Source organism: Aphelocoma coerulescens, chromosome 20 (assembly GCF_041296385.1).
Source record: "Aphelocoma coerulescens isolate FSJ_1873_10779 chromosome 20, UR_Acoe_1.0, whole genome shotgun sequence".
Lineage (NCBI taxonomy): Eukaryota > Metazoa > Chordata > Aves > Passeriformes > Corvidae > Aphelocoma > Aphelocoma coerulescens.
In genome coordinates this window covers 10,651,365-10,722,322 of record NC_091033.1, presented here as the reverse complement: position 1 = coordinate 10,722,322, position 70,958 = coordinate 10,651,365, and the positions used below count along the sequence as shown (strand labels likewise).

General features: G+C 47.1%; 1 protein-coding gene across 4 annotated transcripts; it reads left to right on the top strand.

The window, feature by feature from the left end:
• The first annotated feature begins 22,290 nt into the window (after positions 1-22,290).
• SLCO4A1 (solute carrier organic anion transporter family member 4A1) lies at positions 22,291-50,288 on the top strand. 4 transcript variants are annotated; one of them, XM_069034214.1, is made up of 12 exons: positions 22,291-22,366; positions 34,579-35,557; positions 36,793-36,883; positions 37,808-37,929; positions 38,228-38,339; positions 42,728-42,882; positions 43,562-43,757; positions 44,308-44,473; positions 45,068-45,240; positions 45,608-45,672; positions 46,194-46,342; positions 47,128-50,288. In XM_069034214.1, exons 2-12 carry the CDS (start codon positions 34,732-34,734, stop codon positions 47,275-47,277), a joined length of 2,205 nt encoding a protein of 734 aa, XP_068890315.1. In that variant the 5' UTR covers positions 22,291-22,366; positions 34,579-34,731; the 3' UTR covers positions 47,278-50,288. The 4 variants fall into 4 exon arrangements, with proteins under 4 accessions (XP_068890315.1, XP_068890319.1, XP_068890318.1 ...); XM_069034218.1 differs by lacking the exon at positions 22,291-22,366 and adding an exon at positions 23,531-23,549; XM_069034217.1 differs by lacking the exon at positions 22,291-22,366 and adding an exon at positions 24,215-24,353.
• The last annotated feature ends 20,670 nt before the right edge of the window (positions 50,289-70,958 follow it).

The window sequence follows — 70,958 nt, the reverse complement described above, 5'->3', positions numbered from 1 at the left end:
TATTCAGACAGGGTACAGGGATGCAGAAAGGGAGAGCCCTTCAATCTAACAGACAGAGCGATAAAAAGAGCTGGTGACTGGAAGCTGATGCTGTTAAATTCCATCTGGGAAGGGTGTGCTTTATGTTTGGGAGAAGTAACAGCAGAACAACTTCCCAACAGATGGTTTCATCATCATCGGCCATTTCAGACTCGTGCTTTTTTTTTTTTCTTTTGGTATTTTTAAGCCATATCCTGGATTCACCAAAGATCACTGTGAATCAACACACAGGCACACACAGTGCCTGAATGGGATAGGCCTTTTTGGGTTTTTTAATCTTTCTAATAATAAGTATTTAAGACATCATCCTGAAGCACTGAGTGGAACCATTCCCTTTTCCCAGAGTTATTGGTCTGGCCTTGGTGGGCACTCATGCAGACGCCTCAGTGCTATTGGCACTTCATCTTTGCCAGTGGACAGGCTGGAAGAGTCCTCTAAAACCCCATAAAACAAGCCCAGCCCATATCCCCCTGCTATAAAAATAACCCCAAAATGCAGTGCCAAGGAGAGCAGCTCAAAGCATGAAGCACATGCGTTCCAGTGGTTCGGTAAAATCCTGCTGATCCCCATCTGCTGCTGTAGCTTGATGGACTTTTCAGGGAAATGACACCACCATGTTCCTTAAGAGTTGCTAAAATTGTGAGTGGAAAAGGTGTAGTTTGATAACAGATTCATCTACACCCAGGAAAACACAGAATGAGAGAATGCTGCAATCTTGGGGACTTTCTGCAGGAGCTCCATCACGTCTCTGCTCTCTGTTTTGGAAGCTGCTGAAATTTCTCCTTCCATGGAAGTTACTCAGCAGGAGTCTCAGCTACAGACCCCTCAATCAGGAAACTCCAGGAGCCATGCATGGACTTCTGGCACTGGTCTGCAAGCCCCAGCTGACGTCTTACTGTGCCTCTAGATGTACTTGGGGACCAAACATGTATAAATATATATACATATATAATTTGTTTTTTGTTTTTCCTTGTGTACTGGGACATTATTTCTGCTTTTTAAGCTCGGAAAACAGTGTCACAAAAAAAATTTCTGTTCCCGAGGAATACTGTGATTGGTAGAGGTGATGAGATAAGAACTGATACCCAAAAGTGGATAACTGAATTTGTTTCACAATTGATTTCTATATAAGGGACTTTATCTTCTGGTGAGGTCTTTACCTTTAAAAGCAGGTCTTTACCTTATAGAAAGGATAGAAAAGAGAGGTCATTTGTTATCTTATCTTGTAATGAGATCAGCAAAGAAAGACTTTTAGGGCCCTCCACAGTTTATTCATGACATCAGTGTGGTTCTTCAATTGCAGAATCAATCCAGGTGTAAATTGGGATGCTGGGACCTCGTCTCATCCCTTCTGCCCACACCAAGGAGCCAGATGGGAATCTAGGACCATGTCCGTGTGTCCTGAGCTGTGCTGGATTTACCTCTGGCTTGGTTCAAGCCCTGGCTGCTGCTCCCACCACCTGCCACCTCTCTGCTGCTGTCACCACAGTTGATAATCCAGATTATCAGTGAGTGGGGAGGAGGCAGCACTGCAGGATGTTGCCTGCCACAGTCACTAACCCCACACACACACCTTTGTAGTTCCTGCTCAGGGCAGAGGCCACCACCCAGAAACTTCTTCAGTAATTCCAATTCAGTCTGCCAGAGCCCTTTGCTCCTAATGCCATTTAATCCAGTTCCTTGTTAGCCAGCCAACAAGATTTCCACTGATATCAGGTTTTGGCCCAGGAACAGTGCAGATCCTTTTGAACTGAACATCTTAAGCACAACACTTATATTTTGTCAGAAAAAAAGCCTGAACCAGCAGAAACTCTTTTAAAGCCAGGGCAGCATCATTACCATAGAGGCAAACACTAATTTAATGTGGTTCACAGTAACAACACACCATTTATTTAAATACTTCACCATTTAATTTATTCAGCATTTTATATTGAAGAGTATTTTCATTAGGATTCCACTGCAAAACCGAAGAAGGCATTAAATCATTTAATATACTGACAACTTGCTTAATTTATTTAAGCACAGGAGTCTAATTCAAAAAAGCCAGACCTTGTACAGAGCCCTGTCTTTACAGCCCTGGCACACAAGGGCCTATTAATTTCAGGGGAGTGCGTTACATGAATTTATTTTGAGATCCCAGTATGCGTTCTCCTGTGGTCAGCAGCCTGCTGCAGGGCTGCACCTGCCAGAGCTGCCTTCAGGAATTCCTCCCAGTGCACACCAGTCCAGCTCCTTGCCTTTTGCTTCTGCTGATGCTGGTGAGCCTCCAGCCCTTCACATTTGTCACCTGGCTGGGTTTGGTCCTTGATGTGCCACAGAGTGACCAACACGGCTGGAGCAGCAGAGATCAGCCGGGAAACAGAGGCAAATCAGCAAGCCCTGGGGTCATCAGTGATGTCTTCAGTTTAACTCTCATTAACTGGCATTCAGAGCACTTGGTAAAGTCTGGGGGATCCACTGCAATGTACCCCTGACTTGGCTGGTATTGAATTAACCAGAGACACTCAGTTCTCCAGCTCTGGGGCCTCTGTGGCGAGGCCCCTCCAGCCCTGCCCTGAAGGTGCTGAGCAGCCTCAGGACTGCCCACAGTTGTCACATCAAAGTGCTCACACCCTGCCTCAAGCAAACCCTCCACTTGATATTCTGGGTGCTCAGCTCCTTGGGCAATCAAGCCCTTGTGGCTTATTACTGATGTCCCCAGATGTCCCATAACAAACGGCAGAGAAGAAAATTGTCGCCTATGACAAAGCTCTGGGTGATATTGGGGTCCCCAGTGGCTCCTGGTTTGGCTGCTTTCCGAGAGCAGTGCTGAAGCAGAACCTGAGAAACAATAGCACATTTTCAATAGGATGCACAGGGCCACATTAATAAACATTAGGGGGCTTGATATGATCAGGCAAAAGCAGCACAATGAAATGAGGTACCAAAAGCAGGCTGGAGAGGAGGCGAAGGCACCTGAAGAGGGAGTTTAATGATTCACCCGGCTGCAAAATGCAGCCGGGTGCAAGGCTGGGATAGAAAACCTTTTAATGAATTCAACATGTGTGCACCCTTTGAAGACTTAGCTCCCCATTCCCCAGAGGTGTTTGACCCACCTGAAGATATGGATCATACAGAAAATAATAACCAGTAAGTAATAATAATAGTAATAATAGGAAGAGCAGGATCCTCATCTCCAATTCATATTTATAATCCAGCAAATATCTCACCTAAAGCCACAAGATTTATGGGTTTGCATCTATAATTAATATCCTTCCTTAAGCAGGAAAGGGTATGTTTTCCTACAAATAAATCTGGTGCTCTAGACCTGGGTTTTGAAGACTAATATTTAAATCCCCTGCAAGACACAGTTATTGATTGTACAGATGTATACAACAAAGACACAGCATGCACATTTATAGAGATACCATTGTACAGCTATTTTAAAAATAAACAAAGTTTCTCTTTTAAATGCAATAGATGAAGCTTAATCAGGAAAAAAAAGGAGGAAGATGGGGAGGTCGACTTGGTGTCTGCTCCAAACTGTCCCTACTTCCCAAAGATTTCATTTGCATCAGGCCCCTTGCTAAAAGCAGGGCTGTTCCTGGGTGCCGAGACACATAAAGGGCTTTGAGACAAAGGTAATCGATTTGGTTTTAGTGTTATGAGGAAAATAAACAGTTAGGCTGATATAACAGTAAAAGGGTCAAACAGGGTCAGGGCTAATGAAGTGACTCACGGCAGGTTGGGATTAAAACACCCTTCCTTTTCTCCATCCTCCCCTGTGTACCTCCCCTGCAGGAGAGACCCCTGTGTATGCCCAAAATCACACCCTTGGGTGACAGCAAAGCACCAGCCAAGGGTCATTTAGGGCTGGGCACTGGACTTGCCTCGGCTGAAGGTTTCCATGTCCAGCACCATCCTCCGAGCTATGGAAAACTCCATCCAAGGCAAGCTCTGCCCTTCAGCTCCACATCATGCACCACAGCCACTGCATATTGCCAGGGAGGCTCAAAGGTGCCCAGAATCATCCCACCAGAGCTGAACTGGCCACTGGTGGTTGGAGGATCCCTTTAAGGCTCTGTGTTGTAGGCTTGGAGCTTTGCAACCTCCGGACTAGCTTGGGTTTCATGGGACAACCACCTTGCTATCCCACAGTGGGTCAAAACCAGCTTGCCCAGCATCTGCTGGCTCTGGTCTGCACTCCAGAGATCTCCTCACCTTCTGAATATTCTCTACAACCAGGTTTCAAAGGGTTCATTTTTTCTTTTTTTTTTTCTCATTTGTTTCTTTTCACTTTTGTGAGTTGTAATGAGCAAAGTAGGAATGTGCTGGGTGAGGAACCAAACCTAGGAAAATACAGTTTCTCTGGAGCAAACATATCTGAAAAATATGGAGAATTACTGGAAATTCAAACGTAGGCACTCATCCAAGGTCAAGAGTGGAAGCGTCATCTCAGTGGTGAACTTCCCAACAGAAGCAAAGCACTTCTGCTGTTCTGTATCCAAAGAGTAAAGACATGAAGAGAGCCCAGACACTTGTATTTATACTGTCCTAAGGCATATAATACCCCTATTTATTGGAAAATTTAGTTAGTCATGTTTAAATACTATTCATTGAAAATTTTAAAAAAGCCTTTATGCACTCAGTGATTTAAGAAACTCATCAGTGACTGCATGTGAGAGCCTCATTCAAACCTCATGGGGAAAGAGCTTCTTCTCCTCAGATTATGGGCTCCCAGAAGGGAGATTATACCCAGGGGAAGGAGAAGAAGAAGGAGGGAAATGGCAACAACTTTTGTGTGGTGCCACAAAGGGGTGGTGAGCCACAGGCAGGCTGACTGCACCCTGCTTTGGGGAGTCAGCTCCATCACCCATGGATTGGAGATGGTCCTTCACCCAGATGTTACTTTCCAGTGTCATGAAGCCTCTGTGGAAGGAGGGAAAAGAAAAAGCAAAAGAAACCTTCTGGCAAGCACTGTGCTGCTGCAAAGCCTAGCGACCATGGAAGAGCTTTCCCTACAGACAAGCTGCCCAATGCACTCCCTCATGATTTTTATCTCCGTGAAGAACATGGGCTCTGGGTGCCCAGGCACTGCTCTTCTCTGCAGCTCTGAAAGGGAAAGAAATTCACGGCTGTTGCTCTGCAAAGCCAAATACCAATAGCACAGGGGCTTGGGAAGCTGCAACCAGGGTGGGGTACTCAGCCAAGGCAGAGCTTTGCTGCAACTTGGTTTTCATGATTTAGCATTCCTGCTGTAAATAATTGATACTAATGTAAGTGAGATAAGAGACAGACTGTCTGTGGGCTGGGAGGAAGTGGATCCTGGTGACATCCACCTGGAAATGCGCTTGCAGATTTATCTGAAATAAAAACGTTGAAAAGCCAAACACAAAGTCCAAGAGGTGGGGAAGGAGCAGGGATGGGAAAGGCAATCAGTGATCAGCTCTGAGCACTCTCATCTCTCTAAGAAAAAGCTACCAATAATAATTTCCTTAATAAGAGAATTCCTGCACTAACAAGCACTTCCTCTCTCCCTGAGCATGGCTCTCACACTAGTCCATAAGCTGTGTTCCTGCACTGCCAGAGAACCGGGTGGGTGTTAGCACAATTTAAGGAATTAAAATGTCATTAAGGGGGTGCGTGGAGCACACCCTTCCCTGTCGGACACCATGCCAGCAGGAAAATGCCAGTGAGCTCAGCGTATCTGATGCCTTTGGCTTAGGTTATCTACAACCAGCTGAGTACCAGGAAGGAGCTCTCCTGAATCTCAGGCTTTGAAACTGGAGAAGGCAAAATTATATCTCTGGTCCTGCGAGGGCGGCCGTGAGACGGGCGATGGAGACAATCCTGCTGGGTGGAGAAGGGGAGATTTCCCTGCTGGGAACCTTGGAATCCAGCACGTCCCCGGGACCATTACACCATATCCATTTCTAAATCCTGATTTGGAGAGTGCTCTTGGCATTTCACAACCTCTGAGGAGTCTGTGCCCGGCAGCAAACCGACATTCACTTCCCCCCGCATGACATAATGCCTGTTTTCGTCCTGTCTAGTGGATATAAAAAAAGATCATTTCAGCTGAAAAAAAAAATGACATCACTATTGAGCCACTTTACAGCTCTCTGCTTCTCTCTTCTGTGTCTCCTTCTTCACGTCCCACCTGTGTTACCTGTTGCTCATCAGCCCAAGGACCTTCCTGTAGCCACTGCACAAGGTACGTGTCCCTGATCGTTTCAACTTGCTGGAGGATTCAAGTGCCAAAGTGAAAGGAATTGCAGTGGAAATTCCTTCATTTTAAACTATTTTCTTGTAAACAAAGTGGAGGGTCCCTCATGTCCTCTGTCCCCCATGCCAAGAGCAGGCAGCTTGTTGTACTCCTCTCCTGAAGGCCGTGACTTTACACATCACTTTGGTAAGCACACACTCAGGGCTCTAAATTTGTTTTAAAATATACTTCTTAACTTAGAGATTTCATGCAGAAAGGCAGAGGTAAAAAGCTGCTTTGGAAATGTTAGGAAGGAGCAGCATTGACTCATCAGTGATATGAATGGAGAAAGCCAGAGGGACCTTCTCATCTCTAATGTGATTTTATGATTCAGTGAATAATGCATATTAGCATAATACTGACTAAAAAAATCCATACTCATCATAGAATCACAGCTATCAACATTATCCTATTATTAATTATTAACATTTACACTATCAATCAGCCCCTGGCTTACTGATAGCTTCAAATCTTGTATGAAGATTGTTACAACAATAGCCACAGTACATCACGTAATGTGCTTCACAGTCGGGTTGTCATATCCTCATCTATAAAGCTTTTTACTAATGCACTTTACAACATATCTTACAGTACATGGATGAAGAATGTGGCTGCACCCAGTAATAATTCCATTAATTATGAATAAAGCATTTACAAATGACATCCTTATTTAAAATTAGTGATGAACACATTTTGGTTTAATGCAGATGCACTGTGTAATTTGTAATTGGGTAAAAAGCAATGCTGGCAGCACGGGGTAGGGAAAAAGGGCCAAGATCTTATGATTTTTGCATCAGCAAGGAAAGGGGGGGAAAACCAGTGGAGAAAATGATTGACAAACAACAAAACATTGGCATAAAGCTGACCAAACTCCAAGGTGATGGTTGAAAGCAATGATTAAAGGTGCCCTGCAAAGCTGAAAGGGAAAAATCTTTACCCACTGACCTTGCATTGCGGTTGTGTTAATAAAACTCACTCCTATATTAATAAAGTCTATATTTTCATTGCTTTCTCTCATTTCAGTGTTTTCAGCTGGCTGGCAGCTCACCAAGACTCGTTAGCCACATACAGTTTGCCTTTGCAGTACCTTGGTACCGCTTTGTCCTGTAGGCTCCCAGGGATGGCAGAATATTTATTACATACAATATTTCACTGAGGCTACTTACGTCAAGAGGCTATAAATACATTACTCTTCCTAGTTTACTTAAGGGATAAAAAGTGAGTAGCTGAGTTTACAGAGCAGGCTCAAGCTCTATTAATGTGTGGTCTGTTCATTTTCATATAGATCTCAATTGTTTGAAATTATTTTCCAGATTAATGCTGTGAGTGATTCTTGCCTTGCTGATCATTTCCAAGTACTGCTGGTCTACTTGTGCAATGGTCAAATTCAGGTTATTACATGCATTATGGAAGAAAGGTTAATTTAAACTCATCAAGCTTTTTGGTAACAAAGCTGTGCATATTTATGTGGTCATAGTTTTCCACTTAGAGCCTTGTGCCAAGAACTTTTTATACTGAGGTTCAACTATTTAAATGTGTCCCAACTGGGGCTGCAAAAATCCCAGCAGCTCAGTTCTGGTCACACTGGTGGGGGGACAAGAGCTTTGGTGGTCAGCAGAAAGTCAGCAAACGTCTTTTAATTACTTTTTCCCTGAATTTCCCCAGTGTTTACAGCAGTCTGGATCAACAAGGTGCCTGGATAATGCACAGGCCACGGTGTCACGTGTCTGTCAGCATGGAGCTGGGTGCTGGGGACAGTGCAAGGTTCTGCAGACTCAGAGAGTCAGAGAAAAGAGACCTGGATCCATCACACAAAGTTAAGGAAAAAAATTGCCTCAGGAAGGACCTAGTTTTGGGTTCAGGCAGACCTTTTTGCAGGTTTTCCAAGGAGATGAGATTGCAAACCAGAGCCAAGCCAGGCAGGAATCCTGTCTGAATTATTTTCACATTCTCTTTTAATGTCCCATCCATGGGTGATATCTAGTGCAAAGCATGACACCTGACATGGCCCTTTCCCCATATTTTCAAGTTAATAAACGTAGTAGAAAATAATATATAGTGTTTATTGCCAGCACTGTCAAGGAGGACACTGTGCATTCCCCCTCTCCACCCAAGCCCAGGCAGTGTAGGAGAGGCTGCTGTAATTACAGATCTCCTTGTGCAAGACTGCTTTGAAATTCCCAGTATTTCTCCAAACCACCAGCAAGCTGGTTTTCAGAGCTGCCTGACAGAGAATTTATTTATTAAGGTCTTGGCTGTTTGCAGCAGTAGCTGGGCAGCAGCAGTTCCGCAGAGTTATCAAAAATCTATTTCCTTGCAGAGTCACAAGTAAAATATCAAACCCCCTTTGAAAAGCCAAGTGCAACATTTACATTTTAATCTCCCCAAACACTTTCGCTTCTGACAAACCGGGTTTTTTGGTCTGTGTGTTATGGAGAGGAAAGGCAGCGGGGCTGGAGGAGGAAGGTTTATAGCCGTGGGAGGGAGCATGGGCTGCTTTGCGTGTGCGACACAGCCGGAGTGGCACGGTGACCTCCCTGTGCACAGGGACAGCAACGACTGGCACCTTTCAGCACTGCTGGGGCCAGGTGAAAAAGAAAAGCAGCCTGGCCCCAAAATTTAGCAGTGCGGGGGCATCAAACACCGAGCTGGGTTAGCGATCACATGTACACGTGTTACAAAGGTGCAGGGCTGGAGGAGCAGCAGCCCTGTGCTGTGCTGGGCACAGCCTGCCCTGGCTACAAACAGCCCACACGGCGGGGTCAGCGCGGGCTCGTGTGGGGCTGGCAGTGGCCACTTGAAGCCACTTATCTATAGGGGCAAATAGCCCTTGTGTCACTGTCTGCTCACACCTCTGCCTGCAGGTTAATTGGGATGGAGTGATGGGCCAGCTGGACCCGAGCTCTACAGTTTGCAGTCTGGCAACAAAAGCAACTCTGCCTTTCCCTTGTTATCAGCGGGGCTGAGGTCCTGTGCTGCCTCTGTGGAGTCGCTGCAGCAAACCATGAATTATGGATGAAATGAAAAATCCCAGCCCGGTGCACAGAGGGAATGTGCAAAGTGCAGAGCCATCACCTTTGTGTGCCAGCCTTGCTTTGTGCCACCTTCGCATGCACAAGGCCCAAAATGCTGCGCTCTGCTTCAGCTGGAGACTCCCTCGGTCCACAGGGCTCAGGATTCCCTCCTCCCGAGGGATGTGGAGTTTGAAATTACATTCATTAATTGAAAAGAGTGCCCTTCTGCTTTGTGGGATCTTCCTGGGAGGTAGTGAGGGTGCTGCCTGGATAACCTGTTTGGAGTTCACACACAGAGGTGCAGGCATCAGGCTGGATGGGTGTCTGGGACAGGCCTGCCCTGGGGAAATTTGGCCCGGTGCAGATCCCTGCTCCAGGTGTGTTCTTGAGCACATGAACGCACATTTGCAGGTTAGGTGATGCAGGAGTTCCCACCCAGGCTGGCTTTGGGAGCTGAGCCTGGCACAGCCTTTCCACGCGCAGAGGAGCCCTCAGGGGATCTGCAGAGGCGGCAGTTCCCACCAGAGCTCCCTTTTCTTGAAGCAAAGTGTTGGAAAATTGCTTGACAGGCTCTGACTTTAAGACTCTGTGATTTGGGGAAGCTCAGTCTCTCTACTCATAACTTCTCCTTCAGAGAAAAGATGCCTTTCAGGAGGCATTTTTTAAATGTCTTTTAATTTTTAAATGCTTTAGTTCCTCCCTTGCAAATCCAGCTCTCTTCTTTGTGCACCATCTAATAACGTGCTTCTACACATCCATTTCTGAGTGTGCAATATCAACATCTGTGCTAAAACCAAGCAGAAATTTTTCCCTGAAGCAATATTTTGCTCAGTATTATTGTTACTTTTTTTCCTATTTAAAGGTTTGCTTGTCATGGGGCCTCTTCAGCCTCTTATTTTCAGGAAATGAAGGTTCTCTGCCTCCACCTCCCTGTCAAAGACACCCTGGCAGGCAAGAGCATCATCACCCTTGTCCCACCTTCTAAAAGCATTTGACTTAGTGCTCACTAAAACTGTGCTGCAGTTAAGCACCTCACTGAACTGGGTGCCTGACATGCAGCAGGTTGGCAGAATTAATTTACTGGTGTTTGTACAGCCTTTTGAACTTCTCCTGCTACGTAGGTGTCAATAACAATAATAAAAATAAAAATATTATTTGATTATTATTATTATTTTTATTGTTATTCTGACTTTCCATCATAACCAATGATGAACATTCCCTCTGCAGGTATTTAAGCTATCCAGTGTGAGATGCTTTGTTCTTAATTTTGATTATTTTAAGATGTCCTTTAGCACATCAAATAATCTCCCTAGGCAAGGATTTATAGGAAGGTCTTGAGAGCTGTCAGAGTAATGTTTTTCCAGCAGCAAAAACTCAGCCTCCTCTTTGATTTTCATTTCTGTTTCGTCCTGGGTGTAGCTGCAGCGAGTGCTTGGTCACAGCCATCAGGATGGAGGAGATGTGTTGTCAGTTGTTTTATTTTTGATCCCATTTGAATGTGTCAGTCAACTGCCTCGAATCAAAGAAAGTGAGAAGGAGCCTTTAACAGTTGTGACTGAAAACTTCAGACTTACCTTTTTTCTTTACTTTTATAGATACTAAGTAAATGGTTGGCGGGTTCTTGTGAATCATAACATTTCTAAATATATCAGAGGCTCTTTGCCAAGCTGCTGGAGAAGGTGGTGTCTATTCCTATTGACTCCTTTCTCCCCTTCAGATTACTTTTGCATTTAATAATTTCAAATCATAATGCAAAAAATCAGGGACTCTTAACTAGGCTGGCTAAGGCTGTGATTAATGAAAGTGTAATGCAAGCTACTGTACAGCCATTAGAAACCAGTTAGCTAATTAGTGTAATCACAGAGGTGGAAATAATTAAGAGACCATAAAATAGAGGTAACCTAATAACAACATTTTCCTCTGACCCAGAACTGGTGAGAAAAGGATGGTTTGTTAGGTTAGGAACAGAGAGGAGTGAAGATGGAATGTTTCTGTGAGTAATCACTGTCAGGGAGGTCTCAGAGCACAGACAAGTAGAACAGAGCAGGTTTTACACCAACATAATCCAGACTGCAGCAGAATCCTCTGGCAATGGTACTTCACACCTCTGCATCCCTCTCCCATCTTATACCTCACCACAATTCAGTGACAGACAATCAAGACAGGGTGAGGCAGGATCTGGCTGCCTTGCTCTTTCTTACTTTTTTTTGTTCCCTTTCTTTTTTCCCAGGTTATTAGCAAATGTAGTATTAAGACTAACTTCAGCTTGCAGTGCCTGAGCCCACCAGGTTTGGCTTCAGGAAAGAGAGAAATCAGTGTCCTACGGTGTTTAAGAAGAAAATCCCGTTAGAAGATTCCCTGTATTCATAGAGCTCCTCGTCTATTTATGTATGGTATTCACTATAGTTCCACAGGACTCTACAGCTGGTTGAAACATCTCATGCTGAGAGGGACAAGTCTTTTCTGGCAGAGGAGAGCAGTGCAGTGATCAACAAGGGTGGCAGAGCTGCTCCAGGAGATGGGTGCCAAGCAGAGGTGTCACCCCTTCAACCCTCACCTGCTGCCTTTGTACCCAAGTTGGTGCAGCTCTTTGGGCAGTACCAGCAGACTGGATCCTGAACAACCCCAAAATGTGCCCCAGTGCTCCCCATGCAGGACTGTCCAGGTCAATGAGAGGTGTGGGACATTGTGACAGGCTGGATCTCACCCTTGGGGATTAGAAGTGACCTACCCCTGGGTGCTGGATGAAACAGCTCCATGTAACAGGCAATAAAAATTCCTAACCTGCAATTTTCCAGTTGGAATGGGTCTCCACTATGCCCATCTCCATTGGTTCTTAGCATTTCTGCCACGGTTTGTGTGTGTTTCGTTTGACCTGGGTCTAATGAGCAGAGGAACGGAGCTGCAGACACACAATCAAGGCTCAGCCGCCGATGCTGATGAGTCTGCCGAGACTGCTAAGTGGGTCTTCATTAGCTATTCACATGCGAAGAGCAGCCCTTATTTATTCTTCTTTCCTAGGTGAATCTATTTTTGAATATCTTTTGTAGTGATCTTGTCTGGGAGGGTGGCGGGGAGATGGGATGGAGGGCACCACTACTGTCGGTTAACCGGATTACTGCCCTGGAAAAACAGGCTGTGACACCAAGCTGGCAGCAAGCTGCAGAGAAGAAACAATGCGATGCCATTTAGAGAAGGAAGGAATCATTTTCCCCAGTGACATCTCTGGTGGGAGGCAGAACTTTATCTTCTCTTTGCAGCTCAAATGAAGCATCACAGCAGTAGCATTAACTGTGCTTCCACGTTTCCAGCTTGCCTTTTCATTAACTTCTTCCTGTTGTTTTTTTTTTCTTTTTTTTTTTTTCTTTTTTTTTTTTTTTTTTTTTTTTTTTGTGCTGTAGCAGGGAACACGATTTCCAGGGAGGGTTTGCGGGTGAGTCACTGGAGCTGCAAGTCCAGGATGTCCCAGGTGGGTCCCCAGGCTGTGGCACACGTGGTGCTGTTGCAGCCACATGGATAAGCCTGGTGGTCTGCAGTGAAGAAGGGAAACATAATTTATGTCTACAAGTCTGGTGGAGAGGAGATTTGAGAGCAGCAGGTCACGGTGAGCCTTGGTCCAGGCGTGCTTTCATCCCCCCATAAGGACGTGTGGATCACGTCCTGGGACATCCTCGAGGATGCAGATGGGACGATGCTTGACTCCCGGCAGAGCCAGTGGCTTCATGTTTCATCGGAACAAGCCCCCTTTCCACACTGGGCACTTAAACGCTCTCCTTTAAGCTTTTCCTGGGCGGTGCTGGGCCGGTGGGGTGCGGATCCTCCGTCCCTCACCCGCCCGTGGCCAAGGCTGCCCTCTCCCGACACGCCGGGATCCGAGCGGTGCGGCGGCTGAGCCGGGGCCAGCAGAGCCGGGGCCAGCAGAGCCGGGGCCAGCAGAGCCGGGGCCAGCACCCTCCGCCCGCTCCCCCTGCACCGCGCACAGCCCAGCGCGGTCCCGTCCCACCAGCACAGCCCAGCACTGCCTCGGGCATCCCCCGAGGTGCCCCGGCCCCATCGCCGGCTGCCTCTGATGCTGGATCCCACCCGCATCCTTCTCTGGCATCATGGGGATGCTGCTTGAGGAACCTCCTGCCGATTTCCTTTTTACAGGACCAATCTTTTCCTTTTTACCCTTCCAAACCTGCCCAGTACCTTTCCCTTTTTGTTTCCTTTTTATAATCTGGTAGTGTAGGTGTGAATCCCGTACTCCTCTGAGTTATCTTTTCCCAGCTGAGTCTGTTTGTGCTGCAGACTGTGTGGGTGACACCCTCGGAAAAGCCACGTTTAGCAGCGTGCTGCTCCAGGAAAGTGTTTTTATATGAACAGAGATGCGAGACAAACCCTTGCACCTCTGGGGTTAGCAAACAGCTGATCCATGAGAGATTACTTCCCCCCCCCCCCCCCCCTTGTGATTTTGACCTTATTTGCTGAAAGTGAAACATCATCCAGCCTTCCAGGAAATACCGCAAATCTTCTGTCTGACATGAGAACATAAATCTTCTGTAAGGGTTCATCCAATCTGTATCTCAGGTCTCTGGAACCGAGTTGTGGACACTGGAGTGGGAATCTCAGCCTCCTGAATCCAGGGCTGCAGAACCTGAGCCCCTGCATCTCCCCTACCTGGGGAAAAACATCCCTAGGGTGTTTGGCCCTCACTGAGCTGCTTCTGCACCAGTTCCTCATAGAAAGAGTGGGGATTTTTGCCTGAATCACCTTGAGCATCTCAAATTTTTGTGGGAGATGGGAAACCCTTCCCCTCCAGCTCTGTGGGTCTGGCTGAAATAAAACACAACTTTACAGCTCAGAATAACCCACCTTTCCATGCCTCAGCCTCCCCTAATCCCCTCCTCGGAGAGGCTGTTGCACTGCAGAGGTTTTGGGCTCTGCACCTCACGCTCAGCAGTGCAGCCCCAGCACATTTCCTGAGGATGACCTTGCCTATGCACCAGCCTTTGTGGGTTGTTCCCCCCGCTGCTTTTTGGGGGACCACAGTGGCCTTTCTGAGAAGGCAGCTGTGGGGCTCACGTGTGGTTATATGACGGTAAGAGGTTATTTGTGGGAAGACGTAAAATTTTCCACCTCCTACCCTCCACGAGTGCTTTAGGAGGTTGTTTTGCCCAAGAAGTTCGTGCTTTTACACCCAGACTGCTCCTCCCGGGCTGTATCCCTCAGTGTGCAAACCTCTTTGCTTCATGGCTCGTTCCTGGAGTAGGGGCACCCCAAACCCCACTGGACCTGGAGAAGGACTCAGAGCCATCTTTGCACTTTGCTGTGTGTCCCTCTGGATCAGTTCAGTGACATTCCCAACGTGGGGATTATGGCTTTAACTGAGCCCACAACGACACCCCTCCAAAAGCTCCAGAAAGCCAAATTTCTTTTTTTCTGCCTGCACCACTTTTCCTGGTTTTACCACTAGATGGGAGAGTGAGACTGGGCTAACTCGGCTGCAGCCATCCTTATCCCGTTAGGAATTCCGAGGGGAGAAGAGAACTGAGAGATGCCCGCAGGTCATCCCGCAAATCCCCCCACCTCGGGAAGGGTGCGGGTAACTCCCAAAATGCCTGGTTGTTGCTTAATCCCAAAAGTGCGTGGTTAAGGGGCGCTAAGACTTGCCTGGTGCTTTCCCAAAATACCAGGAGCCCTGTGGATCCCGCTCTGCCCTCATGGAAGGTGGATTCACTTACACAAAGACTGGATAGATTCTTCATATTTTTCCTCATATCCACTGTCCTTGAGCAGAGGGACATGGGGGAAGCACTTGCAATTCACTCCTCTCATCCATACCCCAAATCCTGCTTCCCAGGAATCCAGGTGACCCTAAAATTCTTTGGGGAGGTAAAGAGTCACAGAACCACAGAATGGTTGGGACTGGAAGTGACTTTTGGAGATCATCTAATCCAACACTCAACAGTAAAATATAAATAAAGCAGCATTTTCTCCTCCTTTCCTTCTACAGGATTTCCTTTCTCCTATAGGATTCTCGTGTAAAGATCCTCCCAGCGATACCATTCTCCTGCAGAAAATAAAACTGGGCTGTTGCAATGATTGCATGTGCAGGAGGAGAATTCATGCCTTGGTCTGACACCACTCGCCTCGGGAGCTGCTGTGGGTGAGGGAGGGGACAGCCCCAGGTTCATTAATGTCTTAGTAAATTTCCTTTAATTGCAGCACTTCCCAGCTCCTGAGACTGCCCAAGGTTTTGCTGAGACTGGGTTTATTCGGGAATTATACAGTTGCAGAAGCAGTTGCTCAACCAAATCAGATTGTCCAGTTGAACTATTTTTATTATTGTTAGGTTTGGGGCTTTAAAAAGGAACATTTCTTCTCGCTTCCTTGAGATTTCACAGATTTTGCAAGAAAGCTCACAGTAGACAAATTTTCCGACTGCCTGTGTGACTACATCAGAAGATGTAATTCCTGTAAAGTGGAAATTTTCTTTTTGGAGGGTTTTTCCCTGTGCCCAACCTTCTTAATTTGCAATTTCTTTAGAGAAGTGACTCAACTTACTTGTTGAATGCCTGGCACAGCTGAGCAATGAAGATGAACTAATTCTAATAACTTCCCTAACTGCAGTGACCTTGTTGCCTCTGTTGGGGTCCCCTGGCTTTGCCACCACAGAAGATACCTGACATTATCCTGCTAGACAGAAATAACAGCTTCTTTAGAAGACAAAGTCTGGATTTTTGCTGGACCTATCCACTCTTATTTTCCACAAGCAACAGCCACCCCACCCTGGGTGTGCAATGAGGCCACTGAGTCACTGTGAAGGAGTGACCAGCTCATTCACCTCCCAGGGGAAGACCCAAATTCCCCTTCAGAGAAAAGAAGAGTTCCTTCAGTTGATAATTAGAGGTGGAAAATATGTTGCTTGGAAGCAATAAAAAAAAAAAAAAAAAAAAAAAAAGGAGACATTCCAGACTTGGATTTTCAAACCCAGCCAGAACCAGTGTGATCAAGGCCTTCTCTGAGATAGTGATAGAAATAAGCCTCATGATTTCTTCTCCACGTTTACAGGGATAATATTTTTCCAAAGTTCAAAGTCTTCCTCTGCAGGAAGCATGTGATGTGCTTTGCAGTGACACCATATTTTGGTGCTATGAACAATTAAAATAATCAATTTCTGGAGCAATATTTTCTATGTTTATAATCTCTGAACTAATTACAGGGCTGGAAAATCGATAGCTATCTGGAAATCTTTCCAATACAGCCAACTGTGTGCTGCAGATCATGCTGGAATATATTCTTCCTGAACACGTGCTGCTCCTGACCATCTTCCAGATCCCAGGGGCAGATGATACCACTGTCAATAAACCTCAGTACCCCACTGCACTGCAGCAGCAGCATTTACCAAAATCTGCAGGGGGCATTGGGCTGAGCAAATTGCTGAGAGCTGGAGCAATGCTTGTGCCAGCACTTTAAGCCAAGAACAAAAAAAAGTTGAAAGACTCAGTTAGTTCAACAGGAGCCTATAAAATGATTATGAATAAAGTAATTAAAAGTCTATGCCTTAGTTATAATGTTGCTTTCATCAGGCTTTATTAAAATAAAAAGTAGAGCCTTTGGTGACTGAAAATCAGCTCATTCTCTAGTTTCCTAGCAAGAGAGAAGCAGTGCTAAGTGGGCAGTTTGATGGTGATTACACTTCAGAAACACACGTAAAGAGGAAGGGTGTTGCTCTGATGAACAGATCTCCTCTTGCTGTACAAACACAATGTGTTGACCGTGGCAACTCAGCCAGAACCAGAGCTCAAACCCTTGTGCTGGTGCTCTCCACCACTTCCCACACACCGCAGGCATTGCTGGGATCTTCTCCAAGATGCTGCCGCCTCCCTCGTGCCCTGTGAGAGCTCAGTGTGCTCTTCCTTGCTGTGCTGGAGTTTGTGCTGCTGATAAATGAGGACTAAATATTCCCACTGGACACGGTGCCAACAGCACAGCGAGTGGATAAGGAGCACAGACCAGAGTGCAGGGGATTTTCCTCACACTCCTGTTTGCATTCCTGCGTGGTACAAGGACGTGGTGAATTCTGAGCTGTCACAATGCTCTGATTTTATATGTTTTTGTCTGATTATTTTTCATAGCTTTTCCCCCACAGTAACCTGAACAGAGGAAAGGCAGGACTGGGGCACATCTCTGCCCTCACTTCCTCCCCAAGCTGGGAGGATTCCCACAGCTCCCCAAGGTGGTGATCCTCATCCTGGAGTGCAGCTTTCAGTCTAGCAACCCATGAAGGTAAGGTGCAGCACATGCCTTATCCCAGCCCTCATGTCTCAGGAGATAGGGCATCGTTTATAGTCCCTCCCAAATAAGAACTCAGAAGGTTGGTTATGCTCAAAGAATTTAAATTTTGGAGCCGAGCATGACACATGCAATGATCTGGATTGTAAATACTGTTATTCATAATTTCTGTTTGCATTTCTGTAGCACTCCCACACGCGGCTGAGGAGCTCCTGTGCACATTGGGACAGAGAAGGAGCCCTTGTGCTGCTGACAGCCTGCCCAGAGCAGCGGGCCCAGACCTGAGAGGGGCTGGGGGTGTTGATGGCAACAGCACCCGGAACACACCAGTGGTGTGGCTTTGCAAATCTGGGCTGCTTTCTGCCAAAAAGCAACAGTTACAAAAATATTGTGCTTATCATCAGCACAGTGAAAATTTCCCTTATAGCTCCTAAGGCTGAAATGTCCTTGGTGGGGAGGCAGAGCTGCCGGGTGCCACGCACTGCTCAGACTCTGCAAGGACAGACCTACGGCTGCTGCACTCGGCTACAGCGTGTTTTCCCTTCAGGTGATGGTGGTTTTGGACTTTGCTATCATTCTTGACAATTTAATTTCATATTTTCTTCAAATAAAACTCAACTGGAGTGCGAGAACTTGCGTTTCTCTCTTAGGAGAGGAAGGCTGTGGTGTCTGCACATCACTTACGGGGAGAGACCTGAGGAAAAAGAGCTCAGACCCTTCAGAAATCTTTCAAAGAGGAGCTCCAGCTCTCCCTTATCTCCTTTAAAATTAACACATCATACTTTGCACATGCTGAGCAATAAAGTTCCTAATATAGCTTCCCAATAACCCCCAGGCCCAGCGGGGCAGTGCTGTTGCTTTATAAAGAGGGTGAGAGCAGGACATTCACTGCCCTGGCCGGTGACAACCAGCACCTCAGGGGCACCCTGAGCTAGAGGTCTGCACAGAGATTATGGGGTTTAACAGCCAGCAAAGCATGTGTCACGCATGAATTTGTATAATTCTTCCTTAAACACAGTTATGCTTTCAGCTCTGTGATGCCTTTGCCACCAGTTGCTATTGTTTAATCAGCAGCTACTTTAAATCTCCTACCTCACCCTTTCATTTACAGGAACCTTTGCTCTTGTAATAATAAAGGCAGCTCACAGACCTGAACAGATTCAGATGGTCCAGTTTGCAAAGCCAACAGGGTCTTACAACAGGATAACACAAAGTCTGATAAAAATCCCAGGTGGGGATTTTCAGAAGTGCTTTTCCCACTGCAAACCAGCACCAGCACTCTTGAAAAATCCCATCTTTATTTGCTATTTATTACATGTCTCCTGTGAATGGATTTCTGGCTCAAACTAGAGTTACAATAAAACTCTAAAAAAATCTTCTTCTAGAAAAAAAAAATCCAGATCCGTTCTTCCTTCCTGGAGATTTGCTGCTTGTTCTGCAACAGGAGATGTGAATCATGGAAGTATTTACAACAGCAGTATTAGGAAATAGTCATTCAGGCACCAGAAATCCATATGAGACATTATGCCTTTAAATAAATTGTTTATTGCTGTGTTAATCTAATCCTGTAAATACGTGCACACTTAACTATATTAAAAATGTAAATGCTCCCAGAACTGGACTTCACATGATGAATATACAACAACTCCCCTTTCTTGCCTTGTCAGCTCTGTGGGTCTTGGAAAAACAAGATTTGATGGGCACTGAAAAGGTTGATGTCTGCACAGGTTTAGCCAAAAGATTGTCACAATCATCTCAGCCCCCACGTGGCTCCCAGGACTGAACTTGAAGGAACATCTTTCAACAACCGCTCACGACAGAGCAATTCCAGCTCTGGGAGTGCCTCCAGCCAGTGACTTCCCTTCCGTGGCACTGAGTTTGCATTCATTAAACGTAGAGTTTTAATGATTTATGGAGATTTATAAAAAATGGTAGCCCAGAGCTGCTGACACTCCTAAAGCTTCTGACAGGAGTACAACACATCATAAATCCATCCTGGTGTGAAATATTGAATGAAAACCAGTGCAGGCTTATCTGCAAGTGTTAACACGACTCATAAAATCAGGAATTCAGACTAACTAAAATTATGAATGTGCCCCAAACCTGAGGAGATAGTGACATATACAATACCAATAGTATAATAATTCTAATGTTCGTAATAACACTACTAATATTGTTATCAGTCTCCTTGTCGTTGTTTGTTATTGTCACTGCCCTGATAATTCTCAGCTCCAAGGATGGACAGAGGCAGACACGGCCCCATGCTTTCAGAAACAACTTCTGTGCTTTGGGAAACAAATTCCAGCTTCTCCTATCCCTTAGAACAGCTACCAAGATCTTTGGGATAAGCCCCAAAGGCTCTGGAGCAGCTTTCTGCCACTCACCCAGCAAGGTGTACATTGGCTCATGCTGAGCCCTGGGGTTTGAAAAACTGGAGTTCAAATAAACCTGCCCCTGGGACAGACTCTTTTTATTTACAAGTGAATCAGCAGAGATGGCAAGGCTTATTTGCTGTGCCTGCCCTGCATCTCTTAAAGACTTTAGTAGGAGACAGACTTCTTCCAGGTGTCCTCTGTCCTGCCTCGCCACACCTTCTCCCTTGGATACCTTATCACAGTTGCTATTAGCTCATGCAAATCCACAGCACATTATCCTTATCTTTACATCTTCCTCACCCAAGAGGTAGCTGACTTTGAGATGCTGAACAACAACAAAAAATCACTAAAAACTAAGTAAAAAAATTACTCTGCACCTCTGAGAACAGCTTCACCCAAGGCAGGATGGACCAAAATGAATATGGAGAAGTGAGCAGAGCTGAGGAGCAGGATGCATCCTGCTGCAGCCAGAGCCAATGATTCATGCAGCTCTGCACTGTGGAACAGGAAATGTTGGGGGGATTCCCCAGCTCGGATGCCTTTGACGCACCGCTTCACCTTTGCACATCTGTTGTCCTTTCCACCCTGTTTATTTAGAATATAAAGGGCTTGAAACGGGGCCTTATTCCTCAGTGAGTACACAGCACCAGCAAAAACAGTGCCCCAGCTTCGGTGTGCAGGAAATGATTTGTATATAATAAAGCAATATCAGTGTGTATACATGGAGCAAATGTTTCCTGGTTTTCCTGACCACAACCTGTCATAAACAACAGGCTCTCCTACGCTTCATTTTACTTTAAAAGCAGATTCAACAGCTCCCAGTTTAACCAAGCCCCACAAGGACCCCATCTACCTGCAGCTCCACGGGGAGCAAGGATGGCACAAAAAGGCAGCACCTTCCAGCTCCGTCTTGGAGCCACAGAAGAGGAGGAGGAGGCAGTGATGTGAACAGCACATCTCCAGAGCCCAAGATGAGCTCTGATGAGCTGCTGGGTCTGCTTCTTCCTCAGCCTCTGCCCCAGCTCTTGGTTCCGTGTGTGCTCTGAGCTCTGGCAGCAGCTGTGGGAAAGGTGCCACACTGCTGCCCCTGCACTGGGCAGAGAGGGTAGAGCAGGGCTCGGCATGGCAGCTGGATGTCAGATGTCTGCCCATGTATTTGCCCTCCTCTCTGCCTCGTGCAGTGTCAGCTGGGCTTTTCCATTACCCAGGTTATGCTGTGTGCTCCGGGAAATGGAGCGGTGATTGCACTTCAGGAGCAAAACATGCAAGGCCTGAATTATTTATCTGTGAGCATGCAGAAACGAGCCAAATCCCCAAGTGACGTGGAACAGCTCTCGGAAGAAATGCAAAAGGGGCTGCAAAGGCTGCATGGGTGGGCATGCAAGAGCTGTGTGGTCAGAGTCTCACACGTGCACATCACATCTGCTGGGATTCTTCCTGCCCAGGTGGTTTATGGACTGGAGGGTGCGGTGTGCTCAGGTGTCGCTGCTGATCCAGAGACCCTTCTGTGAAACTGCTCAAGAGCCACCTCTGCACCTCAAACCAACCACAGTGACAGCAAGTCCCCAAAAAGCAAAGAAAAACGCCCAAAAAAATGTGTTAATGCAAATGCAGGGGGTTTGGGGTATCCCGCAGCTTTCCTACTCAGCTCCCTCAGCTCTGGAGGGGTTGTGCTTCCTTTGCAACCAGTAACTCGGCCATGCCCAGCCTGACAGTGTCTGGCACGGTATCGTACCATGCAGATAGTGCCTCGATAGCATGTTTGTCCCAGGTTCAATAATGACCCTGCACCTGCTCCTCCACTTTCCCTTTTCTGCCAGCTCAGCTCCAGCAATAGCTGGAGGAAGGACCAAAGTCCTGTCGTTGCTCTCTGCCACCACAGACACGGATGCAGCTCCTTGAGCACTGTATTCCCCTCGGTCTGGCGCAGTGATGTACCCCGGAATTTCTCCATGAGCCTGCCGGGGCTGCAGGGAGGCTGAGATAGCCCCGGACGAGGGTGGGCAGCCCGAGCCTGGGGGCTGCGAGGCTGCAGGTGCGCAGGAGGCCGGGAAATAGAGCGGGTCTGATGTGATGCCGAAGCCCTTACCCTTACCCCCACCCCTGCTCTCTCCTCACCCCCCTTCTTCTCGCTCCTCCATCCCTCTCCTCCTTTTCTTTCCCCCAGACACAGGACCCTCTCCCGCTCTCCAGCTCCCATCCCCATCCCTCTCCCCGCATCCCTCCCGCCCGCACCCTCTGCCTTTCCCCCGCTTTCGCTTCGGCCTCAGTTTCCCCACCATTGGCCCGGCGGGCGGCGCGTCCCCGGCGATTGGAGGAGGTGTCCGTCCGTCAGGGCGCTGCCCGCCCCGGCCCCGGCCCCCGCCGCAGCTCGGCAGCGCGGGGCTGGCGGAGCGCGGCGGCGGCGGCGGCTGCAGGTACCGGGTACCGGGCATCGCACGGGGCAGTGCAGCGGGCACCGCGCCGGGAAGGCGGTGCGGGGAGGGATGCGAGCCCGGGGGATGCCCGGGAGAGCCTCTCCAGGACGTGCCGGGCGGTGCCCGCGCGGCTGCGGGGGAGCCCCGAGGACGCGGGGATGGGAGCGGGGGATGAGGAGCTCACGGGGGGCTCGGCTGGGGCTCAGCCCCGCTGCGGGGGCTTTTGTCTGCGCTCGGTGGGCTGGTGGCCACAGCGCGGGGTCCGTGCCGGGAACAGCCCGGTGGATGTCACGGGGGCAAAGTCACCGAAATGGCCCATCTCGTTGAGGTTTTCCGCTTCTGCGATGGTCTCCGAGGATGCTGCGAGGCTGGGTTGCTGCCTGCAACTGTGTTCGGGCTGAATCACTGCGGTTTGGGGTTTTCTTTGTAGCGTGACTGTGTCTTCTTATGGAATATTTAAAAGATGCTGAGAAAAGATGGAAAGTAAGGAAAGGTAGTAAAATGGCATGGCAGGATCCTTACAACAAGAAACAAATGTTACGTTAACGATAAAATAATCGCAGTTTCACAGGAGCAGAGCTGAAGTTAGTAGTGGGCAGGATGCTGGGTGAAACTGGAGCACTTTAGTCGCTTGCCTTATATTACTTTTATAACCCATTTGTTCAGATGATACAAATCAAAAGCTGCTATAATAAACCCATGTTTTTCAGCTCTGAGAGCCTAAAAGGCACAAGTGGACCTTAATCACATGAGTTTGTTGCATTAACGTTTTATTGCCATTTTATAGACTCTTTGGTTTTACCAGGCAACACACTACAAACCTGAAGTTATCCTAGCACCTCTTTATTTATATATATATTTCTGGGTTCCTACTTTCTTTAGTACCACTTGGTTGTAAAAACACACATTAAAATAGCATTTGAGGCAGAAATTAACACAAAGGAGATCTTTAGAAAAGTGTGTCAGAGTGCTTGTAAGCGTGAGAAAGGATGAAACTGCGGGGGGAACAGGTTACTCAAATAATGAAAAGGAGGGGGAAAAGTACCTATTTATATGCAAAGAGGTCTGGCTTGCAAACTGCCAAAAGTGGTTGGAAACTGAAGCAGCAGCTCTGTGCACTGGGCGGGCTGGGGGGGACAGATCACAGCCACCTGCCCCGCCAGGACTGCACCGGAGCCGTGCGGTGAGCGATGAACGTGGTCAGGTGTGACAAGTGCCACCTGAAGCCCTGGGAAGTGGCCACTCCACCGATACTGCCTTAAGTTGTCCTGCCCGTGGGGCAAACCTGCTACGGGACAGTGGCAGAAACATGAAGTGTGACCCTGGGATGAGAGATGAGAGCGGGAAGCAGCGATTCCTGCGAGGGTTGGATATTCTTGGCCAGTGAAACCAGGAGCTACCTGAGCAAGTACTCGCTCCAAGTCTTTGCAGAGATTAGAGATTTTCAGGCAAGGGGGAAGATGGGATCAGCCACTAACAAAAGAAATACCCACCGGCTTAGGGAGATCAGCATCCAGCTGCTCGGTGCCTCATGATTTCCGACTGCAAACTCCTCCAGGCAGTTTTAATCTTTTTTTCGTGCGTGTCTTTGCAGCACGGAGCGTGCTCGGGAGGATCCTGCCCTCCCATTTGGGGCTTTACACCCTGCAGTAGCAGGGAATCATGGCTATGCTTTATGCTGCTCATTTTACTCAGTCCACCCCAAAAAGCATCACTGAGCACTTGTTTTGCTTTCCTTTATTTTAATTGAGTGCACCAAGCCCGGAACTCTGCCTTTGCATGAGTGCAGGTGCTCATATGCAGGACTGCCATACACTCTGCTTTACCATTTGGATTTTTTGTCTTCCTCACGTGGTTTCTTGAGCTGCTGCCTGTAAGTTGATTATTCAGAGCCTGGGATGTTTGTATCTTGCAGAATCTCAGTGAGTGGTGGAAAAGTTTTGCAAGACTCTGCACACATGGAACAGAGCTGGCAGCTTGCTGGTGGGTTAGTGAGATTATGGGTATGATTTCAGGGGAAATGTTTCCCCTTTGGGCTTTGTGCTTAATGAATTGAGGTCACTGTGTTAAGGCAACGTGTGAGAATTATCAACCATGCACAGGCTGTTATGGGTGTGAGCAGATCTGAAATGCATTGTCCAGGATTTCTCTGGCTGCCCTGTAGTGTGCTGTGCCTCCCCAGCACAGTTAAAACTTCATTGTCTTGGTCTGTGAGGGGCTTATCCTTGTGCAGAGAGGCAGAATTTGGGAGCTGTGGCAGCCCAGAGCACGCCACAGGCAGGATTAGGGGCTTTGTCCGCAGGGTCGGTGGCAGCGTGGCTCTCCCTGCACCTGTCCCTCAGCAGGTTCCCAGCTATCCCTGCCCTCTCTAGCTGTGGGATCTCCTCTCCTGCAGCCACTCTCCTTTCCCTTTTCAAAACTGATTTATTGCTAGACCTCCCTGCCACAGAATTAGTTTTGTTCCATCTTGGCCTTGAGTGACCTCCTGGCGTGCGAGCGCGGATGCTGAACGGCAGGACTTGAGAACAAAGAGTTTCTGCACGCACAGTCCGGGGAAAATGCTCAGAAAATGCTCTGAGAGAGGTCAAAGACTTCATCTGGTTTATGAATCCCAGACAGAAGCATCCATTCTACTTCAGTAGATGGGATAAGTGACTGTAGACAAGTACTCGGAGAGGGCCACTAACTTTAGTGCATTTTATGTCAGAGCTCTCACTAGTACAGTGGAGAGCATGTGATGAGGCAGTGAAGTGTTTAATATTAGCAGAGTAGTGTTGTTCTAACCTTAAATCTCTCTTCAGTCAGAAGTACCCCTAAACCTGGGGTTCTACAATGCTGCTGCTGCCAAAAATAGTGTCATGCCACCTCTAGATTGTAAATGAGCTTGAGCACTGAGAAATACTCTGTTTATTCTGGTTCACCTCGTTCAGCAAGGTGCTGAGCCTTTCCAGCAGCTCTTGAAATTCCTGGAGCAGTGAAGTCCCCTTTCTTCTCTTGTGCTGTTTCATTGGCATCTGTAGAGTTACACCGAAACTGAATTGAATTGCTATTGTTAATGGCATATTGCTGTATGGCATTGATAATCTTCAGTCACTGGAACTCCCAGAGCTTGGCTTGGTTGCTTCAAGAAAAAAAATGAAATGCTGGCAAGCTTTGTTTGATTGTGGCTGATGGTCTGAAGGAGTTAGGGAGCTGTTGAGAAAGCAAGATCAAACACTTTTTTCCCTAAAAAATACTTTGATTTTGTAATGTTTTGGCTGAAAAAAAATCCAAGGAGAACTACTTTTTGTCATTTTTATAGCTTCCTATTTGTCAGTTCAAGTGCTTTGGATATCCTCTGTGAGAGGAGTTTATTTTTCTAGATAGCATTAAGAGATAAAAAAATATGTTTAGATTCTAGAGTTTAATAAAAAGTCCCCAAAATATCTGAAGGACTTGAGCTCTTTTAGACTTTTTTTTCTCACACAGCCTCTCCTTGAAAAACTGCATCAATCTTTTTAGCTTGCCATACTCCAAACAAATCAGATTTGAAAATTTAATTCAATATTCTTTTGCTTTAAAAGCCCTGTAGGAAACAGAATCTCAGTCAGTCAGAGCAGTGACGAGGCTGTTCTACCTTACCTTGGCTGGGAGGGTTTGCCCAGGGCAGATGCCGTGGAGCTTTATGTTAGCATAAGGATTCCCAGAAAAAAAGGATTCCCAGAAAAAAAGGATTTCCTTGCAGTGCTTTCAAGCTACTTTATGGTGTCCTTGGATTGCTGGAGTGAATTCAGTTGCTGAGGATTTAGATCTTTGAGCCAGATGTGGGTCTTGGTTACAGCAGAATCAGCCTTTTCTGGAGTCCCCATATAACCCTGGCTAACCTGGGATCCTCTTAATGTTGCATATTCTCCTCTTATTTGGAAGAAAACCTTGAAAAGAGCTTCATTCAGAGAAACTGAAGTAAAAGGAGTGAAAAGTAGGTAACCAGGCTGTGATACACTGATTACCTGTCTCCAGTTTCTAAATAATTTAAATTTTGAAATACTGCCTTTTTTCAAGAGGCAGTAAAAAGACTTCCTTGCCTACCACCACAAGCCAGCCAATTTTTGTTCCCTCGAACTCCGTGTTGCTTTCTTTGAGCGATCTTGAGAGCCCTGCTTGGATGCCTTGTGTGAGCAAACATCACCCTGGGTAAGCAGCAGTTGCAGGAGGAGGACCATCATTTCTTAAGGGTCAAACTCAGTCCTCAGTGACCTCCTTCGAGCCGATGACCAAGGACAAGGTTATTCTGCTGTGTCCATTTCTCGTGGTGTGGGGATTGTGGGATGTGAGCAGGTGCTTACCAAGGGAAGTAGAGAAGTTCCTGAGCCAGAAATGGAAACCACACTACGCTGCTGAGTGGAAGTGGGAATCCCTTGAAGGCAGTTTCCAGATTTTCAAGTAAATCCATCCTCCAGCAGCTGCTGTCGGGGGCTGTGATTCCTGATGCGTGAGAAACGGGAGGCGCAAGGCAGAGCGTGTCTCCCCATGGCACATGGACAGCAAACCCCTCCAAATCCCAGCAGATGTTTTGGGTTGACAGTGGGAACATTATATGCCTGTTTGTTCCTTTATCTCAGGAAGAAACACCATTTGGCACCAATTTGCTCCCTGGCAGTTGGAATGAATTGCTGACCTGGCTGAGCACTGTCAGATGGAGGACGTGCCAGCCTGCAAGAGGGGTGGCCTGCAGAGCCTGTGGTGCTTGGAGGGTCTGTGCACTCACCTCTGAACACCTCTTGCTCGGTCCCTTAGTGTGGGTATTGATGTGTGTGTGTGTGTGGAATTGCTGTTTCCTACTGAGGTGGGGTTCTCAGAGAGGCCTCTTAATGCTGAAGGATGTGACTCAGTGTTTTTCCACCTCTCAAAGGAGTCAGTGGAGTCTCACCTCTGCTGATCAGGGGGGATTTGTATTTATTTATTTATTTAGAGGCAGGCAGCCATGGGAGAAGCCAGCAGCCACGGACAGCACAGCCAGGATGCACCCGCCCATTTGTAACCCCTTGTGCTTTGTGGCCATGCTTGAGATTTTCTACATGCTTTCTACATGAGATGTTGCTGCACCCTCTGTTGGAACTCACAGCACAAGGAGTTGCCATTGGAATGAGTCTGAGGTTTCTAAGGAAAGCAGCATGCCAGGTTGGCTTGTTCCCACCCATCCTTGGTGTCAGTGGTCAGCAGCCCTGCACGCTGCCACTGTGCTGATCTCATGCTCTGCCCCAATTCCCCTTTGGGCCTGAGTTCCTGCCCTTCATCTCTTAACTGCTCTAATTTTTGGTTGTGGTAGTGGTTTGGGGTTTTGAGTCAGAGAATAAAGGGAAGTCATCCCTTTGAAAGTGTTCATCATTTCCTCTTGATTACACAAATGGGGATCTGCCCTCTTCTGAGAAATCCCCCAAATTGCCACAGCCTGTCAGGATCTAGGGTATTGCATGAGCAAATGCAAATTATCTGCAAGCTGACATTCTGTTTATCTAAAAGGATGAAATATAATGAAGTGTGATGCCTGTTTAGCTCATCTTTGGGGGATGGATGGGGAGTACTTGGTATCAGGAAAGTTAGAGGCAGCAGATGCCATGTCAGACATCCTACAGCCATGTGAGCCTGTGCCAGTGCTGGACCAAATTCCCTGTGCCACATCAGATTTGTGCTGAATGGGTTAATTTTGCGCCATCTGGCTTTGTGCTAGATCAAATATTGTTTCTGTTGTGGTAGCCAACATGAGGCCAGAATAAGCTCGGGGTAATATGCTCGGCTAATCCAACAGAAATATGATTATGTACCTGTTCCTTCTCCAGATCATATCTGCAATAATGGGTGATTTAACAACACTAAATAGTCCTTGTGGAGACAGGGGAGAAGGCTGAGGGTGGAGCACTTCTGCTGGGAATACAGTCTCTGTGAGCTGGGGTTGTTCAGCCTGGAGAAAATATGGCTCCAGAGAGATTTTAGAGCCCCTTCCACTGCCTAAAGGATGCTGTAGAGGGACTTTTTACAAGGGCATGGAGTGATAGGACAAGCAGGAGTGACTTCAAACTGAAAGAAAGCAATTTTAGGTTAGATATTAGGAAGGAATTCTTCCCTGTGAGGGTAGGGAGGCCCTGGCACAGGGTGCCCAGAGAAGCTGTGGCTGCCACTGGATCCCTGGAAGTGTCTAAGGCCAGGTTGGATGGGGCTTGGAGCCACCTGGGATAGTGGAAGGTGTCCCTGCTCATGGACAGGAACTGGATGGTCTCTGAGGTCCCTTCCAACCCAAACCATTCTGTGATTCCATGACTTGAGGGCTGTAGCTAACCTGAATGTGATTATCTCCTTGCAGTGGGCAACAGAGACACAACAGGAACATCTAACTCAGATTAGGTACTTAGCTTTAAACAAGTCATTATGAGACAAAAAATTGCAGTCCTAGTGCAGAATGGCTTCCTAGGGAGTCACCTGAGACACAGAAATGGAGGTGATTTAATTTTGCATTTTGCAAGCTGCAGTGACCTCCAAGGTGCTAATCTGAGGTTAACCAAAGCAGAACAGCTGGAGTTCTACTGCATTTTGAAGTATTGCACATTTCAAGCAGTGAGTTCATTCAAGTGCTGTCTGGGAGGCTCTGCTGTTCCCCTGCTTGGCAGGAATCTCGAGACTAATACCTAAGAGGATTAGGGAGCATCGCTGGGTGTTAAACAAGATCCAGGCTAAGCGGTGTGCACCGGTGAGCTCGTGCTCCCAGGGCTGTTTGGGGAAGCTGTTACTTGCTGATCTGGAAAAAAAAGTGGATTTGTGGGGAAATATCCTTCCCTCAGCTGAATCCTTCCTGTGTGTCTCTCATGCTCCCACCTGGCTCCGTGTTTCCACCTGCCCATCTCGTGTTGTCCTGTGCTCTCTGCCAGAGGTGAGTGTTGCAGGGGATGCTGATGATCAGAAAGTATCTTTTTCTGTGATGTTTTTAGCTCTTCTAATGTGCTCCACTGAGCTCTGTGTTGTCTGGTTGGACATGAATGGGTGGGCATCCAGCCCCCCCAACACAGGGTTGAGCTGGAGAACTTGTCATAGAAAGCTCAAGCTAAAGTCTGTCCTTGGCTGGTCGAGCAAAATGACCTTGTGGTATGTGATTTTCCCCAAAAAGTGCCCTCAGTACAGAGAAGAGGGGTTGGAAGGCAATTGTGTCTCAGGAGAAAGTGGAGCTGTAGGTAGTTTCATGGTAACATTCCATCTGGTTTTCCCTTTTATTTCTACCTCCAAACTGATCAAACCATGAGGATAAAAAAGTGTTAAGTCCCTGTAAACCATGGTAGATGTCAACATTATTCAAATACATCTATTCTGGGTGCAGCATCCTTGTGTTGTGTAACACAGGATGTTGCATTTTTTGCGTTTTTAGTGGTTCTATCTTTAGAAGCACCAGAGAATCACGTGTCTAACGTTCTTTATTTGGGTTTTGCTCATTTTGTTTAATTTCTTGCATCATAAAGGATTTGCCTGTCTGCATCTTCTGCTTGGAAACAAAGAAGGGACAGCTGTCGGAACTAAGTGGTAATCCTTGGGAAGAGCTGACCAGCAGCTCATGCAGGAAGAGTGTGCTGAGTACAGAACATTCTTTAATGGGTTGTAAGAATCCAAATGATGGAAAGTAACACCATGCAGGGCTAGATGTTGGGAAAATGCTGGTGGTGTATCTGGAAACGCCCAGCTCCATGGGCAGTGACAGTGATGGAGAGCACAGTGCTGTGCCAGCGTGGAAACCTCCCAGCACTGGCCAAATGCATGGGTAGGAAAAAGACATTAAAACAAGAGTGACATTAGGGAGGGGGAGTTAGGAATTATAGCATAAAAGACCCTTTTGTCTGGTTAATCTTTGCTATGGCAAAAAGCAGTGTCCGGGTTAAATCTGCTCTGTACGTTGGCACTGCAAATTTTTAAAGATGGTCTGAGGCAGCTGCAGCCAATTGTATTTACACAGATAAGCTGGAACAAGTAAATAGACTCAGAAAATCTGGCTAGATTTATCTTCAAAGCATTTTCAAGCAGCTAATTGAAAATTATCCAAGCCACCTTCCTGATTTCTTGCATATTATCACAATAATTTCCCAGCAAATGGAAAGCACTTGGAAAACATACAAAGGGTTTGTGAGTGCTAAGCTCTAGTATTTGGAATTTATTTAATTATAAATATGTCCTTGTTCGTGTGATAATTCAAAGCCAGTTTCTGCTGCTCTCTTCCATGCTTCAGACTCCAGTAGGGCTAATTATGTAAAAGCAGCTCTCTGACATGAGGGGTGGGTCAGGATATTCCTATTGCCCCCCATTCTTAGGAACTTCCTCCCTCATCCTCTGTCCCTGCAGCACTGATGGTGAGCACAGCATTGGATACACAGTCAGCTGACTGCTCTCTGGGTGTGTTTCTCATTCCTGAAACTTTTCCATGTGTTCAGGACCACGCTGTTCCCACAGGAATTGCTTACCGAAGGCTCCAGTCTGGTCCTGGTGCCAATCCCACAACAGCAGCATCCTCTGTATTGCTGATCCAAAGGGATGCTCTTTAAAAGTGGGCTAAAAAATGTGAGGTTCACACTTAGTGTGACCTGGGTGAAGTTCCTCAGCTGCCAGGAAAACAGCTCAGTGTTACACAGGAACAACTCACTCATCCCATGATTGCTTTTATCTCCCTTGCACTGAACCAGTGCCCTAAGGACAAGCCCTGTTCACAGGACTGGGATGTGGATTTATCTCACTTCTGGGAGGCTTCCCCACTCCTAAAGCAGCCAGTGGATTACACTTGATCCATATGGTGTTTATCAGCCATGATAGAAGTAATGCTGCTAATCCTCTGAAGCCAAACTCTCCGAGGAAAACTCAGTGTGTGTTAGCAAGAGAAGTTAAATGCACAAACCCAGATGAATTTGTCCCTTTCTGCAGTAACATGAGCTTGGTACTTGGATGTGGACTTTCCCAGATTCTAAATACATGTTCAGTAAGGCCAGGCTCACTCACACATCGAGGAAAATAAAAATAGAGGAGACCCAGAGGAAAATAAAGGAGATCCATCACAGCCACTGAGCATCGCCTGGAGCTGCTCCTCCCGTGTTTGCAGTACAATTCCTGATCATTTTTAATCCCCTAGCTCTGTTCCTTAGGAAATATCTCCATGTGTGCAGTAGAATTTTAAAAAAATGCCAAGTCTACTCATAAATGGTGCTCAGCTATGGAAAGCAGAAATTATGTATAGATGTTATTTGCAACAATAACACCATATAAAAGTCAAAAACTGTAATGTGAAGGGGAAGATTAACTATTATTGGGCATGTTTCAGCAAATGGGATTATTTTGCATGTCAGTTATGAGTTAATTTGCAGCATTAATCTCATCACAGTCCTTGGCAGAAACACAAAATGTTTTTAATTGGTCCTGTGACTTTTTAAATGATCACCTGATGAAAAGCTTGTAAGTTTTACTATTAATTTAATGCTAAATGTTATGGGGGGTGGGAGTCTTTACAGATTTCATCAGGAAATACAAATCATATGCTTTCTCTGCCTAGCTACTTCTGCTGTGTTGACTCGATAATGTTGGCACTCTGGAACCAGCTGTACAGTGGGAAAAAAATGTAGAAATCTTGCAGCAAAATGAGGAAATCTATGGCAGAGAGATAACAGCATTGGGACTGGTTCAGTGTAAGCAAGAAATCACCAGCTGAGTCATTAAAAACAGAGATGAATGGGAGGCAATAAATGGATGGCTCAGAAGAATATGAATGATTAGGAAGTGCGTGAAGTTGCTTGGGTTTTTTCCCCTGAAGATTATATTTTGTCCTCTAAAGTGGCATATGGCTCCTGTGAAAGCTGATGCCCACAGTGAACATGTCACAGGCAGTTTATAAATACTTTAAGGCATGCCAAGCAGCTTGGTGGACAGCATGGAGCAGGAGTGGGCTCCCTGCCCACGGCACCTGGGCACGAGTCATTAGCCCAGGTCCACTGGGACGTGTACAGGAGGTGGGTGTTAGGGCTGAGAAGGCTTCTGGGTGGTGGAAACATCTGCTGCCTGGAGGAGAGTCTGGCTGCTTTCTTGGAAATGTTTCACCCTGTTTGCTGTTAACTTGCACTGAGAGGGGCTGAAGGGGGGATGATGTGGGCACCTGGGTCCGGTGGCCCAGACTGCTGCCACCAAGGAAATAAAACCTGTGATGAAGAGCTGTAATCTCTTTCCTGACTCATGAAATACCAAAATATCAATATAAATTCATGAAGTATCAAAGGAGAGATCCCCTTTCTGATAAGGAGTGTTTCCTCCAGGGTGAACTGGGCCAGTTTGGGAGCTCCCGGCTCCTGGTTGCATCAGGTAATAACAGAGATGTGCTTTTTCTGTCTGCTGAAATCAGTGAGAGCAAAATCAATCCCCAGCCAAGAAGCCTTCTTTACAAGTGCAGTCAAGTGTAACATCAGACACGAGTCTGATACAAGTTTGATAGGAGGAGGGTGCAGCTGCAGTCCTGGCTGCTGTGCAGGAGGCGTTTGATTTACATGAGCATGAACCATTCCGCCCCTTAGAGCCTGATTCAGCACCTAATAATCACTCCTGACTTTAACAGAGTGCTAAAGCAGGCTTATTTATTGCTCCCAATATTGCATCCAAAGATGAGAAACAGATTTAGAGCTGCAAGAGTCATAAGAACACTGGAGAGGAAAAAAAAAGTGGAAAAAATAGAGCCTTGAACCAAGGCATAATTTTTTTTTTTGTGCCAACACATTACAACAGTCTGTCTCTGCAGCAAAATTTCAACCCCTGCAGTCAGTTTTTGAATTTGCACTTTACACATCAAAGTTATCTGCTCTGTATTCAGCCAGCTAAGGTAGGAGTTACCTGGGGGAGTCCAGCGTGGAGCTGCAAAGCAGTGCCCTTCTGCCCGCCAGGCTCACTTGCCCTGCACTGTTACCAAATCCCTGCTGGAATCTGTACCTTGAAATAGGAAATAGTCCATGCACTCTGCTCCCTAGACAGGGTAATTAAGATAAAATTATTCGCAAATGAAAGTTGAACCTCATTTTTTTAACCTACTTTAAGGACCAGACGTGTTGTAGCACTACTGACATGAATGTTTAAGATTTGGTGGCACACGTGGGCTGTCCTCTGCTCTTCTGGGGCATCACCTTCTGCCACATCCTCCTGCCCCAGTGCCTGCAAGACCTGCTGGTACAGAGAAGCACATCTACCTAGCAGATGTCAGTCATTTTTTTCCAGCAACACACAGATAAGTATTAAATTCCTCACCAAAGATGCAATATTCCCAGGTTACAGCCATCTGAACATAGTTCATTTTATCAGGGAAAAAAACACCCTTTTTCCCTCTTCCATGCTGATGAGGCTGGCATCTCAGGGGGAACATTTTTATGGGATCCTCTTGAACAGGTATTGGCAAAATTATTGAGAAATGCAGGATGCTTAGAAGATGCTCTCTAATAAAACAGTTTTTTCCTAGCATTTGTTGCATATTTAAGACCAGCATTCAAGGGAGAACCTTATTATTTTCATCATTTATGGTTCAGCCAAGGCATTTAAGGAAAAGTACTCTTGGTTGCTGGCACGGTCAGGTGCTGCAATGCACAGGAACAGGGTGAAAGAAGGCAGTCTGCATCAGTAATCAGGTTAGAGTCAGCTGCCTCTGCCCTCCAGCCTGCTCTGAAATGGCATGTAGTCTAATTAGTTATAGAAAGGATTTTACTGAATAGCTGTAAACAGATCTGAGGGCTTGGAATAAAATCAATCTGACTGTGGAAACTTTTCAGGATAATTATAAACTGTTATTGGCAGAGTGTGAAAGAGAGACCGAAGGACTTCTGCAGTGGGAAACTTGTAGCTGTGTGGGCTGTGCTCTGCAGGGGGAAGGAGAGGGATGGAGGTTGTGGGGGTCTAACCAGATCTTCATTATAGGAGGGATGAGGGGCTTCAGTTGGTGGGGAAGCTGCCTTAGAGGTGCTTTTCTTTTAATGCTCTTGAATGTTTCATTCTTTTCTGTAATGTTAGTGATGCCCTGACACCTGAGGTACCAACACATCCCATGGTGGAGGGCACATGACCAGGTGAACTGCACAGAGAAATGCTTATACTTCTTGGAAAAAAGGAAAAGAAAGAAAAAAGGAACGGTATTTGAAGGGTTTGAGCATGGTTTTATATAAAGGCATGTAAAAATTCTCTTTGCACAGATCAGAATGGTCTTGGCTCAGACCTTCACTGTCTCCCTACTGAAGTAAGCACTGAAAATTGCATCTCCTGGACGGGCTGGTCCTCGCTGTCCCACAAAGCCACCCTGGCCATCAGCCCACCTCAGTCTGCCACCGGACTCCACATTCCCGTTCATGGCAATGCCCCAGAACTCCACCAGAGAAAATGGCTTTTGTTTCACTCAGCCCCTTGACTTCTCCTGCCCATCCCCTCGTCCCGGCGAGGCCGGCCGGACCTTGGGTGCAGTGAGTGGGAGGGATGGCTGCAGCACCCCCCTGAGCAATGGCATCGCATCCTCGGGCGCTCCCAGCCCCTCCGACTCCTGTGCCGAGCCCCTCTGCACCCCCACCCCGGCAGAGGAGGAGACGCCGCTCGAAGAAGGGATTAAATACGTGTCTGCTGACGGGGAGGAACTGGCCTGCGGCTGGGGGGGCTTCACCCCCGGCTGCTTGCAGCTCTGCAACACATCCAAAGGGGTCTTGTTCTTCCTCTGCGTGGCCTCCTTCCTGCAGGGCATGACCGTGAATGGCTTCATCAACACCGTCATCACCTCCATCGAGCGCCGCTTCGACCTGCGCAGTTACCAGAGCGGGCTGATCGCCAGCTCCTACGACATCGCGGCCTGCGTCTGCCTGACCTTCGTCAGCTACTTTGGGGGAAATGGCCACAAGCCCCGCTGGCTGGGCTGGGGGGTGCTGGTCATGGGCTTGGGCTCCCTGCTCTTCGCCCTGCCCCACTTCACCACGGGACAGTACGAGGCGCGCTCGGCAGCCGAGGTGGGCGTCTGCGGGGGCAACCAGAGCCTGCCCTGCTCCCAGGCTGCCTCCAGCCTCTCTGGCTACAGGTTTGTCTTCATGCTGGGGCAGTTCCTGCATGGGATGGGAGCCACGCCGCTCTACACGCTCGGCGTCACCTACTTAGATGAAAACGTCAAGACCAACTACTCCCCTGTGTACATTGGTGAGTGGGGCTGAAGGAGAGCTCCAACCCATGGGCAGGGTGATGGCAGGGACAGATGATGCTCCCTCTGCCTTGTCCAGCCCACACTGGGAGCACCTCTCCCAGCACTGCTCAGCCTTTTGATCCTGTTAGGGGACGAGGGGGAAATCAGAGGGAAGTGGCAGCTGTTGGGGAGGTTTTAATTATTTACCAGGAGGAAAACTGAGAGCTCGGTTGGGTGTTTTTCCTCCTGCAGCTCATGCCTTGAAGATGGGGAGTGCCTCCTGCTCCTGGCATGGGGCCAGCCCATGTGGCATTAGCATCTCTGGCAGACAGCCATGAGGCCATACCCCATCCGTGCAAGGAGACATAGAATCACAGCATGATTTGGGTGCAAAAGGACCTTTAAAGGTCATCTAGTCCAATGAGAAGGGACACCTTCAACTCGATCAGGTAGCTCAGAGCCCCGTCCAGTCTGACCTTGAATGTTTCAAGGGATGGAACATCCACCACCTGTTTGGGCAGCCTGTGCCAGTGTTTTATCACCATCATTTATATTTAATCTAAATCTTTATATCATCACCCCTGTAGGCCTCAGCACAGCAGGGATGGTCTCTGGGCTGCTCAGCTACTGCTGGTGCAAAGCACAGCCAAGAGAAGATGCTCAGCTCACTCCTCTGGATCACTGGTCACTCAGCAGCTGCCAAACACTTAGAATCCTATTGGTGAAAGTGCCAAAAGGGTGATCTTTTAGCAATTTCAAGATGTTTCAGTCTGCCCACGCTGTATCAGAAGGCTTTGAAGTGTGGGAAGGAGATCACAAGGAGATCATCAGCAAGTTGATGATCTTTCCGTGTGTTGTGGTTTGAACTGCAAACTGAAATAAGTGCCAGGGGTGCTGTGTTTAGTGTAGACATTTTGTGATGTCTGTGGGGAGAGAATCCTGCTGCTCATTGCTGTGGCAGTCAGGATGTGGCAGTGGGATCAGCTGCATCCTTGCTGAATACGGTTTTCTACTGAACCGATTCTGCCTGCCCCATACTGTAAAACTTCCCAGGTTGGATGCAAAAGCTTCCCTGGAACACAAGCGTGAGAGGAAAACTTGTTGGAACAATCCGGATTTGTGCCTTGGTGGTTTAGGGGACAGGATGGGAGGCAGCCAGAGGCTGAGCATCCTGCATCCAGGAGGGAGTCGGGCTGGGGATCCCTGGCTGACGCGCTGCTGGTTGTCTAACACGCCTTGTTTTCCCTTTCAGCTGTTTTCTACACTGCTGCAATCCTTGGGCCTGCAGCGGGTTATCTGGTAGGAGGAATGTTTCTAAATATTTATACTGAAATTGGCAGAGAGTAAGTCGTTAAAAAAAAAATCTCGTTCCTTTCCCTTTCTGCTCTGTGTTTCCTTTGGGGTAGAAAAAATAATAACAATGATCTGGAGCAATGAGCTGGTGGCTGGGTGGAAGTGTGCCTGGGGTGTTGGGTGGTGTGTCTGCAGGGGGGGAGGCTGGAAGGGTGGTTAGCATTAGTGCTGCTGCTGGAGGGAAATTGCTGACAAACCTGTCAGCTTAAATCCTTCCTCACGCTGCACTGCCTGTGCTAATGAGGCTGCGAGCAGCAGGTGAATTTTTTTGAATGAGTTCCCTGATGAGGCAGTGCTCCCAGCACTGCTGCTTGACCTCCCAGACATCCCACCAGGATGCCTAGTCCCTCCTTGCTTTGTAGCATTTGTCATTTATTCTTGATTCCTTACAGGCTCTTTGGTAGATCATAGAATCATAGAATGCTTTGGGTTGGAAGGGCCCTTACTGATCATCTAGTTCCAGCCCCTCTGCCAGAGGCAGGGACACCTTTTACTAGACCAGATGAATGGATTAAAAATGGGGAATGGGTTTCCAGGGGAAGAAATGGGTTATTTCCACTAGTTTTCTTGCAAAGGGTGTTTTTGGGGTGGAACAAGGATCTTGGCAACCCTCAAAGCACAACCGAAAAGGGGTGAAGTGAATGTGCAAGCCAGAGATTAAATGAGAATGAAATGGTGTGATTTCCTGAGCTTGTGAAGTGTTGTGCTCTCTGGTGAGGAAGGCAGTGCTGTGCTGTGGCAGGAGGGATGGTGGACGTGGCATCCCCATCAGATCACTCCGTTTCCTTCGCTGTCACCCCCGCCGTGTGTCCCCTGGCCCCTGCCAGCCTCAGCGAGAGGCACGCGGAGCTGCCCCGCTCCGTCTCCAACCACCGCCTCTCTGCCTTGTGTCCCTTTGCCTTCGCTCCTTGCAGGATCGACATCGCCCCCGAGAACACGCTGTGGGTGGGGGCGTGGTGGATCGGCTTCCTGGGGGCCGGAGCTGCCTCCCTGCTCATCTCCATCCCCATCCTGGGCTACCCCCAGCGCCTCCCAGGTACGCGGCTCGGCAACTGGGGCTGGGGCTGCGCGGTGCTCCCGCTCGCCCTGGGGCTTGCATCCTCATGCGCGGGTGGAGCTAGGGACTCGGGAGCAAAGGAACAGCTTCCCATGTAATTCCTAAATGGATTTCACCCCCTTGGCTTTCCACCTGCCGCTGTTACGGCTTCTCCCTTGCAGCTGTTGGCGGAGGGAGGATGTCACGTTGCGTTTTCCCCCTGCAAATCCGCTGCTTCAGTAGCATCCACATCCCGTGTCTGACATGCTCCTCGATCCCGTTTGCCTCTCATTTTCAGGATCCCAGCGCTACATCGTTATGAGGGTGTCAGAGGCTCATCAGCTGAAGGATGGGAGCCACAAAAAAGCGTCGGATCCGGACTTCGGGAAAACAGTGAAAGATCTGCCTCGGTGAGAAAACCACCCCACGCAGAAGTTAGGGAGCCCTCCCCAGAGGGGAGAGAGTAATGAGCCCAAGCTGAGCTTCCTTTCAGCCCTGCCAGCTCAAAGGTTTTGCCCATCTTCAAGCAATAACACTTTCTTGCAGAGGATGTGTGAAAGTGCCTGGTCTTACAAAGGTCTGGGAGCTCTTGGCAAAGAGGCTGAACTAGAACTGGTGCTGGGGATCACATGGGGGAGCAGGGGACAAGTGACTGGTCTCATCTGGGTTTTCAGAAGCTCACGTCCACCTGCAGTCCTGTGCCACACGCTGAGTTTCGCCAAGAGCGGCTGGATGCCAAGCTTTAGGTGTCGGGAGATGCCCAGGCATTGCCAGCTCCCTCCCTGTCCCCAGCAGCATTATTTCTGCCTGTCTGCTTCTGCCTGGCCTCACCTGGCCCAGTTTCGTGCTTTCCAACGGTTCCTCCTCCCCAGCCCCTCGGGGCTTTTTTCCTTTCCTCTATTTTCACTTGTGTTAGATCCCTGTTTTGTCATTTTTAATGAGAAACAAGATGAAACAGGCCCTATGATTCTCACAGCTCCATTCCAAATCCAGGGAACAAGATATACCACACTATAACTTCCAGTTCCCTTTCTCTTTTATTCTTAGTTTCTGTTTTTTTTCTTTTGCCTTCACATCTTCCAGCCACCTTTTATGTGTTACTACGTCTTATCTCTCCAGCAAGGCAGTGACACAGCAACTTGCTTAATCCTGAGCTGCTGCTTGGCTCTGTGATGGGAACAAAGCAGTGGCCAAAATAAAATGTGATCTTTTAACCACATATTTTTGTTATGGATTTTTGAAATATTTTACGGGTTTTTTTGTTGTTGTGTTGAGTTGTATTTAAATGGAGGGCAGGGGGAGAGGTACTGCTTTATTTATTGCTTGGGGTTAGCTGGCATGGAGGCTCTGGATGTTGCAGAGATACCTGGGTATTGATTATTCCTTTTGGAGCTTGCAGTCAATAAGGGGATCTTCCTTATTTTTTTTTTGTTATTTCTCCCAGGACCGTTTTTAGGGAGGAGATTTTATCCATGTGTGACGGCTGCTCCCTGCAAAGGCAAATGATTTTGCCAAACCCTAGGCTGCTGCCAACAATTACTTCTGAACTTTAGTTGTGGTCTCTTGTGCTGGCAGAGGAGGATGGAAGCAGGTGCTCAGAACTGGAATTTTCAGCACCGGTCGAGCTGTGTTGTGTCAACACAACGGCTCACACCCATCTGAAATTCTTGGAGACTTCATAGGAAGTTTACCAGGGGTTAAGGCAGTTTTTTGAAGAATATTACATTGAACAGATTTCAGTGCTGTTATTAAATGGCATTCTTGACTCGGTGCCATTTTCCGAGGTCATGGCTTGTTCTCCACACGGAAATTGAATTCAAAACCTGCATTTAAATAACGATATGGCTGTGACTAAAACAAACACAAACGGGGTAGCAGAGAGGGATGAAATCCAGTGGCTGATGTTTTTCTAGCTTGTCTGGAGCAAAGCTCCCACTGCTTGTGCTGTCTGAGAGCAGGAACAGAGACAATCCTCCAGGAGCATCTTCTTTCCCACCTCGTTCCTGAATAACAAATACCCAGAGGTGGGAACTTCTATCAGATGATCCAGACCAGCCCAGACCTCAGTGTGGTTTTTGTTTAAAAGCAAGAACCCAACAGACTTTTGTGATCCCTGGTTTTGATTAATAAAAGGGAAGTGCCTTCAGGGCCTTCTACTCTGGAAGCTTGCATTAAAGTGGAGATCCCATCTGTGCAGGCAGCTCTTGGGGACATGTGGACCAGGCTGGAGGGTGAGGCCAAAGGACACTCACTGTTCCTTTTGTTTCAGTCAGGGATTGTGTGCACATTTTCTCACAGTACAGATAGTAACAGTCTCACAAAGATAAGCAGAAATACTGATGAAATAAAATACTTTTCCATGCCATCAGGTCCTTTCTAAGTGAGGTTAATGAATTGCTGTATTCACAGGGCTGCCTGAGAGCAGGAGCTTACAGGAATGCAGCCCATACAGCTTAATCCTCTGCCCTGGAGAGACTTCTGTCTTAACTCTTGGGTTGAGAAGGCCTGATAAAACAGCATTTTCCTTTCTCTGGTTCCATATGATTGCTCTCATGGGCTGACCCCTCCTGTCAGAGCAGAGGCACTCAAAGGGAGGGCACGCAGAGCTGGCATGTAGAACTGTACCAGGAGAGGAAGCTTTGTCCCAGGAAGCTTCAGGGTGGCGTTTGTGAGGATCACTCCCTGGCCTGGCAAGCCCTGATCTACAGCACGAGAAGCTGTGGTCAGTATTTCACTGATCACTCTTGGATTAGGTGCAGAGTGGGACTTAGTTTCATTTCGTGGCTTTTCTGCAGCTTCCCTGCTTTGGGAAGGGAGGTTGGTTTATGTTCCTGTGGGATGCACGTGCTGCCCTCCATTCCCTTGGTGGTGGTGACAGTGGGTGTCCCTTTGTGCTGGAAAAGCCCCCATTCCCGTGCTGTAAAATTGTATAAGTGTCCATTTATTAATGATTCATTAGCTTGTGTCTGTACTCTGGTACAGTCTGGGGTGTCCTGGGCATGCCAGTGGAGCAGGCTCTGATCATACAGAGGTCCCAGCCTACCCAGAGAACCATTATGTGATGAAAGAGTTCCTATATGTGCCCATATCAGTGAAGACTTGGAGGGTCAGCTTTTTTAGGCGGTGGGATTCTTCTCTGTGCAGTGCTGGGTCTCCTGAAATCCCTTTGGCACCCTGAGCACTACTGAGGCTGTTCAAGAGTTAGGTTATTTCTGGTGTGTTTAAAGTCCTACTAATGTGATAAAAAGGTTTGTGTTGTCTTTGGTGAGGTTTTATGTGCCATAGCTCCTCACAATTACATCTTCTGTCTTCAGACAGATTAAGTGAAGTGAGTAAATCCTTATTCTTAGTGCTGAAAGGAGTTCCTTTGCATTTTCCTACGTGCAAGTCCAGCCTGTAACCTTTGGGCAAAGGGCACAAAGTCACACTAGTGCCAGGGAGAAGCTCTTCTCTGTAAAAAGGTGAAGGCACTGTCTGTTTTCTGCTTCAGCCACAAGATCTGCAAGCATTTTCTGACTAAAATATTAGGCTTTGTGCTTCCAAATTAAGCACAGTCAAAAAGATCTGGAAAATAAAATAGTACATTAAACTAATCCCCAGAGCTAGGCAGTATAAAGGCCCCCTGTAATCAAAGTGTAGGAATGTGTGGTATTTCTGTCTTTAAGCTCCTTTGTTCTTTTGATGTAATGAAATTCTCCACTTCATGTGAGTAAAGTTGCATAAATCTGACTCTGAGCCTCAGCACGTCTCTCACTCGCTTGTACCAAAGCAGCTTTGCTCTGATCTCACATTTCCACCAGAGCAGGAGGTGATGGCTGGGCTTTTCTGCTCAGTGAGCATCCCTTGGCATCCCTGTTGCAGGATTTGTGCCCATCCCAGGAATGGGATAACCCGTGGCACAAATCTGGGCTTGGCTTGGGGAAAGTCATGGGGCAGAATTTGAAGCTCGTTACAGAACGTCCCCGGCAAAGCAGTGTCAGTCCTCTTAGTCCAATATCCGAGCTAGTGAGAGATAATTGAGACCATTCCCTGTGCCTGAGGGCCTTTCTGCATCTCAGGGATGGAATTGTTGCTGGATCTGCATACAAATGACACATGGCAATTTTTCAGGCATATCTGCAGCTCTCTCCTAAATCCCAGTGGGTCGAAATAAAATGGAGTTACTCAATTTATACGTTAAGCTTCAAGTAAAGCCATGCTTAGATAGTGGCAGAAAGATTGCTTTCTGCTTCTCAGGTGTCTTGGAGGTGTTTCCTCCATATAGAAAGGCTTGCTTGGTATTTCCCCTGAGTTACAAAACATCCAAGGTTATCAGAGGTTGTTATTGTTCTGAGAGTGTGGGGGCACGAGTAACGTGTGTGTGTGTGAGGATGCAGAACAGCTTTGCTCTTGGTTGAGTCAGGAGTCCCAAGATATCTTTCAACAGGGACTAATAAAACCTTGAAATGATGGAGATTTGGTGAGGAGTAGTGTCCTTTCAGTATTGCCCCATTTCAGAAGAGGAAATACTCAGCCTGACCCTAAATGTTGGAAAATTACTGCTGTAATCATCCATGCAGAAGCCGTGGGTGCCCTTAGTGTGAATTACATCACACCACACACATACACTCTTTGTGTCATTGACTGGAAAAGCTCTTTCCCAATTAGCTGCCTTGTGGTATTTTTCCTTTCAAAGAGTTGCAGGATGATGGGATGCTGCCTCATCTTACATGTGATCCCTCTGACTTAGAAGACAGGGGGGCAAATCAAAATGTGCCTGAAATCATGAATTCAATTCCAATATATTTATCTTTCCCAGATCAGTGCTGCTACTTCTGAAGAACCCCACCTTCATCTTCCTCTGCTTAGCAGGAGCAACTGAAGCAACCCTGATTGCTGGGATGTCCACGTTTGGACCCAAATTCCTGGAGTCTCAGTTTAGTTTAAGTGCCTCTGAAGCTGCCACCTTTTTTGGTAAGGAAACCATGTTTTTGCAATGTTCTCCAATTTTGCCAACAAATAGAAGAGCACTTTTAGCTCATTTAGGGTGGAGGCAAATGCTTTGCAGTTTAATTATGGACTGGCTATCCTCTTCAGCTGTTAGATAGGATCATTTCCTATCAGCACACCTACACCCAGTGCATTTCCAGAGCTGCATTTACTGACATCAGGAGGAAATGTGTCACTTCTGTAGCCATCTGTTACCCTCTAGAGGAAGGCAAAATAATTGTAGTTCCTCTTAGTGCATCACCAGGAAACACTGGCAGAACGTTTGCTCTGATGAGAGATGTTGGAGCTGAGGGAGGTACTTTGTCAGCATCTAGAAACTGGGAGGATCCTCACGTAAATGCCGTAGGGCAGACCAAGGAATGTTGTCCAACAACCATCAGCACTCATGATGTGCTCCTCAAAGAGGCAGTTTTAAGATCTCTGGGTAGGAAAAGCTGCCTCACCAGGCTCATGCCCCATTACCTGAGCTGTTACAGAGGACCACTACTACAGCAACATCCGCTGAACTCCCACCAAGAAGCCACACAGAAAACAAGGGATCATCTATATGCAAAACACACTGCAATTAATGTATTCAAACCTGGAAACTCCTTGCTGACATTTCTAAACTCACTTGTGGGGATTTTTTTTCCTTCTTTTTCAGGTTATCTTGTCGTGCCAGCCGGAGGGGGAGGCACATTCCTGGGAGGATTCCTCGTGAATAAATTTAAACTGCGCTGTTCAGGAATCATCAAGTTGTGTTTGCTTTGCACAGTGTCAAGTCTGCTGGCCATATTCATTTTTTTTATCCACTGCCCTAACATGCCCATGGCAGGAGTAACCCAGATGTACAATGGAAGGTAACAACAACCACTCTGTCTGTCCCAAGAGGCTCTGATCAGAATAAAAGGATAGCTCCAAACACACAGTGCTGGTGGCAGTCATGTGTGGATGTGTTGGGGGTGAAAGTTGGTGTCTGGTCAGTCCTACAGGCAGATGTTGAGGTTGAGACACAGAAAACAGATGTCCTAAGTTTCGCACTGAGATGGAGTTTATGGAAGAGACTCCCGAGGTACTAGGGGAGGGAAGATCAGCAGCACCAGAGGGGGAGACACTCCACTCTTCAGCTGCCTTTGCAGCAGCCCCCATCTCTATCCAGTGGGATAAACTGGACCAAAAGTGGGAATCTCTTCTCCAGATGGAAGTGTCACCCTAAGAGCCGGTCACTTAAACTCCCTTGGTGGCTGTGGGAAGAGACAGCTCCAGGGCATGGTTAAAATTTGGTGGGATAAAAGCCTTTCCAAGCCTGGCTTCATGTTCCTTGGGGATCCATCACAACTCCCACTGTCCCTTCCTCTCCCCATTGCCTCCTGTAAAGTGCTGCTCACCAACTGCTCCTGTTTCCCTCAGTGCTTTACCAGGTGGGCATCTCAACCTGACAGCAGCCTGCAATGCCCAGTGTGGCTGTTTGCAGGAGACCTACAGCCCTGTCTGTGGCACTGATGGCATCATGTACTACTCCCCCTGCCACGCTGGGTGCAAGACAGTGTCTGAGAACGTCAGGAATGGCAAGAAGGTAGGTCTGAAAGCTCTGTGGATGAACAGGATGGTGGCCGATCTTCAGAGTGACTTGGCTGGCTCTGCGAAAAGTTTGCTGCAAATCAGTGTAAAATCATCCAGGGCAGGGTGGATGCTCTCAGGTACCACGTGGGATGAAGGCAGAAGGTACCCTGAGGTCACCCTGCTTTGCTTCTCTTGCATCCTATCATCTTTACCTCATTCGGGGTCAAACTGTGCTGAAATCTGTGGAAAATCACCCAGGCACTCAGGGAGCTTGGTAAGCACCTGATTTCTGTCCTAGTGCTAATATTGGGTCTTGAATGAACATGATGCACCTCCTCATCCTTCCAGCATGTTGGTCATGGAGGCAGGCCCAGGCTTAGGAAGGGTAGAGATGATATTTGGCATTCAAGGGCTGCCTGGCAGAGTTAATTCCCCTTACTTAATGGACCTGTTTGGAAACAGAGGTGTGTTGAGAATGCAGCTTGATTTCCACTTCATTCTGGGAGCCTAACCAGCTGCTTTCTGCCCCCCTAACTTCTTTATTTTTAAAGCTTTGACTGTCACCATGCTCTCCTCAGCAGAGCCCCCACCAGCCTTTCTTTCCCAGGTCTACCGTGAGTGTGGCTGTGTTGACAAAGCCCTCCTGTCCGGCCGTGGCGAGGCAGAGCCAGGGAAATGCACCTCCTCCTGTGCAAAAAGGCCCTTGCTCCTGTGCTTCATGTTCGTGGTCATCCTCTTCACCTTCCTGAGCAGCATTCCTGCCCTGACTGCCACTCTGAGGTAAGCACGGGATGGCCTCGTCCTCTGCCAGTGCTGCAAGAAGCCTCAGTATTCTCCTCTGATTTATCCTGCTGGATCGAGTGTGGGAAAGGTGTGATAGGAACCACTGAGTTAGTGATAGCCTGGAGACATCAGGACTAATTCCCATCCCTGTCTAGCTAGGAAAGCAAATTTCAGCATTGGAAGCTTTATCCTCTGACGTGGGATACAGACATTTACTGCAGTGGTGGGGGGACATTGCACTGGGGTGATCCTAAATCTTCAGAGGAGATGGAGGTCCCAGATGTGCTGGACTCGAGAATTTGGAGTTGTGAGGCAGGGAGGTGCAGCCTGGCAGCATTTTTAAACAAACCCCTTTTTCCCCCAGGTGTGTCTCCGACAGACAAAGGTCCTTTGCACTCGGGATCCAGTGGATTGTGGTACGAACGCTAGGTACGGAGCAGAGGGAGTTTGCACACCAGAATGGTCTGGTGGTTCTGGGAGGCGTGTGCCAAGCTGTCACCCAAGAATAAAACACACTGTGTTGGAAAAGAAGGGAGTAGGTCACACACTGCTGAAAGGAGGATGCTTTCTTTTGTTTGCTGTCATCCAGGACAACCTAATTCCCTTTGCATGTGATTTGCAAACTGAATGGAGGGTTCTGTAACAGTCACAGAGGTTCAATGTCCTGCCAATGTGCAGAGGTGTTGAAGCTCCTGTGAGTGTCTTTTGGCTCTTGTGCAACATGCAGGTTAGGATGGCCAAAAGACCTGCTGGATTCTCAGATCTTGAAATTCAGTGTATTTTTGATACCTGGTGGCTCTGGATTCTGCAGGATGAGTTCTCTTAATCGTGGTATCAGCAGGGCCTGGTGCTTTTCTGCAAGCACCTTGTGACTTGCAAGGCTGGTGCAAGTCAAAGTCTTGCAAGGCTTGGTGCTGCCCAAGCTGAAGGTCCCCTCTCTCTGCCCACAGGAGGCATCCCTGGCCCCATCGCCTTTGGATCCATGATTGATAAATCCTGCCTGCTCTGGCAGGATCAGTGTGGCGAGCAGGGTTCCTGCTACGTGTACCAGAACTCAGCCATGAGCCGATACACCCTCGTCGCTGGACTGGTCTACAAGGTGATGCTGCTGCTTAACTCCCTGATAAAGCAACCAGGTCTTTAGGACGTGATGTTTTGCTCTGGGAAGAAATTTTGCTAAATTGGGTTTTCCTGATCTGGTCCACCCCCAGACTAAATTAAATTTTCACACAATAAATTTCTCAGGGAAGGCAAAAGCCCTGTTTGCCTCTCATCAGGTAATGGTGCTCCAGACACCATCATTCTGTTAAATTCCCATTATTTTCTGGGCTTACAGCTTCTATTGCACCATATGAAATACCTCCTCCCAACAGCAGCCAAAATGATTTTTGCTAGAAATGGAGTTAAATATCTAAGTGCAGTGTGTTAGTGAGAGTGAGGGATGGCATTGTGGGCAGGCTGTAAATAACCATTCCCCACTGCTAGAAAATAAGAGAGCTCAGAGCTGTGGGTTTTATTTATTAGCAGAAAAACATCATTTTAACTGCTCCCAAACAAGCACTTACCCTAGATAGTGGTGTTTAGCAGCTGCTGTGATAAAGAGGTTTTCAAAAGCCTTCCAGCAAAAGGCTGAGGCAGTGGTAGCTCATGCAGCACTGTGCTTCAGGTGTCTGTGTGAGGCTGAACTTTTCCAAATTCCCATTGCTATGGGGCTGGCTAAATTCAGATTTTGACCCCATCTGACTCTGTGTGCGGCTCTGCTGCCCAGGCTGGCCAACATCCCCTCCTCCCCAAAGCTTGGTCAGCAAAGCTCACTGGAGATGTGGGGTGGGCACCTGGTTTTGGGAGGGAGCAGAGAGTAACAGGGTGTCTCCATGGCTGCAGGTGCTCGGGACAACCTTCTTTATAGTCGCCTGTTTACTCTACAAACCCCCACCTCCAGAGTCAGCTCCAGGCAGCTCGGATGCATCCGAAAATGGCACCAGTGACCTCCAGGAGCACAAGCCTTCACTGCCAGCTGAAGAGGATATATAGGGCTGTCCACGTGCAAGTGACTTTCTCAGCCTCAGAAATACCACGAGAAGATGTTATGCAGTCTCCCAAGGGGTTTTTAAATTGACAGTAATATTTTAATTTTTTTTTTTTAAGTTTAAGATAAATAATTTAATTAACCACTGGTGTGCTTTGCTATTTTCTTAACGGCAGAAGCACATTTAAAGTTGTGCGCTGGTGCCACGTGCAGTTATTTAATTTTATTTAAAGAAAGGGCTACTGTAGCTTTATTCTGTGTCTGTGACAAGCCAGGACCACATTCTCCACTCGTGGAAGTAATCACTGGTAACTCCAATGGAGCATGTGGGGTTTAAACCACCAGAGGATCTGGGCCAACTGTATTGAATATCTCAATTGTAAAGCCAACTGTAGCAAAACTCCTGTTGGGACTTCCCAAGCCTGGGAGGAGCACTGCTGTCCTGCAGTCTGCATTGCAAAGGGGTCAGCTGGCCCTTGAACTGCTGCATGCAAAGCAGACAGCCCTGGCAGTGCCCTCCTCCTTCCTGTGGCACACAGAACCACTCTGTTCAGGAGCAGCTTCCCTCATTATGCAAGTTCCTATTACTGGGAGAGGAGATTTGATTAGCAAATCCATCAGTACACTATAGGCAGCCATCCCCAGAGCTGCCGAGCACTGTACACTCACTGCCTCGCTCATTGCAGGGTTTACACCGTGGTGGCACTTCATTTTTTTATTTTTATGGTTTAAAGGTGATGCCTTTTGTAATGTACTGTGCAAAACTTGAACTTCTTGCTGTTTGGTGGGCGTGGGAAGACGTGAGATACAGATCTATGCAATGCTTCTCTTGGGTTGTTCTGTAAAAACAGTGGGTTTGGGTAAATGGAAAGGTTGGAGTGAATTTAGTTTGTGTCTAGACCAGTAGCCTAAGGGATAGGACTGCCTTGTGGAAAGGGGATGCTGGCTTGTAACTGGCCTCCTTGCAAGTAGAAAGGGCAGTGTTCCTGAAATGACCTTTGAATGTGCTCTTGCAATATTGAGCAGGATCTTTCTGGGGGGTAGAAGTGGAATTTGGGCATGTGTGAGTCTGGCTTCCCTCTCAATGCAGATGAGGCCGGGTTCGTGCTTGGTCTGACAGTGTTTGCACAGCCACATGATCCAGGTGCATCCCCAGGGGAGGCTGTGGGCAGCCCCTGGAGTTCTGCATTGTGTAACCGTGTTCACAGGGGACAGGACCTACGTCACTGAGCTGCAAAACTGGTGCTTCCTTTGTGCCAGCTCCGACTCAGAACTACTTTGTAGATGTTTTTCTATATTTTGTGTATTTATGCTTTCACAAATGGACACAGAAGGGGCATTTGCTTCCTTCATTAGCAAAGGACTGACTGTCAGAGTGTTCCTGTTGCAGACAGGGATGGTGGTGTCGATCTTCAGGTCAGTGGTGGAAAGCAGCTTCTTCCATTCACAGATCCCCTCCCACCAAACCCACATGGTGACCTTCCTGCTTCCAAATCCCTTGTTTTCCAGCCCCTTTCAAGTGCTGGGACAGACTGTGCATCTCCTGCCCCATCCCTGGAAGTTCTCAGTGCCAGGTTGAATGGGGTTTTGACCAACCTGGTCTACCTGAAGGTGTCTCTGCCCTCAGCAGGGGGTGGAAACAAGATGATCTTTTAAGCCCTCCCAACCCAAACCATTCCATTATTCCATTTCTATCTCTAGTAACTGCTGGAAAAACTAAAAGTGATAAGAGCGAGATGGATGGTGGCTTTTGGCTGCTTATGGATGGGCAGCTGGTGCAGCTTTGATGGGGCACAGTGTGCAGGAGAGCCCTGTTTTTCCAGGGAGGCAGGATTAGACCCACTGCTGCAACCACAACACCACCCCAGCACCTTCATCTGGGTCTAGAGCCACCTGCAAACACGAGCCTGAATCCAGGCCTTGCCCTTCCCAGCTTAGACACTTTGGGTACAAGCAGGGATCTTAGATGGGGAAATGCATGAATGTATTTTGGGAGCATATTTTATGTATGATGTATTTATGGAAGGTAGAAGTTTTTCTTTATATATATATATATGTATATATATATGTGTATATATATATATGGATATTGCAATGCAATTTTAGTGTTTATGAAACGAGCTTTATCTGAGTGTGTTGTTTCCAGAGCTAAACAAAAGCTCGTGGGATTCTGGGCATTTATGATGTTGCTGTGGGACTGGTAAGTCAAGGAGTTTAGTAAGCAGCAGCATGGCATTCCTGTTCCATAAGCAGGCTGTACAGGTGTACAGGTAACTTAAAATACTTGGAAGTATGTTTCCCAGTCTGATATGAAGTATTATATTGCTATAAAAGCATAGAAATATAACCACTGTTTCACAGGTACTTGTGTGCGTGTTTTTCATCGGTTGTCACCCTTTCCCAGCTGCAGTTCTTGGCAGGGGTGACTCCATGGTGCCATTTGCTGTAAGGTCATCGTGGGATCTCCTGGGAGGAGAGTTGGAACTCGGGTTTGTGTTTATTTGCAGTGTTAATAAAGCCCCTCATGGCTACAGGAGCTTCAGGCATCAGGCGATACCGAGGCCCTGTGGGTTGGTGTCTCCTGCTGACTTACCCTCTCCTCCTGAAACAGAGGATTCTTGCTTCTGAGGGCAAGAAGAGGTTTGTGGTTGCTGGGGAAGAAGAATCGTTTCCCTTCTCCATCCACAGACCAACCAACCCTCTTAAGCCATGGAGTGTCTGCCAGCCCTGCACTGGGTAAATAAGGTCAGAAGTTCAGTGTCACCTGTGGTTTGCTCGGGGCGATTCTCGATGCTGGAAAATGCAAACAAACCGTGGTTGGTGTTGAAGAGACACCGTGGGGAAGTGAAACAAATGAGCGCCCAGAGGGAGGGCAGGCAGGAGGAACTGGATGTTATTTATTGTGGGCAACATCCCAGGCAGTTGATGAGCCGTTTTTCTCTCTGCTGAGGAGTTTGTTTGGAAGCTTCCCGGAGGTTGTAAAATGCCAGTAAATAAAAGCTTTGAGTGGCACACAGATGGCTCTGCAGAGCTTCCCACCCTTCTCCTGCTGCCGTGGTCTCTCCTACGCCTGGATGTGCAGAAGAGCCTCGATTCCTCCCTGTCCCAGCAGCTTTGGCTTCCCTTGCCCCATCCCTGCAGCCCTCCTGCCTTGGTGCCAGAGACAGGAATGGGAGCAAATGCCGGCAATTCACTTTTCACGCTTAGTTTCATAGAACAGAGGAAGGAAAAAGAAACAAGCCAAACAAACAGAACGTGACTGGCATGATTTGATTTCAGCGAAAGGAAGAACCCCCCGTTTTTTCCAAGGGTCAGACCCTGCTGGGTCAGGGTTTTGTGCAGGGCCAGGTGGGACTGGGGAAGGTGCCACTAGATGGCAATGGAGACAATGGCAATGGCAGCACGGCGCCGTGGCCAGCACGTCTGAGTGCTGCTGACTGCGGGCTCCTGGTGCTTTACGGAAAGGACAGGAATCAAAGCAGTGCACTGGATTCCAGCTTTGCAGCAGCAAAAGCACAAATACATTTTATGAGATGCAAATAAGGTCCAAAAGTAAAATTTTAGTATCTAGTGATACATTATTCTAGGGAAAATACACAATTTGTAAGCAGAAAGCTGTGCAACAGGTGAGGGTTCAAAGAGAGCAGCTATATTATGTCTACAAAAGTTGGTAAATTCTCATTTGAAGCTTTCCCTTCCCAAGCAGGGATGGAGGGCTCTGAGCTGTCCCTCAAAGGGCAGTTTTTCTCTCTATATTTTGATTTTCTTTCTTCAGACGTTATAATTGGGGTTGCTATTAGCCTGATCCTTTCACCTCGCTCTGAGAAAAGCCTGCCTGTGTTCTCCTGAGGTAACAAAGGATGTTTGTGTTTGGTGCACAGGAATAATCCCAGGTGCTCTGGCCCAGATGAACTCCGTGGAAAACCTTAAAATGAGCCCAGTGGGCTCTGGGCCAGGCTCATAATTAACAATTTATCTGACTTGCTTTAAAATCAAACAAAAAAGGAGAATGGCAGGTTAAGACAAATGTGTGTGTTTTACCAGCCTGGGCAGCCTCAGCCCAGCAAATGTGAGGGTGGCCAGGAGGTGTGAGGGGTGGCTGTGGCTCTGCTGTGGGAGCAGAACTGGATTTCCATCACACTGAATGTGCTGGCATTTTCTGTGCCCAAAATAATTTTCTCTGGAACAGAATAAGCACCAGAATTTTCTTTCTTCCCTCAAGTTTTCATATTGACCTGCAAGCAGCAATTTTAGAAGAGGAAAATGAGACTGTTCTGCTCCTTCTAATGAGGTGCTGCATGTCTTCTCCAGCCAGGGACCTGCTGTCCAATTTCCTAGAGACACATGGAAAAAAGAATCTCACATTTAAATTAAAATTTGTGTTACATCTCACCTGCTTCATTACCAAGTAACATTCTGTCAGTTAAGAGAGTCCTGAGAAACCTCCTAAAAGTGCATACAATGGGATGAACCCACAAATTCTCTTACAAACCTCTCCTTCCAGTAAGGGGGAAGCAGAGCTGCTGTCAAATGAATATTGCAGTAGTTCAGTGAAACACTGATGCATGAGTAACTATAGAAACTGTAGCTCCAGTCATGAGTGTTCAACATACTAATGTGCCCTGCTTCAAACTAATATGAAAAATATGATCTTTTACTATTCTGGCTTTCTGGTTTAAAAATACAAAATCTGTTCCAAGTGGAGCAATGCTCTGAAAGTCAATGAAACCACAGCTGAAGCCTTCCACCTCAGCAGGGGGAAGAATTGAAAATCCTGACCTACCCGGGCCTCTGTGGCATTGCAGACAAAATCTGCCCTGTAAGTTCATAGAATCACGGAACCATGGAATGGTTTGAGTTGGAAAGGACCTCAAAGATCATCTCATTCCTCCCCCTGCCATGGGCAGGGACACCTTCCACTGTCCCAGGTTGCTCCAAGCCCCATCCAAGCTGGCCTTGGACACTTCCAGGGATGGGACAGCCACAGCTTCTCTGGGCACTCTGTGCCAGTTCCAACTGTTCAATTATCACCAAAACAGGACCTATGAAAGCATTTTTAATAGAAAAATTAAAGTACTTGTTGTCTCTGCATGCCTTCATTCCTAAGGATGGATTGGCAGAGGATTTGTCTTGGGAGATGCAGACAGTAACTTTTGTTTTACTCTGTGAGGAAAAGAAAAATCAGTAGGGTTGAGCTTGATGCACCAAAAAAAGGATAAATTTGTGCTTTTATAACATCAAGAGTTGTCCATCTAAATTCTCAAAAACTTGCTGCTCCCTGTGCTTTTCCTGAGAGACAGTTCAGGCTGCTAAAGAAACCCAGTCTGGGGCCTTGTCAGGTGTGGCTCATTTTTCTTCAACAATATCTTAAAACCTTATTTTCATCTTTCTTTTTTTTTTTATTTCTTTTTATTTTTAAATGTGATAATCCCCAGTTCCCCATCAGCAATCTGGGAAGATCATTTGTGCAATCCTTTTAACACTTCGTTTAGATCTGCTCTAAGAATATTCCCTCATTAAGACCTTGCAGTGTCTTTTCATTTCCTCTGTGCTGAGAGCTGGGCCCTCAGCCTCAGCAGTGTGTTGCCTCTATCTGCATAAATCAGATAACCAGGCAGAAAATTGATGAAGGCTGAGTTTATCAGTGTTTTTCAGGGGTCTCACACTTTGTAGGTCAGTGGACTTGTGTTTCTGGTACCTTATCTGCTTGTCTTGCTCTAAATCTTATGATGCTCTTCTCTTGGAGATAAGGCTCCTCTCATTTTTCCATAGCTCTGTTATTTTGCTCTCCTGGAGATCCTGGTAGCTCCACGTGGGATGGCTCCTGGGAATGCCCAGCTGGGTTTTAGATTCCTTCTGAATCCTCTGAAGGCTGGAGAGCACCTGGTCCTCCCTGAGCTCCACTGGGACAACACAGTCCAGCTCTGTGGGACTGAGAGCTGCTAAACCTCTGCCTTCAGCCTCGGAAATTTAAAAGCTGTAGGGAGAACTAGAAATGTTCCCACGTCGCTCCTCTGCCCGTCCCCAGGGTGGGCGCAGGGGGCTGTGGGCACCGGCGGGACCCAGCTGCTCCCTGCTCCTGGGGAATCGCCTCCCTCCGGAGCATCCCGCAGCCAGATGGGTGGTGCTCCCTGGGAGCACAAGCTGGAGAGCTGGAGGGGAAAATCCAAGCGGCTGTACTCGTGTTTTGCTAATCTAATTAGGCAAAAGAACATCATTAATACTCTGTGTGTCTAATTGATTAACATTCCCGCGAAGCGCAAGGTTGCTCTCATTAGCGGAGTTTCGGAGCCGCGAATGCCTCTTTGCCCGAAGTTGCAAATCTGTTGTGTTATCTCGAAGGCAACATCTCCTTTCTGCCTTTGTGAAGTACTTTGCATTTTTACAGGGCTGTTAGTGATGAGAGGAAAGGGAGGAGATGGGCGAAAATCCCCAAGTACAGAACAGCAGAGGGTTTTGCACAATGAAGCTTTGTTATCTTTTGTGTCTCATTAACTGTGAAAGGGAGAAAGATTCTGATTTTTTTTTCCAATCTCATAACAATAACATCATTTTTTTTCCTATCCCAAACCATAACAACAAGATTTTACACTCTGCACAGGAAAAAAAAAAGATATTAATTGGGGCTGCAGCAAGCTGAAAACCTGGAACTGCACAACTTGTTTCCATTGGACTGAATCAGATCTCTAAATTTTCATTTTGCAGGTCTTTCTTTTTTTTTATTTTTCTTTTTTTTCCCCCTTCAGTTTCATAAATATCTGTATATTAATTTTTGCTTATACCAGGAATTTTTAGTTCCTAAAAGGATAAATGTGAGATGATTTATATCTCTTGTCAGACACACGCTGACCAGAGGGATTTCCCAGGCTCCAGCAGCTGATCCGGGTGTAGGTGTAGAATTAAATTTAGATCATCAAATTATTCCTTTTGCAAGCAACTACAAATTCTCGAGGGTCGTATTTTCCCTTTTCCTTGTCCTACCAGAGGGATAAAAGAAGTTATAAAAATATTAAGAGCTCCAGACTTTTTTAGGGAACTCACCAAGAGACTGTTTCTTCAGACTGCTTTGCTCTGTTTCCCAGAGGGAAAACTCATTCCCGTTTTTTTTTCTCAGTTGTATTTACCTGGCCCAATTTCCCCCAGCAGCAGAAAGCAGTCTGCAAGTTACACATGGTCCATCAGAGCCCATCCAGGGCAAATAAAAGCCCAGCGTGAGGCCAGTGATACAAAACCTCTCTAAATGTGGACCTTCCCTGGCCGTGTTCGGTCTCATTCCCCAGAGTGGTGACAAATCCCCTGTGAATCTGGGTCACACCGGGACAGCGACAAAGGAGCAGCACAGGCTGTGTGTGCTGCAGCTTCTGCTCAGGGACAGCGCCTCTCCAGCTGGGAAAAATGGGTTTATTCTTCAGCAATGCACATTAAAAAAAAAATATCGCAAGGCAGATGTTATAAATGTACTGTGGTGTTGGCTTTTCGCGTGTTCCAGGATTGTTATGAATGGATTGTGGTGTTGGTTTGTTTCATGTTCCTTAATGTGAGAAAAGCTCGGCCTGGGTTCTGTCATGTAACGCTGTAGAATGGCCGCAGTTCGGGTGGTCAGTTTGGCAAGGATCGGGGGGGGGGGGTCTTCACATTCCTGGAAAATCTTATCAGAAGAAAAAAAAAAAAAAAAAAAACCAAAACCAGACGGAATGGAGCCAAGGAAGAAGATAAGACTGATAGGATGGTACTCAGCAACTCCAAAGAATTAATGAATGATGCATGCCGGTGATGAATACGAAATAAGCGCTGCACTTTTAAAGCCGATCTTTTGGCTGTCACGGTGCGCCTTTGGCTCTCTGCCCAAGCACCCGGCCGGCCGTAGCGCCCTTTGTGCTGTTGTCTCCTAATTGTTCCTTTTCTTAAACTTCCCGTAACGTTTTACAAAGAGTGAAGCTCGTGTTTCACATCTCCTAGCCGTCCCTTTTATTAAACTTTCCTTAAAACTTTACAAAGAGCGAAGCTCGTTTGTCACGGCTGCGCCGTTGGGGCGGCAGCAGCGCTGATCCCTCCGCGGCCAGGGCCGCATCACAAATAGTCCCTCCTGGCGGATCACTCCGCGTCGGGACGCATCACCGCTGATTCCTCCGCGGCCAGGACCGCATCACAAATAGTCCCTCCGGCGGATCACTCCGCGTCGGGACGCATCACCGCTGATCACTCCGCGGCCAGGACCGCATCACAAATAGTCCCTCCGGCGGATCACTCCGCGTCGGGACGCATCACCGCTGATCACTCCGCGGCCAGGACCGCATCACAAATAGTCCCTCCGGCGGATCCCTCCGCGGCGGATCCCTGTGTTATCAATGGTATCGTGATGTTGGCTTTTCGCGTGCTCCAGGATTGTTATGAATGGATTGTGGTGTTGGTTTGTTTCATGTTCCTTAATGTGAGAAAAGCTCGGCCTGGGTTCTGTCATGTAACGCTGTAGAATGGCCGCAGTTCGGGTGGTCAGTTTGGCAAGGATCGGGGGGGGGGGGGTCTTCACATTCCTGGAAAATCTTATCAGAAGAAAAAAAAAAACAACCAAAACCAGACGGAATGGAGCCAAGGAAGAAGATAAGACTGATAGGATGGTACTCAGCAACTCCAAAGAATTAATGAATGATGCATGCCGGTGATGAATACGAAATAAGCGCTGTACTTTTAAAGCCGATCTTTTGGCTGTCACGGTGCGCCTTTGGCTCTCTGCCCAAGCACCCGGCCGGCCGTAGCGCCCTTTGTGCTGTTGTCTCCTAATTGTCCCTTTTCTTAAACTTCCCTTAACGTTTTACAAAGAGTGAAGCTCGTTTTTCACAGCAGATTAATGCAAACAATTTGGTTTCATGCTCACTTCCTATAGAGCTGTTGTGGAATTTTATTTCTGTTTATTTCAGGGGAGAAAAAGACCCTTCCAAGAAGCAAATAATGCTATTTACAGAATTATTTTTGTGTTCATAGGCTCTTGGGGGAAGCAGTGGGAATGAGCTGGGCACGTTGTGATCTGACTCACAGACAAACTGCTCAATGGACCCACTTCCCAGACTGCTGCTGCTAATTTAGGTTGGCATTTGTTTATTATTTTTCCTTTCATGTTGCTCATTTCCTCTCCAACGCCCGCCCGCCTGGCATCGCCCACACTTCTCATTTCAGCAGGACAAAGCATCCAAAGGCTCAAGATGTTAAGGGAAGAGCCCATCACAAGCGCTGCCCTGTGCCAGGAGGCAGCTGCAGGTTATTAAGGTTTATTCTTGAGGTTTTCTGGCTTCCCATTTTTTCCAAAGTGGCAGAGCTCAGGGAATCCAGGCCCAGGAAAACAGTTTTCCTACCTGGATAAGGAGTGCTGTTAGTGCAGGAGGAGGTGGGACAGAGGGGCAGCAGCTTTGGGAGGTGATTTATTAACCCTCCTCCTCCAAATAGCTGCCCTGGGGGGGTCTCTCCCATCCACATCCCCTCCTGCCACCTCTCCACAGCCGCAAAGCTCAGCCTGTGAGGGAGTGATCCCAAATTTACTAAAATAAATGCATTTTATATCTCTGCAGTTTAGAAAAAAGCACCCATCCTATACCTGGAGTCGAGTTCTTTTAAAACACATCTCTTTGCATGTTTTCAGCCTAAAATAGGGCTTCTGTGGATTTGGGGGGTTTTACCCACGTCTATGCCAGATTAGTTTTTTAAAGAAATAACATCTTAGCTTATTCCACCCAGGATCACAGCAAATCCTCTACCTCTTGAGAGCTTAATTACCAGATTTCCTAGAATTCTTATACAAATCCTGTCAGTAGATTAAAGGCAGATCTGAGTGTTTTATACCCCCCAGGGCTGCAGGGCCAGGGCCCCTGTGTCCCCTCGTAGCCCAAAATGAGGCACAATCCTCCCCAGGCACACTGCAAAGGCTAAAAGCTCTGCCCTCATCTCCCCGGAATCCCTGAATGAAATAAGCCAGAGAGGAGGTTTCCAACATCCCCTGGATCGTCTCAACATCAGGAATGATTGCTGTGACACTGGGATTTTCTCTCTGCTCTATTAAGCCAGCCTTGGGGACCACGGTCCCCACGAGGCTGTGTCATCCCAAAGGTTTCCTGTCACGTCTTCCAGCCCTTCTGGGGATGCCTCAGCTACCGTGGGGGGGTTCCAAAGCAGCACATGATGTACGTTCAAGCACCTGAATCCTTCCTCAAATGTCAGCCTCCTTCGGAAGTTTGGCACTGCAAAAATTCACCTCACTTTCCCTCTGGCATTAGGTTACATTGTGTATTGCAAGAGCCGTGAGCAGGAATATGCATACACAGGGCTAGAGGAAGAAAGAAACACTTTAAATGAAAGATCAGGTTATGAATTAAAGATAAAGGAAATGTGATTACTGCAGAAACCAACTGAGAGCAGGCAAGCGCTGAGGTGGATTAAGGAGGAAGCGCTCGCTGAGCGTTGCCACATTTGCTTCCGCAATATTCTGTTTATAGAGGTAAAACCAAAAACAATATGTAGTTTGAAAAGAGCAACATTTAACCTCCCCTGTGCCAAGTGTTTTGATTTAGGCTTCTCTTGATGTGCCAGATGTAATTAAAACTCCTAAACAGCTGTGGAAATAGTGGAACTCCATCCTTTGCTACCTGCAGCCACTTGAAGGGCGTCATTTGAAGCAGGTGGTGAAGAAGGCACCAGGGAGAGATCGTTCCTGGTAACCTTTTGTCTGACAAGTATAGCGTTAGGGTCTTCCCTTCCCTCTCTCTGCTCCACAGCATTCCCCACCTCACTGCCGGGAGCTTTTTCCCTTCTCTCACACACGGGCAAGAAGTGAGACTGTGCAGCCGTGGGTGTCTGTGGGGAAATTCACCCCATGCAGCCTCCTGACAACACCCAGAGCCCAGAGCTGCATTCTCCTGCTGTCCTGCTGCCTGATTAGGTACTACATACCTGGGTAATGACATTAAATGGACCCAGACTGGAAAGTATCTTGGAAAAGATTTAAAAAGTTCAATTTTGACTCAATAGAACATTGACGACCAGATAGATTAGCTTAAAACTCTGTACCAGATCCAAGTCCTGCCAAACCTGGACAGGTTCAGTTTTGAATTCAGATAAGACCATGCGAACATTGGTGGAATCACTTAATTTTAGGAGCTTTAGGTCTGAATTGAAACCCAAGGAGGGGTAAATCTTACATCTCCTTGCTCAGCACCTCTGCAATCCAGCTGACTTCAACCCCTGCAGGGTCTTGGTGCTCTGGCCCTCTCCTAAACTGAAATTTCTGCACAAATCTTCTCAGAATTAAGAAGTTTTACTTGACATTTTAGAAATTCACATGAGAGAGACAGAGTTAACTCAAATCATACCTCCCAGCCAGCAGCACATGTTTGGAAAATAGGCTTCATTTCCCTAACTCAGGTTTTTTAAGCACTATCCCTGCTGGAGAAGATGGCAGATAGCAAAAACACATGGTGGAACCAGGAGCCGAGAGAGAAATGTTCTTATCTCACTCATTTATACCCTTAAGTTCTTATTTATCCCATGTCCACCAGCTGCTTTTCTCCTAATTAATCCCCTTCGGAGGGTAAACCTTCCTCCCACTGCCTTCCCCACACATGGGCTCTCCACAGGTGCTCTGAACTCTAAGCTGCAATTAGACTGTGGCCCACAAAGGCTAAATAAACAAAGAATTGCCTGTTTGGGGGAACCTGTAGCTGCAGAGAACAGAGGGGACTCCCCAAATCCCGTGTGTTTTCTCCTCCTGCCTGGGACAGCATCTTGCCAGGTCTCAGTGGCATTTGTCTCACTGCTATCACACCTGGTCCTGAAAAGGTTTTCTGTGTGCTGTGCTCTCAGCTGCTAATTTGGGTAATAGCATCACTGTAATTAGGAGGGGAAAAAAAAACATGGAAAGAAAAGAAGTCCTGGTGTGTGTAGGGGAAACTGTGAGGCTTGTTTGAGGTTCCTCATTGCTTTCTTGATCTGATCAGTGGTTGCAGTAAATACACACGCACACACGTACATAAATTCGCACAGTCTAGCTTTTTCCACAGCTTACTCTCCACAGACAATGGAAAAGCCATCATCATTTGATACTATAAGACTACTTGACATTTTTCATCGTGAATATCAAGATTGTTTTCTTGCCACTGCAAATCCCTGCGGATCCATTATGCCCAGTTATCTCAGCTCAACACATTTCACAGGGGGACATGTTATAAGAGTGGCAAGATTGACAAAAATAAAAATTCACTCGAATGTAGAAGGCAAATCTATTTCTTGTTTGGCAGGCTCTGGCAACTGGTGCTTAAACAGCTCCTCATGCATTTCGGATGCACTCACAGCACTTGGGCTGAGAAATCGCTGCCTCCCAGTCTGGAGGAGAGACAGGCACTTTGCACCACCCGTCTGATCGTGGATCATCAGAGCTAAAGCTGCACAAAAGCTGCTGCTTAAGTGCATTTCAGCCTGGGGAATTCAGAGCTGCCTTTGTGAAGCATTCTACATGGTTTGTATCGAAGTGAATTGGTTTAAGCATCACCCCTACCTGGGGCAGAGCAGAGCAACGGGTGGTGGAGTTCCTGCTGCCTCAACTAAGCAAAGCAAATGACATTTTGCACCACTTCTGGGCAGAGTTGCTGGCTCCCTCCGGTAGGAATGGGGGCTGGGAGAGCTAAAACCCACTGCAGGACTCAAAATATTTTCAATTGGTTTTGTTTGTTCAATTGTCCAGTCCTTCATTCTGGTGGAGACTGCATTCAGCAGAAGAGAAAAACCTGACAAGAGCTGGTTAAGAAGAAAGAGCTGATGGGACAGGCTGAATGCTTCCAGGGAGCTGGTGGGATTTTGGTTTTGTATTCTCCCTGGACACTTCACCGGCCAACTCATCTCCTGAGCTGGCCACGATGCCCAGAGATGTGGGAGCAAAAGTTGGAGTCCCAATCCATGGCCTGAGGTAGCTGGGAGCCAGCTGTGGATGGCACGGGGGTGGCAGCTACAGATCCTCACCAACTGTTATCTGGATTTATGGGAAATGGGCAGGAGACCTGGCTGGCTCCCCTGGGTCTGGTGAGCAATAATCCCAGCGCCGAGTGAATCGCAGGAACAGCGTGTGCCTCATTAGAAGAGCTCCTCATAAGTTATTCATTGTTATTTAGACTCAATACCAGACAGCAAAATTTAATCAGCCGGCATTGTGAAATAGCAGTGAGGGAAAACTGGCGAGCAGCTCCCCATTTCCAGAGGCATTATGAAAGGGTCCCTGTGGCTCTAGCTACTCATTTTGCAGTATTTGTTAGCAGTCCTGCTCGTCCTGTGTTACTCCCATCAAACAGAGGCTGTAAGTTTCACTCCTCTCCATCGTCCCCCCACGGCAGCTGGGAAGGGTCCTTACTCACCTGCTGTGGCATGTCTTGGTGGGTGAGACCTTGTAGCTGGTGGCACGTGGGCAGGAGAGGAGTAACAGAGAGTTTTTGGTGAAGGATGTACTGACTATACTGTGTTCACACTCAAAGCCACCTGGTCCTTGAACATCTAAGTAGAGAATGACTTTCAAAGTGACCTGCCCAGAATCATGATTACATGGATTATAATGCAAGAATATTCCCAGTCCTCCCTTCTTGTGATCATGCCAGTTCAAACCAGCAGCAGAACTTGACTGCCATGGGGAAGATATAGCTTTCCTTTTTTTTCCATCTTTTTCTCTTTGTGTTTCAAGTCTGTAAACCTGTTCTCAAGGCTTCATCCACTTGACAGTAACATTGTATTGAGATCCCCATTCACAGCTCCTCAGGTTTTTCCTTTCCCTCAGTGCTGCTGTCCTGGGTGAACCAGAGAGTTCTTTAAACTGAGCTGGTGATTAATTACCATGGTGGCAGAGAGATGCTGCATTTCCCAGTTATGACTTGATGGATAATTTGTTTTGTGAGAAGAGCAGAAAGGACCACTGGGCTCCTCTAGCTGGAGTTTGAAAGGTGACCTTTTAATTAAAGTTAGAAGCACCAAAGAGGATTACCCTGTCTGCAGTGCCAGCTCTGAAGGGTGAGCACAGCAGATGAATGGGCAGGGAGTCAGCACAAGATCCCTGCTAAGCTGGGGCAGAGAGGGAGGGAGACACCCAAGCTGCCCCCCACAGAAAGGCTTGGCAGCCACACCTTGCCTGCTGCAATCCTTACTTGAGAAAAGCTAGGAGAAATCATAGAATAAACTCAGCTTCTGGACTTCCCCTGGAGCTCACAGGGGTTGCAATTGCTTTGGAAAGACTGTCTTGTGTTCAGCCCAAGTGAGACCCTGAGAAGTGTGTTTGAGCTTCCCATGCTGTTATAACGATGCACGATGTCACCTGTACTGCCAGGGCACGTTGAATCTTCACCAAGAAGGAAAGGGAAAACATTCTAGTAATTGCTATCATTGGCTTGTGGCTATTTACAGCACCTTGAGGGGCAGCATGCCCGGTCAGAGAGCTTTGTGATCCTTTATCTGAGCCCTCTCTTGAGTTAAAATTGGACATATTCCCTTCTCATTTCCCTGATGTCCTTGGCAGGCAGCAAGCCATTTGCATTTTAATACCTGTCGGTAACAGAATTTCCAAGTGCCCCAGAAGCCTGATATTTTGGTGTGCCTTTTTAAAACGGAGGGACACGTTAATTAATTAATTCCAGGACCCACGAGAAGCTCCTGGCTTCCCAGCTACACAGTGGTTCCCAATATCCATGTCAAACCATGCTGCATCTCTGTGAGAAAGGCTGCTGCATTAGCTTATTGCCTCTCCTACCCTCACTAACACCATAATCTGATGGGATTAGGAGAGACGGCCCGAAAACCAGGAGAGTGAAATGATTCCCTCCAAAGCCATAGGTACCCGTGAGCCGCTACTGCACATCTCCAGCTTTGCTGGGCATCTCCTGTGAGAAGGGAGGCAGCCATACCCAGCAGATGTGGAGGAGCAGAGCCATATGTCTGAGTGCTTTATGGCTCCCGGGGGGACTGCTGCAATCACTGTCCCGTGGACAGCAGCCCTTGTTCGGAAAGGTTGCACAGAGGCCGAGGCAGAGCGCGTGTCCCGACAGGAGATGGTTTCACAGATGTAAGAAAGGGGTGTTTGAGGGCTCTGTGAGTGCCAGGGTTTTCTCAGTGGCTTGGCCCATCTTCCCTTCTCCTATCAGCACTTGGAGGGGCTCCATTCCGCAGCTTCCTCTGCTTGGCTTCCTTCAGCACTGCTTGTTCACAGCCAGCCTTCTGCTCTGCTTGCTGCTAATGAAGTAATCCAGCGTCTCTGCCAGCCACCTGGTGCCTTTGTTAAACGGGGAGTGAGCGGCAAACTGTTCTCATCTCATTTCTGAGCTGACAACTTTTCTCATGTGTAGAGTCATAAATATGTAGGAAATTCAGCGACCACATGAAATGCCTGATCCTAACTTAAAGCTGACTCTCAAAGAAAGACACGTCTGCTCAGAAATCGCTCGTCCTGGACTTTAACTATTGTGCAGTCCCTGACCTCTCTTTACTGTGTTCCCACTTGAGTTCTCACTAAATGAATGAATTCATACCTGTTAGTGCAAATTGGGTAGGGAACCCTGTACCAAACGGAGGAGAGATTTTGTGAATATTTAATCAAATGGAAGAACAACAAAAAGTCGCAAGGCACGCACTCCTTCAAGCAGGAGGTGGTGGAAAGCAGGTGTGAGAGGCTCTGCTGGTGGCTGGATTTGGCTTGGCACAATTCTGCGATGGGCCATCTGCAATGCAATGGTCTGGGGGGGGAAATAAGTGGTGGAGAACAGATCTGGACCACTCCATCCATCAGGACTCAGAGGATATTATATGTTCCACGAGTCTCACACGTCCACAGGCTGGTTTCCCGCATTTCTTGTTATTCATGGCTTGAAGCTGTAACTATTTGCCTGAGGAAAAGACTGGATGGGTCCTGATCTGTTTCCCAGCCTACAGATAAAGGGGTTACTCTATTGTCTCCACCTCAGTAAGAGAGATCTGAATGTGATTGGTGCATTTGGCATGCTGGAACAATGTGCATAAGCTTATAGAGCCTGTCAAAGGTCATGTATCCATGGAATTGGAGAATTGTAAAGGTACTGGAGAAACATGAGATGATATCACACCTACAGAGCCACAGAGCTTTTAAAAGATTACCCCAAGCCATGACAGCATTGACTGCTTTGTGATTCATTCATTGGCTTTGGGGGAAAATGTTTTGCCTAAAAACCCGCAAGACCTCTTGAACCAGAAGGACTTTCATTAAAACACAAAGGAGTTCCAGCATTATCAGATCTTTCCTTTTTCTTCTTTCAGGAGCTTCTTCCAAGTCTAAGATGGTATTGGTAGGTCTATCTGGAATTTGGGAATTAATAAATAAAGATGAAGAAACCAAAAGGAAATGAGTTATTAACTGCATTACACACCCAGGGCTAGCCTTTTGTACTAGAAGTGTAAAGAAAGTAGGTGAGTACAGATTAATTAGACTTGATCTTCCGGTTGCCAAAGAAATCTAAATTTGCCATGCCATGAATTTGCCACTCTTTCTTTTTTTCCCTTAGTTTTTATTTTCATTTGCCTGTAACAGAGTTTTAAATACTGATCCCAAATGTAATATGCTTCCAAAGCAGCATTAGTGCTGAGTCTAAACCAAACATTATCTGATTAAATCTTGACCCAGATGAGTTTGTCTACTTTCTGTGCTTCTAAATACATATTTACCATATGTTGCCTCATATGCTGCTTTTGTTTTGCACTGATACTTGGGTCCAAATGCTGTAATAATCATATGTTCCTTTTAGTCATGAGTCAAACAAAATTCCAAGTTTGCAGCCATGTTTGCAAGTCCGAAAATTAAAGAGCATCAACATCCACGGTCAATCAACACCCCGGTCAATCCTGATGCTGTCACATCTTCCCAGCTCCAGAATCAGTGGCCAAAGCCTCAGTGGATGTGGGTTTTTCCCTGTGCTGAGGCTCCCCAAGCACACAGCACCCTGCAGCTCCTCAAGATCCCTTTTATGCTGCAAAATCCTGTGTTGGTTAAATTTTCAAACAGGAAGCAGTCCAGAGCTCCAAGCAGTCCTTGCTGCCGCAGGGACGAGGTGATGCCTGCTCCTGCCCTGGATATCTCCCTGCGAGGTTTCTTCTCTTTCAGCCACAGGCAGGGCAGGGACAAAGCTGAGCAGCTCCTGAGGGCTGGAATCCACAGGTCAGGAGCCCCCCTGGGCACCCAACCCCCTCCAGCTGGGCAGCCACAACATCACAAGACTTTTAGCAGCTGCTGAGCCTCCAGCCCCAGATCACACTTGAATTGTTAAATGAACCAACACAGAAATGTGTCAGATTGGAGTGAGGGCTTTCTTCGGACCTGGCAGGTCCCTGGCTCCTCTTTTCCAGCCTCCTGCAAGGAAAATGTGCTTTGTCTGCTGGGGAGGGCTGTGTTCTCCCACCTCTCCTTCAGCACACCTTATGACCCCCTGCACACTCCCATGCAGCTTCTCTTTTTTGTCCAAATTTCCAGAGCAATCATGAGGAGGCTGTATGGATCCCATTTCTAGTCTGCTGCTTAAAAATATCTTGCTTTTTGGGCTGGGCACAAGGCTTACTAAGCTGCATATTTATACAGAGTATTCAGACTTCTTCATTGACTTGAATCAAATTTGACAGTGCCTCCAGAACCCCTGAGTATCTAGAAAATCTAAATCTTTTTTAATGTGTTCGAGTATTTGCACTGTTGAAATGAAAGTGATCATAAATGCTGGTTTAATATTTATCCCAGATTTTTCGTGGATTTTATTTTCAGAGTTCTGTGACAGTAACATAAATGTAAGTTATTGCTGATACATATTCACAATTAATTCCTCTCCCAAGCCTCTTTATACTTGTGCTAGTTATTCTTGCTTGAGCTCTTTCTTTTTTTACCTGTTTCCTAGCAAATTATACTTGGAAGTGAAGCATTTTCTTGCTCAAGCCAATTTCTAGAATTATTCAAGCATTTAATTTAAGGAGAAGCGTGCAATTATAGCAAAGTACTTCAGAAAATTTTAATCCTTAACTAAGAAGCTGCCTTGGAGTTTCTGGGATGCACATCCCCTCACCACAGGCTGAACTGGGAGCCCACAACAAAACCCGTGAGCCAAACGTTCTCCAGCTTCAGCCCTGGGGTTGTGTTGTAGCAGACTCAACATTGATTTTGGCTGCTGCAAAGCTGGTCCCATTAAATACACCTACGAGAAAGCCTCCCAGGGGAGTGGGTTTCTGTCTGAATAGCAGAAGTTGCTGTGTTTAATTTAAACATTTAACATCGAACATCCTCTCACCCCACGCTCAGAATTGATTATAAACCTCGGGATTTATGTCTTCTTTCTGTGAAGGAAAATCCTCAGTGGGCAGAATTGGGGAAGGAAAGTAAAGGCTGCTGCTCCTCTTGTGGACTCAAATCCACATATGGTGGCCAAAACTCATTATGTAAAACATTTACACATATTCTGCATCCCATCCAGAATGATCTGCCTTACAGCACTGCAGGTGCTCAGCCTGACTCCAGGAGTGCCAGCTCTGAGCAGTAATAGCAGCTTTCCTGCAGGTTTATTGCAACCTGCACCACTGGCCCTCTACCTTAATTTATTCCAAAACAAAAGCATTTTTCTGGGTATCATCACACAAATTTAACTTAATTCATCTGTGCCAGGTTGGAAGTTGCACCCATGAATGGGGTTTGCTGTTGGAGTAATGTAAAAATCACTTAGTGTCATTTAAGCCATATAGGACCAAACCTCACTGTCATGACACCCTAGAGGACAAATCCACGGGCTGCAGGAACCAAGGAGTTTCAAGGGAGGTTTGTTTGAGGTGTTTGCTCAATGCCAAAACCAAGTGTGAGGATTTGATGCTATTTTATAGGTTGGCAAAAGAATCTACATAAACACAGGCTGTAATAATTAGCTTGAGACAGTAAGATACAAGTGCACCAAGCTAGAGGAAGGGAGTGGATTTTGGCCCTGCTGTTCCTCACTCCTTTTGATTTAGGTGGTGGCATAGAATCATTAAGGTTGATAAAGACCTCCAGGATTGTCAAGAGCAATCTTAATGGAAATAGGAAAACACATTGGTGGTAATTTCTGAACCCAGCCTGTCATTTAGCTCCCAGTCATCTGGGATGTGGCAAAAATCAGAAACTCCTGAGTTCTGGCATGGGTCTGGGCAGTCAGGAAGGCAGGATCAGACTCAGATGTGGATCTCTGCCACTGATTCCAGATTCTGGGCAGCAAAGGAGCTCACTGAGGCCATGTCTCCATCTTCTCTACTCACACTGGCAACATTCAAACCTAATTTGCCTTGTGATGATTCTCATCTAATGTTTTTCAGAAAGAACAGCAAAACTTGTGATTTCATGAAGAGAAAATCAAAGATGCTCTCGGGGGGGTTCCTGTTATTATCGTCACATTTTGCGCTCTGTCTGTGTGATCAAATAAAGCAATGAGAATGATGATGATTGTTGTTGTCATTTGCAGCTCCTCTCCAGCACAACCTGCCATGATCAATAGCAGTGTTTCTGGATAACCATGCTCCTGCTCAGCCCAGGCCAGCCCATCCCCTGGGACTGCAGGACAAGGTGTTGCAGCAGGTCTGGATCTGCTCCTGCTTCCTCCTCCTGGTGAGACACAGTACAGATGAGACACTCAGACTGCTGTGCTTTGATTTTGCATTGCTGTGCATTGATTTTAGCAGGGAATGGGGGACAGGAGTGCTGTGTGCACCAGACACTGGAGGGAATTCCTCATTTTTGGGAGAATGCCCTCCTGATCCGGCTGGAGGTGGCTAAAGCAAGGGCACTGGTGCTCGTGGGGAAAACTTCACAAACCAGAACCATGACTTCAGATCTCCCTACATGTCCTGGGCAGTGGCTCTCCAGGAACTTGGGGGGACATTTATTTATTTCCAGCTTTATCAGCTCCCTGGAGCCAGCAGGATCATTCCCTGTGGCTCTCTGGTGGGTGAGCAGTTGAAGCCCCATCCGTCAGGGTACCCTGGCTGGAAGGGTCACCTCCAGCAGCAGCTGCTGTTTGCCATGGAGCTGAGCAGAGCAGCTCCCTACCAGGCAGGAGAGGAAGAAAAGGAATGTCTCCATGAAATACTGTCTCCTGGAGGAGTTATAATAGTAGGCTATCACCTGGTGAGGCTGGTGGGAAGGTGGGCAGAGCCCTGTCAGTGAAGAGTGATTCACTGGATAACTGTTTTACAGGAGAGCTCGCAGCACTAATCACAACTTCTCAGTTGCTAATGGCTGAGAAGAGTTAAATGAAGAGTAAAAATAGCTTCATGTCTTCTGAGCCCTCCATGAGCATGGCACTTGAGAGGAAGTCTGCAATTAGAAAAATGGAGAATCTATAGAGAAATGGATTTGACTTACCTCCTTGACTTTTAGCACTTGAAGAAGAAATTCAACCTGTCAGGGACTGAACATGAGACTATTGCTCCTCTCCTGGATTAGGAGCATCTCTTTCTCCCCAATCCTCTGTGATTAGGTCCAAAAGCCAAACAGGATTAGGAGTCACCCCTCAAGCAAAAGTACCCACTTGGGCTCCCTGTCTTCAGCTCCCTTCTTCCATTCTTTGAGGCTGGAGCCAGCCAAAGGGCTGTGAGCTGCCACTGCTCACAGAGTGATGTGCTAAATGCCCTGGGTGAGTTCCCATCATGGGCTGCAGGAGGGCAGGGACCAGCGGTGACAAGACCCTGCAGCTGGGTTTGTTGTGGGTTGGTTGGTTGGTGAGGGTAGGATTGTCACATTTGCTGTCTCTATTTGCTGTCAAAATCTGCTCTAAACCAATTTCACTTAAATTTGCAAAATTGCTGCTTCACATCATCCCTTTTACATCTTGAAGCAAGCATGCATTTGATCAAAATCTTTCCTTTCATACTTCAAGCTCAGCCTGTGACATGTCACGCAGCTAATTCAATACCTACACATGCCCTTTTATTCCAATAAAAGATGAACAGATAAAGTGATCTCCTCATATTGCAACACAAGATGGATTTTACTTCTTGCAAGTTTGCCCTTTTTCAAGTGTACCTCAGATCTCTTTATATGGCAAACTATCAATTTCTCCTTGTATCTGGCATATTAGGCTCGTAATAAAATGGGTTTGCCTACTTATCAAGGAAAGCAGAGAGTCTCACAGGGGGCTGGGGTATATTTCTGAGCTCCTTGGAGGGGCTTCTGGGAAGTGAAGATCTCCATTAAGGTACAGATACAAGCAGGTGGGAACTACACATCTTCCTAATGTGTCCAAAGGTTAGTCTTCACAAAGAGGAATTTAGGACTTGCTCAGCTCGTTTGCCTGTGGTTTCAGAGGCTCATCAGTGCTGGTAATTTGTTATTCTCCCAGTTATGATCCACTGAGGTGTCTCAGGTGCCTCTCTTTCTCCAGTGAGGCACTCAAATGAGACATCCCTCGAGCCAAGCTTGTCTGGGGACAACAGGTAAAGAACTCCCAAAAATCTTTAAAAACAATTCTAAAAATCTGTAACAACAACTCCTGGCATTTATGGTCCACTTCCCACATTTTATTATAGGCCCCAAACATTGGAAAACCATTTCCAAGCATTAGCCTTGCTTCACAAATTAAGCTGTAGAGGTGACAGAAAGTGTTGCCTGGGCACTCCTGCCCTCTAAAATTATTACTTATGCAAACAAAATCCAGGCAGATCCTGCCACCCTGACTTCAGCTTGACTTTTGGCTTTTAATTCTTGAATTTCATAGCTCTGTTTCTCCTTGTGCCTCCCTGGCAGAGGAACATTTCTCCTTGCACTGAGGTCAACCTGCTCACCTTGCCAGCATAGCTCCAGGAAAACCAGGGGCTTTAAGCGTCTCTCTGAACCTCCCACAATATCGGAGCCAAGCTGACCCGTGGCTGCAAAATTTGCTGAAGGATCGGAGCAAATTCTGGAGAACCAAGTCATTTAAAGAAATCATTTTACTAATTGAACTCTGTGCAGCTGCCTGCTGCTTCCTCTCACAGCTGCTTTTGTGGCAGTTCCTGTCATCGTTACTTTGGTTTGCCACCTGGTGAAATATGACTTTCTTTGATGATGGAGGAAGAAGGACTCCATCTAATTTTTCTAACCTATTTCACATCCTTGTCACCAGTGTGGCTTTGCTGATGTTTAGCAATTTCTTATATGAATGCACCCTTCTACCCAAATCATTCTCCAGACTTTTTTCCTCGGGCATTCAGACCTGGGTTCAAGGCTGGGCGTGCAACTTTTTCTGTTTTGCTGTGAAATCATGTACTGCACTAAAAGTGAACTTGTTTTGGTTTCAACATCTGTACACATGGGCTTTGTAAACAAAAGAGAAAGACTGCGGCCTGGGCCTGGGAAAAGAGAAGGCTCTGGAATGACCTAACTGTGGCCTTCCAGTACCTGAGGGAGCAACAAGAAAAATGGAGAGAGGCTTTATACAAGAGCATGGAGGGACAGAACAAGGGGGAATGGCTTCAAACTGAAAGAGAGCAGGTATAGATTGGATATTAGGAAAAAAGTCTTCCCTGTGAGGGTGGGGAGGCCCTGGCACAGGGTGCCCAGAGAAGCTGAGGCTGCCCCATCCCTGGAAGTGTCCCAGGCCAGGTTGGGGAGAGCTCTGAGCAACCTGGTCTAGTGGAAGGTGTCCCAGCCCATGGCAGGGGGTTGGAACAAAATCTGAGATCCCTTCCAACCCAATCCATTCTATGACTCTGATTCAGCAGTGTTTTCTGAGGAGCCAGTTACCAATTCTAGCAAAGATACCACAGGATCACGCCTTTGCTTTGGCATTAGGCTTTGGAATGATATTCCAGGTTAGGCAGGACAAGAAGCAGAACAGGGAAGCCTCTAGAATCAAAACCAAAGAGATGCTACAAGAGCAGATACTGTTTTCTGTAAGATGAAAAAGTCCAACTTATTTTTTCACAGTGAAACAGTTGGAAATATTTTTCCTTGGAATCAGAACAGTTTGTCTGCTATTTATGAGAGTCTTTAGAAAGATAGCTATTGTCCAGAGAGTTCCCCTTCTCAGTAAACATCTTTTCACTAAATCAACCAAGGATTTATTTCCCACAAGCTGGGCCCTTTTTTTTCCTGACATTTCTTCAGTACCTGCAGTTCCCCAAACAGCTCTGATGAGACAAAAAAAAGATGTCAGGGCCTGAATTTAGCCCCAGTTATCACTGTAAGGCACTGAATGAGCTCCCTCTCTAACACAGGCTGAAAGGAACGAACTTCCCTGGCCATTTTCTTTGGTAATTTTTTCTTTATCTCCTGCTTCCTTTGGCTGTTTTCTTACAGTTTAATTTAGAGCAGTCCCAGGGCTGCTCTACATTATAGAGCCCCTGGATTTGGGCTGGATTTGGGGCTTTTACCTGAGCGTGGGAGCCTTTTCCCTTGGGTTGGCTGCAACAACCTCTGCACCATAACAGAAGAAATAAAAATCCCTCTTCAGGGACTCTCTGCTCACTCTAACAGAGTTAATAATGTTTTTGTCATCTCTGGTCCAAGATGCTTGAACTGAGAAATTGTCTGGGTAAATCTGGACAAGGGGAGGAAGGAAACCAGCACAGCCTGAGGTGTGAGATTGTGGCTGGGAGGCACCAGGGTGGGCACGGGGCTGGGAGCTGCTGCCTCTGCAGATCTGCTGGGGTCAGCAAGACAGCGACTGCCTTG

Coding starts and splice junctions, on each gene's coding strand:
- SLCO4A1 (XM_069034214.1), top strand. CDS start 34,732: ATGGCAATGCCCCAGAACTCCACCAGAGAAAATGGCTTTTGTTTCACT. Junction 45,241..45,607: donor GCCCTGACTGCCACTCTGAG/GTAAGCACGGGA, acceptor TTTTTCCCCCAG/GTGTGTCTCCGACAGACAAA. Junction 45,673..46,193: donor GATTGTGGTACGAACGCTAG/GTACGGAGCAGA, acceptor CTCTGCCCACAG/GAGGCATCCCTGGCCCCATC.